Genomic DNA, 67705 nt, shown 5'->3' on the forward strand with positions numbered 1-67705 from the left:
TCTTTTCTTTCTTCACAAAACCGATAGATCCTCCACTTCTTTTAAGCGTCTCCGCGATTAAGTTACTGCAACTGGTCCGTCAGGTTATTGTCTCCCCAGAAACACTTCCCTTGTGCTTTTGGAAATCTGTTTTTTCCTATTTCTGTTTTCGTTTTTTCTATTTCTGTTTCCTTTTTTTACTATTTCCATTGTGTCCTGTTTGCTTTTGCAGCGTTTTTATTATTGCTGGTGATTTCTTAAGTTGCAGTCCATTTGGCCTCTCAGGGCCACCGTAGAATGCTATTCGAATTTCATTTTGGTAAAGAGAGAGAAGTTGAACAGACAAAAATTAAATAGTGTGTGTGGTCAGCTATTGCATGGTGTGGTCTGAAACCTCAGTGCATTGTAATTTAGGCAACACTGACAAAGCAAAAGTTTGGGTCATTTATGTAGCAGAAAGGTCTTCTTCACACACGTCAGCACATTACAACTCCACATTGACAGTCTGACCCCAGTGAGCAGATTTACAATGTGTAACCCTGTGACTGTTAGGAAGAAAAAAAAGACGTTTTCCTGACCACGCTCCTGACAGAAGGCGCTTTGGTTAGCCTTGGAGACTAATGGCTCTTTCACTATGAAGACCTCTGTTTGATCTCTTGGTGGTAGCTCTCATGACAAGTGATGATCCACAACATGAAGGCTGAGTCATTCAGAGCCCTCCGACAAAGATCCCCACAGACAGAGCCGGCAGTGTTTCTGCTTCATGGCACAAATTACAAATGCACACCTGAAAGTGGTCACAAAAGACTCTTTACTACAGACACTTGATGCATGTGTATGACCATGCTGTTTATGCCTCCTTATGCCCAGTTTACTTTGACCTAAATTCTGATTCCAGGCACGATAATGCTACAGTCACACGAGGGGAAATGGGGGTTTGAGACCACACCAGAATTACTGCAATAAACAATAAATTTGCAGTCTTGTTTGTCTTTGGAATAGTTGCTTTGAAGATTGGGACCAGGTTCAACTGCAGTACGGCTGAGAATAATGGGAATGTCATTTGTTTTGGCAGATTAGATTAACAATTTCACTTGATTCTGCCATTGCAGAAAAAGTAAAATGTTTCACGTTTACCAACAACAGGACCTCACTAACAAACAGGTAACATCACAGTGGCTACACCAGTCTTTTATACACAGTCTAGGATTTCTTGGTACTACAGTCAAAAATTATAAAATTTTTCCGTTAAAAATTCCCAAAAGATTGGTGGCAAATGAAATCGATCACGAAAACGTGGATAGCATGTGCTTTGCCTCACAGCAAGTTCCACTCCACCATCTGGCCTTTCTGTGTTGAGTTTGCATCTTCTCTCTGGCTCCATCCAACAGTCCAAAAGAGTTAGTGGGTTGAGTCTATGCGAAACCCATAGGTGTTAATGTGTTAAGGGTTGTCTGTCTCTCTGTGTTACTCTTGCAACAGATTGGCCATCTGTCCACAGTGTACCCTGCTTCTCGCCCTGTGGTAGCAGGGATACTCTAGCCTGATAAGGATAGGTGGTAGAGAACAGATGGATGGAATGAGGATTCACAGAAAGTTACTACTGCAAGTCTATGACTGTGCTGTGCTAGAAATCATGAGTCACAACCATTGCTGGTTAACACTAAAATCTAACATTAGCCAAAGTATTTTTTTAAATTGCCGTGAACATCCCCAAAAGAAAAAAAAACATAATTTAGTGGCATAACTGTGGAATTTAAAGAGAAAAGAGAACAGAAAGAGAAAGTTACTATTTAAAATAATCCCTTAAATACCCTGTATGTCTCTGTGGAAAAGCCTTTGTTAATCACAGCCTTGATAGAATTAAGTGTCATCCTGTCGGATTAATGCTAAACTCACCATTTAGCTGTAGCACGCACGAACATGACCTGGCCTAATAGCAGCTGTTTCTGTGCTGTACTAGCTATGTAAGCCTAAAGCACTTGTGAGATCATCATGCAGACTTTCTTTAAAAAGGTAGAAAGTTTCAGTACTCCCGCTGAGGTGCACTGGTGGACACTGCACCATGTCCCAGACATCACCCCCAGGGGAAGTCAGTGTATCAGAGCATGAAAAGAAGTGGAGGACGGATGATTTCTTTACTCCAGGTCTAAATCATTCCTCTCTTCCTTCTTCTCTAGACCCGTTCCCAGCATCTACCCTGCTGTCCCTCTGCCCGGCTTTCTCTTTCCACCTGGAAAAATAGCAGGCAGTGAAACGTGACACGGGGCAGCGGCTGAGGGGGGGTCGTGCCGGTCGCTGTGCTGTCCCACTAATGGAGATGGATGTTGGCTCAGAATTGTCTCCTCAACAGCCTCCACAACGAAGAGAGAGAGGGGGGGATCCATTTCTACTGCACTTCCTCCTGGGCTACAGAACTCCCTTAATGAGAGGGGAGGGCTGAACACTCACGACTTGATTTGAGAGAAGGAAGGGGAGACCATGAGATGGAGACCTGCAGAGAGAATGAGACGGCTGAGAGAAAAGACATGTGGAGAGATAGAAAAGGGAGAATAGGCTGAGAGAAAATGGGCAGCGGGAGAATAGAGTAGAGGAATGACATGTTGACAACAGAGGAAGATAGATGATAAGACAGGAGGGAGAGAGGATTGAAGGACTAATGATATTCGAAAAGGTATAATGCAAAGAGAGAAAATGCCAAGATGAAGACTGACAGAGATAAATAGACCATGATTGCCGACAAATCACTTCTTTGCTATTATGCCTCCCGTAACTCCATCTTCGAAAAGTTTCCATCCCTGTCCTGGATCCCTACATTTAGATTTCTTTGTCTTTTTTCATAGCTATCATAATAAGTACAAGTTTGAGTGCAGAGCTGAGGCTGGCCTGAGGAAAATCCATAACAAAATAAAATTGTGGATGATAGGAGAGTGAGTGATGCTGCAATCGGAGAACAAGCCCAGTAACAAGCACTGAAAAAACTTACTACACAGGAGTTCCACGACAGTTGTGTGTCTTTATGCACAAAAACCTTTACGCGAGTAAACGGCCATGACCATACACACAACTGTGCAGGTCATAGTGTGTTTAAAACCTTGCATCCAGAGGTTAATACCTGTCATCTTCCTGGAGACCAACATATATTCTGCAATGTCTCTCAAATCAATCTTTTTTCTCAAATGCAGTCATGATAAATATTTTGTAGTCTGGACCTCGTTGCTACACTGAATGCTCTGCATATGCCGACCATCCGTGGATCCATCAGGCATGAGAGCAACTCATAAGAGGTGTGCATGTGCCAAAAGTTCAAACAGACCTGTCTTCTCTTTTTCTTTTTTTTCACAGGTGTGTGCAGTCCTAATACAGAAAGTGTGCTGCAGGTGTAACCACTAAAGAGATACATTTTGCCCCACATTCAGCATAGCCACTGTGATATAAGGCTTGTTTTTCCCAGTATATATGTGCCACTTACGCCCTGTTCTCAGTAGCCAGTTTCACTGATTACAGAGTTGGAGCATCTGTTGCCAAATCATGGGTGCACAGCTTCAGTCCATTTTAGCCTGGAGGCCAGCTGATAATTCCACTGCTTTCGACGTGACTGAGGTATCTCAATAACTGAAGACATTTTCCATCCCCAAAGGATGAATCCCAAATTCTTTGCTGATCCTGTAATTTTTCTTCTAGGGCCACAGTGGGGTCAGCATGTGCGGTTAGTGTGAAATGCCTCAAAAGTTATTGGATACTATTCCATCCTGTAATTGAATTTGAGCTTTGGTCCACATGATCACATCCCTACATATGGCTTATCGTCTAGTTTCACATTCAAGTCAAAATGTTGGTTTGTTTCGACACTTTGCTAATTTATGATCAAATAGCAGCAAAACTAGGGCTCTTCCCACCAGCCTTAGGTTACTAATATGAACTCACAGACTAGCTGATATGGCTGTGGACGTTTTTTTTCTTGTCACTCAAAATAGGAAAGTGAGTCACCATGATCACTTTTGTCCTTACTGATTTTTCATCACTTGTTTTTTATCCTTTTTACAATAGGCTCACACAAAGACACCACAGGTAGGGGTTTAAATTTGTATCCCATGTCTCATCTAAATCCATGAATCCGTGCCCTGGCATCACATAGCTTTCTGCGCAGTAACATTGTAATAAGGCAAAAGTATAAAGCATTACCAAGCCATGAAGGCAGCAGGTGTCTTATCTCTCACTACCATGTGGAGACACCTATTTGCAAAGTTGAATAATGCATGTTTAGTAAAGAGAATGGAAACACAGTGATGTTGCTTGGGAAGAATGACCACACCAGACTTCAGATGTCAGATGTATCGCTGTTTCATATTTGCATCTAGGTTCAGAATACGCATCAGTAATCTTTACCTACATCAAAAATTGCTACCCGCCTCCTGGTGTTGGCATACATGTATATTTGGAAAGATCTGAGAGTTGGCCTTGAAAGCAGTGGACTTTCACAGCATTACTTTGCCAGAGCCCTATCAGCCTCTGCATTCTGTCTGTGTGTGACTCACTTGAAAGCCCTTGATAAAGACTGGAGGGGGGGGGGGGGGGGGGGGGGACTTTAAATGTAAGCTTTGCAATTTCTCTATTTTCTCTGCAAAGAAAGTAAGCAGGATTGACTTCCTGTTTGTTAACCATTGTCAGATTCTTGGATTTCGGAGTGTTTGAATATAAACTGGGTGAAGTAGACGTGGAGACACCTGCATAAGCAAACGCAGCAAATCTAAATCTTTGAAGGCTTTAACGATTCTGCAAGAAGCTATATTCTTTATTTAGACGTACAATCTTCTCTGCTTTCATCTACAACGCTGCAGAGATTCCTCCCTAAGTTGTGCTCTTATAGTATTATAATAAAAAGAGAAAGATATTTGGACAACATTAGGTTGTGATTATCAAGATCTTCAACTGTCTTTTTCCATATGTAAACAAGAATTTTCGTAATTATTTATTTAAAATGCGCTCACTTGTGACATTGTCTACTAGACACATTTTTAAAGATGCCTGCTGTAAATCTACAATCTGAACACTGTCACTTTATTATATAGAAGTTGGAATATTGTTTTAAGTAAGTAAAGGTATACTTAAGAAACAGCATCTTCATTTTTCCTTGATTTTATGACAATTTTCAATGTTTTTCTAACCATTTTTAACCTTTGATCATTTTTTCTGGAGGTGTAGTCATCAGTGTGTTACATCAGATTTAATGCATGATGACAGAAACTATTTGTATAATCCATTTCTAATATTTTCCATGAAAAAAAAGTTAAATGAGTGAGAGGAACATAGTTTACCCAACCTTCCCTTATACAATAGCTCCACCTTGTGGATAAAAACCATAAAATCTGCTTTAGTTTTTCTTGTTATTTACATAAACCTCCCAAAAACTGCTTCTGAATTTTAATTTCACTCGATAAAATACCAATTTCTCTCTTCCATTCTCTGCTTTTATTATTGAGCTTTGTTTCTGCTATTACTGAGACCCCTTTATTAGCGTGTATTATTACGGCCCTGTTTGATTTCGTACGCAAGTTGCTGTATGATCCTCCAGATTTGCTCCACGCGCTTTCTCTGTTCTGCCAGATCCCTCTTTATCTCCTCAAGCAGCTCCAGCTTTGAAAGTTTCCTGTGAATGGATGTAAACACTTCCTCTCCAACTTCCCCAACAGCGTTATCCTGCTCGGGCACGTCGTGGCTCGGTTCAGGCGGCTGACATGATCTCATGGCTTCTTCCCACACAATCTCAAAGTGTAAATCAACGAAGGCTTCCAGTTCCTCCAGGCTGCTGTTGCCCCACTGATCAATGAATGTCTGCAGGCCTCCAGACTCAGAGACCCTCCTAAGAGTCCGCTCTATCAGTGCAGGATGGCAGAGTGATTGCACACTGATCAAATCTTGTTCTACACGTGCCTCGTTCTGTGTCTGAGATGAAACCAGATGCGTTGTTTCAAGTCTGCGTGGGATGGGATCCATGTGACCCTCCCTGTTCACTCTCAGGTGGTTGTGAGGAGCAGGAGATGGGACATGCTGAGTCACTTTTGGCAACCTCAGTGCTTGTTTGCCAGAAAGCAGAGAGAATATATAGGACATGAAGTGATATTGGTCCACAATGATGCATTCAGCCAACTCTATGGTTCTTCCGGCTGGTAACGCTACTAACTGAGAACAATCTTCTGAGAGGTTTGGTGATCGATAGGGGAGAGATTCAGGCACTGTGAAGGAAATAATAACACTTGATGTGATTTCCTGTGAGCAACAAAAAGTCTACACTATTAAGACTATTATTTATTAACAGTATAAAACACATAGACCACATACTAAATGAATCTTTCTTTGTGTTTTCCTCTGTGATGTTTATTATGTGCACTTTTTTTACTTTCACTATTTAAATTAGCTCATAATGCTCTCTAATTTTCATTTTGTTACTAGTCTTTAAACCCATTGGCAAATTCAAAAGACATATAAAAGAACGTCTTGATGCATTCTCAATCATCCAGGAAAATAAATCTCCAAAAGTTGATTCTGTTCATCTGGACGTAGCGTTTTCTGGGAGAAACGTTTCGTCACTCATCCAAGTGACTTCTTCAGTCTCAGCTGACTGCAGCGGCGAAGCGGATGGCACAACACAGAAGAGCTACCTCGTCAGGCCAGGACTCTGCAGTCTATTTACACCTACAGGCTAGTGGACACTCTTTCAAGGATGAGGATGTACACATCCTGGACAGGGAAGAACGCTGATTTGAGTGTGGAGTCAAGGAGGCCATTTACGTGAAAAGGGAAAGACCATCTCTGAATCGAGGAGGGGGCCTAAGGGTACATCTTTCGCCATCTTACAATGCTGTGATTGCAGCCATTCCCCAACTCTCTGTGAATGGTACTCATGGCCATTGATCAGTGGGTTTTGGTCAGTGGTTGTTGATCAATGGTCATGAGAATTTGCATAATTAAGATTAAGGAACTGACCTCTCAGCCCATTGTTCCTTCAGTGGGCTGGTTTCAGTCATTATGCAAATGTACTGTTTATAAGATTGAAACCTGCAGTCAGCTGAGACTGAAGAAGTCACTTGGATGAGTGACGAAACGTTTCTCCCACAAAACACTACGTCCAGATGAACAGAATCAACTTTTGGAGACATATAAAAGAAATCGTTTCATTAGGTTTACTCACAGTTATTGGACTGCTCAGGTCTGCTTCGCATGAAATCCTCTGGTCCCCTTTTGCACAGTGGCTCTGTGCCTATCTGCTGCTCTTGAGCTGAAGCAAAACTTTTCCACATGTGATCACCTCTGTGAAGAAGAGCCTGCCTCTCATCAACCAGCATCTCCTCCATCACATCAATTAGCTCTTTAACCTGAGCCCCATCTCCCCAGTTCTTATTGTCTAAAACATGATATCTGTTCCCACACTTCTCAACAAGCCATTGCAGTGGCTCTCCTTCGCTTTCAATGCGCTGCTCGATGCTTGTGTCACCCAGCATGTCACCATAGCTGAACAGGACCATACATCTGCTCCATAACTGCTCTCCGCCTGCCTCCAGGTCTTTTTGCAAGGTTTTCCTCCAGGTATCTTTGAACGACGAGCTAAGATTGACAACCAGAAGTATAGCACAGGATGCCTTCAAGAAGTCCGACGTCACAGAGAGGCAGCCTGGTGTGTCTACTACCCACATCATCTTGCCACAGATATTTCCCTTCCTTTCGGTGCAGGAAGTAGTTTGAGCAGCCGTGTCAAAGCAGTCTCTGCTGAGGATGGTGTTTCCACAGGAGCTTTTGCCTATTTTTGGGCCACCAATGAGCACGACTCTCAGCTCTGTCAAAGGGTCGAGGTTCTCTGCCAAACAGAAGTGTTATATACTTATTTATTTCTAAAAATCTAAACAGAAAGCAACCACACTGCTAAATTAAATATTGTTAAAATGAGTAAAACAAGATCTTGTTGACTTTGTTAATTATCCAACTCACCCAGCTGAGCTCTTGCCATCTGCCTTTGTTTCTTCTTCTTCATCAGCCTTTCTCTGGCTCTCTCTTTCTCTCTTCGCATCGTCCCCTCCAGCTGGTCCAACACTTTCCTCTCTAGTTTATAATAGCAGCCGTTGTCACTGCTAGTGATGATTTTCTCAATCTTTGCAATCAACTCCCTGACTTGAAATTCCTTATCTTTCATTTTACTGTTCAGAACATGATACTTGTTGCCACATCTTTCGACAATCCACCGCAGAGCTTCTCCCTCACTCTCAATGTACTGCTCAATAGGCGTGTCTCCGAGCCAGTCCCCAAAACTAAACAGCAGGATAACGTGACTCCAGATGTGTTCACCGATCATGTCTAGATGCTCCTGTGCTGCTCTTCTGCGGGTCTCTGTGAATGCTCTGTCCACACGGATCACCAGCAGAAATACGTGAGGTCCCGGAGGACAAAAATACGAACTCAGCGCTAATTCCCCCCGATCAAAGTTGGAGCTCTCATCACAGAAGTAGTTCATCCACCACCCTGGTGTGTCCACCACAGTTACCAGTCTCCCAAGCACCATTTCTTGTCCAGCCTGGCAACGAACTGTCCTAATGGGTTTAGGGTTGTTCTCTCTTGCCAGGATTGTGTTGAGTGCTGAAGTCTTCCCAGAACCCTTAGCTCCAAGGAGCACAATCCTAATGTTAGTAACTCCCTTTGACTTATCTGAGAGAAGTAAAGAAGAACAAGGGTTGATTAAGTAGATTGTGTTTATATTGACACAATAAACACACCTACACAGACACATGTTTAAGTGTATGTTCCAGATGACATTTGGGGTGGCGATGGTCAGCAAAGAAGCAGTCAAAGTAAGTGGAAGTTTCTTGGACCAACACGTTCTCACTCCCAAAGCGTAACATTTTACGCTAGGTGACAAATCGTCAACATATTACGTTTTCGGCTACCCACCACGTTCCTAAATGACGACCTCGGAAAAATGAGGAAATATGAGAACCGTCTGGACTCAATCTACACATGTGCGCTCTTTTTCTTCAAATCGCTTAGAAACACGCTATTTAACGTCATTAAAGTCCTGGTTAAGGTCACGAATAAGGTTATGGTTAGGGCTAGGGATAAGGTTAGGTTTAGGGCTGGAATACAGGGCTGGAACGTCTATTACCGCGGGAGCGTCATTGCACTGGATTTCAGCCATAACCCGCCGCGTACCATAAGAACGCCGAAGGTCTCCTTTTGCGTTCCACAGGAACGCAGTGGGACGTGACAAAACGTCGGCATGTTACGCCTTGGACATATACTTTGTAGCCAACACTGTTTTCTGCTGTAAGCAGCTACGGATTGAGCTTTCTGAACTTTCTAGTTTCATCACAGAATATATAAAGGACCTCTTTCTTCAAGCTCTCAGCTGTTTTGGAAGATTACTGATACTATTACAGTTTTTTTCCTAATTACTAACACACTTACTCCCACTGTCTAAATCAAATTCTGTGTACACTAATAGCTCACTATGACTCACTGGGCAAAGGGATTCACTCGTGATGCACAATGCATAATGTGAGGCAGAAGAGAAACACAACTATCACTAAAATAAATGTTCACACTTGCTACTGATACAGCTTAACAGTTGAGTGTGAGGTCAGAAAAGGGAAGTTAAGGGTTGATGCCAACTATGGTTCGTAATGAACAACAGGGTTATAGGTTTCAGGTGGTCAGCTGGAGCCTTTCTGTGTGGAGCTTGCACCGTCTGAACACCATGGCTTCCTCCCACACTCCCACAAGTTAACTCGTGATTCTAAATTTGCCGCAGGGAAATTTTTATTTCGTGTGTTGTAACTTGTAAAAGCGCAAGACAGCACACGAATTTGGAAAGACCTCGGTTACGGGTAGTGAACACTGTGTTCTGTTTTTTTTAGTGTGTAATCACTCCTCAGCACTTATGATTTTAGCTGGTTGTGTGATTTTAAGCACAGACAAACAGTTTTGTTGAGAATGAGATTTCGAGGGTTATATAGGTTGTATCACAATTTAACAAACAAATAGAGGTAATTTGGAGTTGTTCGGTTGGAGAAATGACATCTGTGCATGGTGAGGGTTTGTTTTTTTGTTTTTTTTTAAACTTCTGCTTCTTGTGGTTTTGAGTTTTGCAAAATGGTTACATGACATCTGCCAGTTGTGTCAGGGCAAAAACTGCCCGAAGGGTTTTCCAAAACACACAGTTTCAGCAAACTGGGTTGCATGTTACTGTCAGGGTCTAGGTTTTGTGTTTTTGAGTTTTGGATTCTTGTTTAATATATTTCATTTTGTTTTTCTGTTTGGTCTTTTTTTTTAGTCTAGTGTTTGAAGATTTTTTTTTTTTTGCACTTCTGTTTTATTATTCTTTATGCCTCTGTCAGTGCGCCCCAGGGCAGCTGTGGCTACAATGTAGCTTGCCATTGCCAGTGTGTGAATGTGTGTGTGAATGGGTGAATGACTGAATGTAGTGTAAAGCGCTTTGGGGTCCTTAGGGACTGAGTAAAGCGCTCTACAAATGCAGGCCATTTTTTTTTATCATTACCTAATGTTCTGTTACATGATCACTTTTAGTCTCAGAATTTAGTTCCCACTTTGACTTCATTGTTATCCCTTCTGCTACACCTGCAGTGTTTCCCTTATTATCTGCTTTTAGTATTAATTCCTTTTCTCTCCTGTCTTCCCTTTTCACTGTCATCTTGTTTAATGAGCCTTTTTGTCTCTGTGTTAGTACTTTGTCTTTTCATTACTTCCTCTTTCGCTGAAGATTATTCTTACTTTCTGTTTTCCATCTTTTAAGATTTCAACAAATGTGTTAATAACTTTCACACATACATACGTACATACACATTAACTCACTTTGTATCAGAGATCTGTGTTTTTTCATTTTCTTTAACCTCAGCCGAGTCCTCTCCTCCATCTCTCTCTTTTCCTCTTCATTCACCCATAAAAAATGTTCCTGCATTTCAAACACACTGTTTCCATTTTCTGTGACAAGTTTCTGTATCTTTTCCAGCAGCACTGTGCGTTGAGAGTTATCACTCGGGACAACACTGTGATACCTCTGGCTGCACTTTTCACTGAGCCAACAGAGGGCCTTTCCCCCACTTTCTACATACTCTTCTGAATTTGTGTCTTTGTACTTCTCAGCACAGGTGAAGACAACCATGCAGTGACTCCACACCGCGTCGCCCAGCAGGGCCACGTGTTCCTCCAAAGCCTTCCGACGCTTTTCTGACAAGACAGAGGTTGCCTTAATTATTATAAGGAACACATGTGGACCTGGTGAGCAGAGAGCAACGCTGGTTATGAGCTCCCTCTTCACTAGCTTAGGTGTGTTCTGAGCACTCGAGTCACACCACCAGCCAGGAGTGTTCACAACTGTGACCCGCAGTTCGGACACTTTCCCAATCCTCCTGGAGCATAAAGTCCTCTCTTCTGTGCCAAACTCTTCTTTACCCAGGATTAAGTTTCCTACAGCATTCTTTCCAGAGTCTCTGCCACCAAGAAGGACAATCTTTAACTGTGATGTACACCAACCATCCACTGAAGAAGAAAAATAGAAATACACATTAAGGAAAAGAAGCAAGAATGAAAAGCTAATCCCAAAATCTTCTTTTTTACTTGTTGATGAATTCCCATCCATGACATAAAATATCAAAAAGACTGAAATCAGAAATGCATGTATCTCAAACAACAAGAACAAGGCAGACTAATTTAAAAGTATTTTTGTATATGAGATCCCAAAACATATTTTCACCCTGATAAAGATAAATCATTTCAGACTCTACAACTAATTAGCTCCTTCTTGATAACTGTGCGGGAGTAAATTGTGATATCATGCATCCATTTTCTCTGTGATAGGGCCTTAAAGCTAAGCTTTATTATGGGCGCGGCCACTTTGAATCACACATGGGTGCAGCTTCTCCTGATTCAGCATTGCACTAAAAGACGCTTTAAAGACACTTCCTCCAAACAAAAAAAGAGAGAAATTAACCAAGGATAAATGAAACAGCTATTATAACATGAGGCAAGTATAAAAAAGATGAGTAAATATGAAGCATGAAAGATTTATTAAAGCTTATATACCTTATGGCTGACTATGGGTTTTTTCATCATGGATTAATAGAAACATTTCAACACTGTATTACATAACAGCATTAAACTCCATGCTACTTATCAATGAAACTATAGTGAACAAAAATGAACAAAACAATGTGGAAACATCACTAATCAATCCATTGTGACCAATTTCTTTGTTAATGAAACATTAAGAAATCATTTCATGACGCTAATAATACAGAGTCTTTGGGTTTCAGACATAATTGTGTACGTTTTGTGGTGAATAAGGAGAATCATATATTAACACTTACATGTTGACAGATTGCTGGTTGCCATCTCCAAATCTGTGCTGTCTATAAGCCTGTAATGTATAAAACAATCATCATTTTCTCACATGTCATGTCTACTCCATGTTTTCAGCCTCTGTGTGAAAAATGCAGACACTGAAGGAGTCATGGTAGTGTGTAGAGTCTGAAGGTCATCTGCAGTCAGCAGACACGCCTGCCATAAACACTAATAACCATTTATCATTTACTCCACACAAACAGAAACTGTATTTTTTTCATAATACTCAGAGAGGTTTGGGGGTTAAAACATTTAATAAGTAATTTTGCAATCATGGGACATTACATTGTAAAAATAAAAAATAAAATAAAAAACTAACACCATAATCACACTCATTTTTTGGGATCCTGTAGTGTCGACATGTGCCTTTATTCAAATTAACTGCAAATTTTAGGTTTTCCTGTTTCCTGCTTCTATTTATTCTTTTATTCGCCTGGTGAGCGAATAAAATTAAATAAAATGTGCCGCCAAACCATGAAACAATAGCTAAAACTCTAATTAGCTTTCAAATAATTAATGTGTAACACTAACGTTGCACTTTTTTTATTTTCTTTTTTCTGCACTTTAACAATGATATTTACATGCAGTACTTCCGGTTAAGCCATTCAAAATAACCTAATTAGTTAAAGTTTAATGTTTTTAAAAAATAATTTAACATTTATTTCTTTTTAAAGAAAGAAATGTATTGTGTAGCTCTGTGCTCGGACTTCTCTCGACAGATCAGGTTTTCCTTGGTTTGTGGGCTAAATAAGCTCCGCCCCTCTTCCGGTTTGGTTTTACACAATCGGTGGTTACCAAAGCAAGCGATCAGAGCTCTGTGGTCATTAGAGGATCGGCGACGATGGGGGTCGAAATCAAAGTGGAATATTGGTATTTATCTTTCATATTACGTACTTTCTTTATATTTTCAGTTCACTTTTTGTCTGTTGTCAGTTTAAACACAGTTTCACTTTTGGCTAGCTCATAGCTAAGCTAGGTGCCTGCGCAGGCAGCAGCCTGAGCCAAGAGTAAGGGGCGCCGATTCTGCTTTTGCTAGTATGATTTTCTTACGCACCTGTGTTTTTATTTAATTTAGTGGTGGATGAGGTTACGAGCCCCGCTATCGTGAGCTCGCCCGTGTTGTCAAGGGTGAGTTTAGCGATGCGGACGTGACAGGTTTCGTGGGAAGAAGCAGTAAGTCATCGTTGATCGCTGGAGCTGGAACTCATGATTTGTTTCATATCAGATGAAACAAACCACAAGTTCATAGCTCCAGCCTTAAATTCCACCCCTCCCTTTATTGTGAGCTTAGATCATCAAAACGCCATTCTCACGTCCTCTATTTCTGCTGCTCTTGGTATTATAGGTAGCTTTGAGATTGAAATCAATGGGCAGCTGGTCTTCTCCAAGCTTGAAACTGGTGGATTCCCGTATGAGGATGACGTAAGTACTGTGCATACAATTTTCCTATCATATCTCAATTAGAAAAGAATAGCCCTTTATTGTCATTGTACACTTATACTGTGTATTTCTTGGCACAGGTCATGAACGCGATTCAAAATGCTTATGATGGCAAACCTTTGCAGAAGATCACCAAAAGCCGCGCTCCATGCGTCATCATGTAAACCTCCCTACTGCTACGCAACCGTGCAGCTGGGGTTTACACACCCAGAAGAGAAGCACTAGCAGTAAACCAAACTCTGCCTCATGGCTCCTCTCTCTGTTCCCATAGTGGTCCTCCAGGGTGTTAATGATTACCGTTGCTTCAACTATTAAAGGTTATGGTATGATGTATCTGTCCCTGGAGTTCCCTCATCATAGGAGCAAAGACGGGGAGATGATGTTGCAGATGATATGGAGGGAGTTCACCTTTTTGTCCTATTGCCTGTCATTTTCTACCCGACTAGTTGTGTTTTGTTTCTCACTGTAGGTTTGTTTGGGGTTTTTTTGTTGTTGGAACAATACAAATGGAAACACGTTATCTTTGCACCACACTGTGCATAATGATTTGTCACTAAAGCATTTTTATGATATTTCATCATTTTCATAAAGTAGTAATTCACTCTGCTGGTTTTGAATAGATTTGCACTGTCATATTTGTGGCTTGGTGGATGCAAAGGGAATCTTGACTTTTTTCTTCTTCTTTTTTTAAATCCATATCAAATTTGAAAGGAGTACAACATTAAAACGATTGGACGTAATGATGCTATTGTCTGCAGCACCTGAGCTTAGCCAAGTTTCTGCTCTAATTTGTTTCGGTTAAGTACTTTCGCATGCAATGTGTGTTTCTAAAGGCCGTCACCAGCTGGTCTATGAAGCTCACATACTAAATGCTAGCTCATATTCCATAAATCCTTTTGCATTGTTTTCTTATATTAAAACTGGAGCAAGAAATAAAGGCAATTGTTCTTTAAGTACTGCGTGTGTCACTTTTTCACAATTAAAGGTGTCTTATTATCTTTACCAGGTGTTTTTCATTGCATGCAAAACAGCTTTTCCTCTGTGGGCCGAGGCTGTCAACCTCTAGGGAGGATCGCACACCAACTGCCAACTATTTTACAGCACGACTTCAGCAGGTTTTTCCTGTTTTGTCTCTGTCCTCTGACACAAATGGGTGTAGGGCCATACTTGTTTAGGGTACGTCACATGAATCACTGACCCCGTTCTCCAGGGTTCTACTTCCTATTGTTATGCATACTAATTGTTTTGGGGTGTTTTTTTTTTTATTTTCTCTCACCTCCAATAGAAAAATGAAATAATTACTTAACACGAACGGACAGATCAGATGGAACCGACCATTGGTGGGTTTCTTGGCACAACATTTAACACAGAAATGTGGCATAAAGATACTGAAGCAGAGCTAGAGACAAAAAATAAATAAAACTTAGTTCTAAAGTTGTTTGCCATACTTTTTGCACTAAGGGGCGCCAAACTCAACAAAAACTACCATCGCAAGTATTTTGCCTCCAGCATACCCTCTGTCAAAGAGTGTCACCCTGAAGTCAAATGCGGAGAGAATTCAAATAAGGAAACTGCTTGTCTGAAAAAGTTTTGCAACCTTTGAGGTTTTGCTTCTTTCTTTTTTTTTTTAGCTATAAACTATGTTTTTATACATAAAAAGGTGATGCTATTAAACAAGGCTCTGAATGCAATTTCAGGTTGTATGTATGCACTGAGGACACTGTCCATTCATAAGCTTATGAAGACTCACACAGTCTTAACAAATGTGCTGAAAGTTAATGTTGGGCCTCATTATTTGTGGATTGGTAGATTTAACAAACTTTAGAAGGCAAATATTAAAAGGTCACTACTGTAATTATGAATTGAATCATAAATGTGATTAGGCTTTTATTTTGAAAAGAAATGCATTGAAATATTTTACTGCTTTTTAATAAGAAATGGTGTTCTGTGTAATCAAGTGTTGCATAGTTTGTCTAGGTGTGTCTTTGGTGTTTGGCTCTGGCCTGCAATGATAACTCCCATCAGCCTGCTTGTTGTAATCCTGATAGAGCTCATCTGTGCTGCCTTAGTGCTCCAATAAGGGCACTGAAAATGTGAGTATTTGAGTGTCACCTTCCATATACTTTAGTCAGATGTCTTGACTCAGGTGACACCATTTAACCAATTATGTGACTACAAAAACCAGATGGCACACTAGATGAATATTTTTCATATTTACTGTACACATAAATATGTTGTAAGACAGCTCACTCACACATAACTGCAAACAGGTTTTTCAACATTTTGTGTTGTGTTTCAGCAAACGTTCCCCTTCTCTTTTTTCTTTCTCTTTTATCTTTCATTTTCAGACTAAGAAGTCTAAAAGTCTGCTTTGAGTTATAGATTTTCAAACTGCTATAACGAGGCTCTCCTCCAAGTCTGTACAATCTTTTATTTCACATATTTTTATGCCACCACAAATGGAAAGTTTTTCATGTTGCTGTCACATTTTCCTGACGTTCCCTAAATGTTTATGTAAGTGTGTTTTTGGACACACATTCATAATCAAATAGGCTATATAAAGCCTGGGAGTGTCTGTATACTGTATGCGTAGAAACATGGCCACCGCAGATATCTTCTACAATTGCTGATAACAGTGTCACAGTGTCTTTGGCTGGGGCCCACTTCCCTCACTTAAACTCGTGGTGATCGGGCCTTTCAGACTGTGGCACCACGGTTGTGGAATTCTCTCCCACTGTCTCTTCGCTGCACGGACTCCATTGATTCTTTTAAGAAACAGCTGAAGACATTTTTATTTAAAAAAGCATTTGCTTAATTTCTTCTTATGCTGTTTTTATAGTTTTATTGTTTTATTTACTGTTATTGTTTTTATATTCCCATTTCCTGTGTTGTAAAGCGCTTTGTGATTTTTATCTGTGAAAAGCGCTATATAAATAAATTTTACTTACTTACTTACTTACTCACTGTGGAGTATATTTATGTATTTACTCTCATAGACAATTATTATTCCTTTAATGCCAGGTCATCAACCAGGAGTTCACAACCCACTGGCCATGGTGCCAAGAGCACCTATAAAATCATAATCATGCATAATCATAGTTCCACATATAAGCATGAAGGCAATTTAAGCCCGTAAAACAAACACATGGTTGCTAGTAGTTCTGCCAGTGTTTCTAAACTCTCATTTGAAATCAGTCACTTCTCACTTCAAAAAATGTTCCAGCTACTGTTTACTGTCTGGCTAGCTAGCTGGTGGGTATGAAGACATATTTGATGAGCTCACACTGTCAGCTTAAGGGGAGTCCTTGAAAACTTGAAAAAAACCCTCTAATGTACGCCAAGTCTGATTTTTTAAAAATCAAAGTAGAGCAGATAGATGCACTAATTAGACATATGATTATTTTGAGCCCTTGACTTTGATGCAGCCTCAGATGACTTTGACTTTAGTTCTAATTAATAATCTTGGTTGTTTCAGTATGTTAGCATTGCCACTGTGCCCCTGTTAGCACACTGACATGTGTCTATCTTAAAGGACTGCATCCAAGTAGAGTCACAAATGACAAACACGGTTTTTCTGTTTCTACTGTTTAGATATGTTACAGTGATTTCTTTATGAGTGCATTTTACTATTTTCACATCTTTCTGACTTGGAGTCCTGTGCAGCTCAAATGGTGCTGTCATTGAAGCCAAAGGGAGCAGACCAATGCTAAGATTTTTTTAAATTCACAGGATAAACTTTTCATTCAAATGTTTAAGCTGATTATTCTAATAAATATTTCCCTCCTGCCTGGCAGCTCCAAATTCATCATCTTTTGTCCAATATGTCCCACCTCTTCACATGTCTAAACCATCTCAGTCTCCTGTCTTTTTATTAGTTCCATCATCTCCAAACTATTTGTCATAGAAGGTCTCACTACCATCGTGTAAACTCTCCCTTTTACTCTTGGTGCTCCTTGCATCTTCACTGTGATACCAGCGTCCCTCTCATTCACACACATTTTCTGTCTTGCTTTTACTGAATTTCATTCCTTTTCTTTCTAGACCATACCTCCAACTCTTCAGCCTCTCTTCCACCTGCTCCCAACTCTTACTACAGATCATAATGTTGTCTGCAACCATCACAGTGCACTGAGACTTGCCGGACCTCCTCTGTCAGCCTATTCATCACCAAAGAACAAGGGGCTCAGAGTTGATCACTGATGTAATCCCAGCCCATCCGTCACTCCCACTGCACACCTCACCACTATCTCTCTGTCCTCTTACATGTCCTGCGTAACCCTCACATACTTCTCTGCCACTCCTTTCTTCCTCATGTATCTGTAAATTCATATATATACACATATATATAAATTTACATATATTTTCAGCGGTAGTCTCAGAACTTCAGACCCCGCTATTGGTACAGGCTGTTTATTATTTATAGTTTTTTTGTATGTACACTACCAGTCAAAAGTTTGGACACACCGTCTCATTCAATGGTTTTTCTTTATTTTTACTACTTTATACTATCTTATATTTTTACATTGTAAACGTACTGAAGACATCAAATATACGACGCGAGATATATGGAATTACGTAGCAAAGAAAAAAATTGATAAATAACTCTAAACATGTTTTACATTTTATATTCCTGAAAGTCACCATCCCTTTACTTTGTATACAGCGCTGCAAACCTTTGGCCTTCTCTCAATGAGCTTCGTGATGTAGTCACCTGAAATGGTTTTCACTTCACAGGGTTCATTTGTGGAGTTTCTTGCCTTCTTAATGGGGTTTGAACCATCAGTTGTGTCGTCAGGTTGGTACACAGCTGACAGCCTATTTGACAACTGTTAGAATTCATATTATGGCAAGAACCAATCAGCTAACTAAAGAGAAATGACAGTCCATCATTACTTTAAGAACCCAGATTAGAGCCCAGATAAATGCCACACAGAGTTCCAGCAGCAGACACATCTCTACGTCAACTGTTCAGAGGAGAGCAAAGAGATTTGTTTGGGCCAAGAAACAGAAGGAATGGACATTGGACCAGTAGAAATCTGTGCTTTGGTCTGATGAGTCCAAATATGAGATCTTGGGTTCCACCTGCCCTGTCAGAAAAAGTGAACGGATGGTCTCTACATGCATGGTTCCCACCATGAAGCATGAAGGAGGCGATGTGATGATTTGGGGGTGCTTTACTGGTGACACTGTTGGGGATTTATTGAAAATTGAAGACACACTTAACCATTATGGCTATCACAGCGTCCTCTGCCGACATGCCATCCCATCCAGTTTGCATTTAATTGGACCATCATTTATTTTTCAACAGGACAATGACCCCAAACACACCTTCAGGCTGTGTAAGGGCTATTTGACCAAGAAGGAGAGTCATGGAGCGCTGCGCCAGATGGCCTCGCCTCCATGGTCACCTGACCTAAACCCTGTTGAGATGGCAAAGGGAAAAAGAGTGCTCAGCATCTCAGGGAACTCCTTCAAGGCTGTCGGAAAACAGCGACTACCTCATGAAGCTCATCGAGAGAATGCCAAGAGTGTGCAAAGCAGTACTCCAAGCAAAGAATGGCTACTTCTAAAATATAAAACATGTTTTGAATCATTTCACACTTTTTTATTTACTACTTAATTCCATATGTGTTCATTCATAGTTTCATAGTGATATCAATGGACACCACTATCTTTGCCAGATACCAGGCCGCCAGATAGTTAATATACATGTATTTATGAGTAATACAACATTTAAAAAGCTACATAAAGCACATTATGTGTTATACATGTTTTCAGAATTTTTTTCATTTTTAAATTTTTTTCATTTTACTTACACACATTCACGTTATTTGATCAGAGGTCATACAAATGGCCCTTCACCTCAAAAAGATTGGAAATCTCTGGCTAACGGCATAACATCTTATACCAACATCTGCAAGATTAGTTGCTAACAGCACATTCTCCACCAACCACAGTGTCAATGCCAAACTTTGCAGTTTTAAAGACTGTGATCTTGATCCAAGATCTGTCATATTTAAGGCTGTGTGATGGGTGGATGAATTTCAGACCCAAATACTGGACACAGAAGACAGGAATGACACCAAGGCTAGCTTTAATGCTAATAGTTCGGGCCATAAACATAAAGTCCAGAACTCAGACGCTGTTGAATTTCAGACACGCAGTCTTGAGTTAAGGCTTGAGCTGTGCAGGACCCAATGAAAGATGCACAGGACACATGGGATGACTGGGGGCATGGCAGCTGAGAGTCAGTGTCTTGGATGGCCCTTCATAAAGCAATCTCTGAGACTGTCTCCCTCAGATGCTAACGCAGCTTGTACAGACTGAAGAGCACAAAATAGCACAAGTCTTTCTTACACTACAGCATTCAGTCTCAATGCAGAAAAAGAACACATAGTTATATTGCTCTCCCTCTCAGAAACAGAACACCTAATTTGTAAATCTGCAGATTCAGAAAGAGAAAACACCACTTTATTATTGGCCTGCTAAGAAACTGGAAAGAGCCTTATGATTGGAATTTGCTGTCTCAGGGAAAACACACGGGATTAATCAGTTTTACTCACACTGAACGCAGGCTCTGGCGTTGGCAGATGCTGGCAGGGATGCTGGCTTGGGCCCAGGTCACATATCTTAATACAGAACTGATACTGAAGCCTTCAAAAATGCATTTAGTTTATCAGTGATGACAATCATGTGTTCTGTGGCTTTAAGCCAACAGGAGTGCTTTTAAGATTGCCTGTATGGTTGGTTTTACCCCAGAAGACTTGTGAACAGGAAAACGGTCAGTTTACTTTGTGTGTTGACTGATAACTGCACTTGTTTTTGGACTTGCAGTGCAGTAAATTCTCATTAGCAGTGCTCTTCCACAAGCTGTTATCACATGTTTTGAAAAAAAAATTATGTTGCTCTTATTGTTTTTGTGTCTTTATTCATCTGTTTTACACTTTTTCTCAGTCTAGCCACATCCATGTGTAGCTTATCTATCACCAGCTACCAGCCTCCACCGCCAGGCAACTGCTGAGGATGTCTCACCCTGTTGATACCACATGACATGTTCGAAGGACAAACCAGGTGAGCCTGAAGGCTGTAACCGAAAAAAAAGTTGAGTTTAATGTGTTCCCATCACATCACATCACTCACCCAACCCCTAATTTGAGGGAATCCCCAGTACGTAAACAAACTGACGTAGTGAGATGCTCTGCTCTTGATACTGTACATTGCCCCCTTCTTTACCCTCTTTGGCCCATGTGTGCTCCTTCGACAAGCTGAAGTACAGCTTGCTGTTTCATGCTGTCCCTGTCCAGACTTGGTTCATGCTGAGAGGGCGGATCATCCAAATTAGGGTTGGGATATCCCTATGTCAAGGTGTCTAAGGCTGATAGCCATGTTTGTCTCTATCACCCCCCACCCATTCCTTGCCAGGTTGCCCCAACAGCCAACCAGAGGACCAGGAGGGTACTGCACCTCTTACGGTCGACGTAGTTTCATATGGGTGTTCCCGCTACTCTACTTTTCTTGCTGTATTTGTCTTTTCGCTTGTTCTGGCTCATTTTGTCGCCGGGCTTGTGGAAGCTGACAGAACGGCTCGGCCTGTGATCGGCCTATTTCCTGTGCTGGAAACCAGGTAGGAGTACCTGTGTACAGGTAGGAGTGTTACCTCCTGTTGTAGAGTTCAGACACACTTTTTAGCATTAATGATCCACAGGGAAGGGGTCAAACAGGATGGATATCAGAATGTATTCCAGTAGGAATGTAGAGTCAAGCTATTTATGTTTCTGACATGTTTGTAAGAAGTTTAGAGTGAAATTAATTCATTTGCTTGAGTAATTTTCTGGTAATTTTGTTAAAGAAAACATTTGTTGTTTATATTTGTTGCTTTACTTTTCAGCTTTTTGTTGTTAATTTGAATCCATGATAGAACGTGGATGAAATGTTTAGATTTTTATTATTGTTTAAAATATATATTACTGCTTATTCTGACTATATGTTTAATAATCTGCATATTTTCAGTGCCGGGAAAAATATCTTTATCAGCAAATGTCATTTGTTCCAAGAAATGCAAAGTTATTATTCTGATCAGATATAGAGTAGATGTGTAATATGAAGGCTTTATTTTTCTACTTTTTTAGGTGTCCAACAACAAATATTTTCAGTTGCCATTTATACCAAAAGTGCAAGACTTGTACGTTTGTTTGAAAACTTGACATACACTTCACTCAAATAATTTACAGTTAGATATTATAATAACTACTATGATATCTACATTTTTCTATAATTCATGGTTCAATACCAAATAGTCCAAAAATTGAAAATTATTACTGTAGTGCTGTTGAGGATAAGAGATGTGTCTCGTTGAAGGGTGTAACCCAGAGATAAGACTCTGTAGGGCCTTTTTTTCAGCTGTAACGTAGTTCATATTCTTAACGGCTGGTTGATTATCTGCCCTCAGCTGCAACTCTGCTGACGAACGGGGATGATATGTGATGGATTCCTCATTGAAACTCCCTAAAAAAGATCAAAGCAGGTTTTACTGTGATCATTTAGGGAATCAAAGTCTGCCAGAAATTCCAACAGATAAAACACCTGTCTTGCGCTTAGTCCATAGTGAGGTGTTGTTATTTCTTATTAGTTATCCCATGTGTTTTTATGTAATGTTCATTCATCCTCTGCCTTAGGGAATGCATGAAAGTATCTGAAAACTGGGAGGACAGATAAGCCGACATCCATGGAAAACAACTTAGCTTTTGAGGAGGTTGTTTGTTTTGTGATTTTACATCCATCCATTCATCCATCTAAAATCTATGTCACTTTTTTAAATCCATTTTCATCCAGCTGTTTCAATGACTTCTTTTACAACTTTGCTCATATCTAGGGCAGTGACATGTCGTATGAAGACAATGGCTCAGCCTTCCCTTCTCCAGTGATGCTGTGAGTTCCTCCTGGAGTCGTTAAGCAAAACTGCAATCCATGTTTATGTTGAAATTGTGGTGTCTCTGATAAGATAAGTGGGTCCTTCCCTGCCCTCAACTGAGAATGAGCATACTCTTGCCCCAACAACTTCCTCCATGACTGTATTTAGGTCAAGTTCTAATGAAACTATTTTGTCTGTTAAGTTTCCATCACAAAGTTAGGCTATGAGGCTTTTAGGCTCTTTTGGCTAATTGTTTAGGTTTTCAGCAATAGCAGTAGTCAGCTGCATTAAGTGAAAACACCCACATTTACTTGATCGCAGTTTAGCAACAGAATAGCACATAAATTTAATGATGCTTATCAGATGGTCAGAAAAATATCAAAAAGAGACATTTGTATATTGCGAGATACCTTCTGGGTGTAATACATGGGCAGCTGCTTACATTATAGTGCCTGCCTAACAGCGTGTTGGGCTGCTCTCAATAGCCATAGTTTACAATTATGTTTAATTTAAGTCATGTAGGAAAGAGAGGTCTGGATACCTCTTACAAAAGCTCACACACTGACAAATGATTAGTTATCATGAATTCCGGCTAGCAGAGGTAGTTTAAGTTTATAGGTCAGCCATGAGATACACAGCCAATCATCGTTACGCTACAAAGCAGCTAACAAATTAGTTGAGCAAGCCTGCCATCTTGTGGCCATTTTCAGAATGACACTAATGACAGACTAACTGTGTGAGTGGTTTGATTGATTTAATCAAGGAAAGATATTTGTTTTGCTAAATGCAATCACTGACTTCAAAGTTAATTTCTCTAAAAACACAGATAAGGCAATGTATTTTTTATTTATATTTAATCACTTTATAAAATGTAAGATCAACTGCTTGCTTGTCTTTACGACTTGCCTGTAAGACTTGATGTGATGTCAGAAGGTGTTTTTGAGTAGAATTTATGACGATCCCTGATCTTAAATAGCGTTTTCCTTTGGTGCTATCACTAGGACTATACCAGGTCAGCGTGATGACTTTGACCTTGAGAGGGGGAGGGAGGAGGTGGAAGAGGATGAGCCACCTCCGAAGCCCATCGTCATTCCCACCAATTCAGAGGGTAAAGTCTTCTTAAAGTCTGTGTTTTCTCTGTGTTGTTGTTTGATTTTATATACCTACGTACAAATGACACCTCTGTCTTTTTATTTCAGCTTTTCTGAACCTGAATACCAATGCCACAACAAGAGGGGATGCCCAAGTTAGTTTACAGTTTTTAGTGTTTCAAATCCATTATTAAAATTCACCAATGAAATGAACTAATCACAGTGAATTATCATAGGCCTATGTGGAGCTGAATGAGCTCGAGGGAAACATCTGGCAGGAGACTGGCCGCTGGGTGGGCTATGAGGAAAACTTTAACCAGGCCACAGGAAAATGGGGTCCTTCTCATGTCTCCTATCTCACTTTTACCAGCCTGCTCCACGTCCGCAAGGCCATGAGTACAGGTGAGTATGGAGCTTAACGTGTACACAAATCAGTGTTTATATCTGAATAAAATCAAACTTTAAAACCTGTTTTACATTTCCCCAGGTGCTATTATCCTTGACATGAATGCCAGCAATCTTTCCGCTGTGGTTGAGAAAATGGTTGATGAACTGCTGAACAAGGATGCGATCCGTTCCAGTGATCACAGTGACCTGATGAGAGTTCTCCTGATGAAACGCAGGTAACCCATACAACATATTTCTTTTGCAAGATGCCAAATTCTTAAACATGACTGCTCATTCAATTTGTCCTTCCAGTCAAACTGAGGGACCCGTGGTCACTCCCTTTGGTGATATTCAGATGCAGACCTTTTCTGTCACGAAAAAGGTACAAATTTGGGGGGAGGTTATGCAGATTATTATATGTGTATTTATTTATTTATTGTCAGTGAAGCAGAGTTTACATGTTTTACTACTTTACTTGTTGTCTCTGCAGCGAGACAGCTCTGACAATGTAGAGGCTTCAATTGTCCTCTCAGGTATGCCTAACTTTTTCGGATTTCCCATTCATTTATCTTCAGTTTTTGTACCTAGTTCTGGAACAGATATATCAAAATGTGCGTGTTTCCCACAGGTAAACTGGACTTCCTGCAGAAACCAGCGGTGGCCTTCGTCAGGTTGAGTGACTCTGTAGTGATGGAGTCTGTCCTGGAGTCTTCTATCCCCGTTCGCTTCATATTTCTGTTGGTGGGCCCCAGCGACAGTGGAATCAACTACAGCGAAAGCGGTCGTGCCATGGGTGCTCTGCTGGCCGACTGGGTGAGCAAGAAGAGGAAACATGCCTCTGTAGAAATTGCGCAGTTTAATCAAAATAAAGGACACCTCATTTGTTTGGTTTTGGGTGAATAAAAACTTATATCTGTCTCTATGTCAGGTGTTCTGCCTGGAAGCTCACTTGGCTCAGACTTCAAAAGAGATCACAGATGCCATCGCTGACTTCATGGACTGCAGCATTGTGATTCCTCCCACTCAGATCCAAGATAAGGCAATGCTGGAGCCGGTGATTGACTTCCAGAAAAAACTGTTGACTGACAGACTCCGTTCCACTGACCCCCGTCTTACCTTTGGAGAAAGGGTGAAAGGTCAGCATACAACTAAAATAAGAAGCTCCTATTTGGCCTTTAAAAAGAGAAATCTACAACACCTACAACAGCAAAATGAGCCAATGAGGTTTGGGGAGTAATATGAAACTCCTTTAGATTTAATTTATTGTACACAGTAACAGAAAAAGAAAAAATGGACACAAAAAAACTAAAAGAATCTCATGCATAAGGAAGAACTGAAGGATTTTGGCAGTAAATAAAATGTATTTGATTTGTTTGTTTCTCTAGCTCTGCAACCTCCACCGGGGCCGAAGGAGGATCCTCTGGCCCGAACGGGCTATCCTTTTGGTGGCATGGTGAAGGATATCAAGCGCCGTTACCGCCACTACATCAGCGACTTCACAGATGCTGTGAACCCTCAGGTTCTTGCCGCCGTCATCTTTATTTACTTCGCTGCCCTTTCTCCAGCCATCACCTTCGGAGGGCTTCTAGGTAAAAGAGAGCGACACAGAGAGAATTGTGTGATTTTGCATTCTTAACTCGTTTTAGAAATGTGCTTTGTTTCATTAATATTCATCCTTATTGTGTGCACCCAGCTGACAAAACGGAAAAAATGATGGGCGTGTCAGAGCTCATGATCTCCACTGCCGTCCAGGGTGTCTTCTTCTGTTTAATTGCCGCCCAGCCGGTCCTTGTCATCGGCTTTTCCGGACCATTGCTGGTGTTTGAGGAAGCTTTTTTCGTCGTATGTAAAAGTTGTTGCATATTAGAACTCAAAAACTCAAGTTTCTTAAAGGCTACTTTTAAAACTTCCTTTCCTGTTTTTTCCTTTTTTAACAGTTCTGCAAGATGCAGGGTATTGAGTACATCGTAGGCCGCATATGGGTGGGTATGTGGCTGATAGTGATCGTGGTTCTCATCGTGGCAATGGAGGGCAGTTTCCTGGTCCGATACATTTCCCGCTTCACCCAAGAAATCTTCTCCATCCTCATCTCTCTCATCTTCATCTACGAGACCTTCAACAAGCTCTTTAAGGTTTAATTTGATTTCTCTAACTGTCTTATTTGCTTTATCTTCTCGTACTTTCTCATAATTTCGTTGTACATGTACAATGACTATAAAGGTCTATTCTTTTCTATTCCTTCTCTTTTTCAGATCTTCAAAACCCATCCTTTGATCCTGAACTATGAATATCTGAATGATACACTGGACAATCCTTTCCACCCAGTCATGAAGGACCATTTTGAGGTCCATCCAGATGGAAATGTAACAGTTCAGAAGGTTGAATCTGAAAGGGCATACCCCAACACTGCCCTGCTCTCTATGTGCCTGATGTTTGGCTGCTTCTTCATTGCATACTTCTTCCGTCAATTTAAGAATGGCCATTTCCTTCCTGGCTGGGTAAGATCAAGTCTTGAACAGAGAAGTATTCCAACTCAACACTTTATTTAGATGCTGAGAATCTGACCTTTTTGTGTCCTTTGCTCTCTTTCTTACTAGCTCCGTCGTTTGATTGGAGATTTCGGAGTCCCCATTGCTATTTTCTTCATGATTGCAGTAGATATCAGCATTGAAGATGCTTACACTCAGGTGAGTGTTGTGGAAATGAGCATATAAAAATAGTTATTTAACTATAACTGAACTGTGCAAATAATCACAAAGACACTGATATATAAATCATTTAGTGAATATTATCAACAGCTCTTTACAGACATTTTTCCTGTTTTGTCTCAAATGTAGGGAAATATTTGTTGTTGGTCCAAAAGGTCAGATATGGAAAATGTTATCTCTGTATCTGAAACGCAGTGAGAAATCTCGGCACTATTTTGGATAGTGATCCCAATTTTGCTAATCATACTCAGTGTTGGGAAGGTTACTTTTAAAATGTATTCCATTACAGAATACAGAATACATGTCCCAAAATGTATTCTGTAAAGTATTCCGTTACGTTACTAAGGGAGAGTAACGTATTCTGAATACTTTGGATTACTTAATATATTATCATGCTGTTTACAACTACATGAATGTACTATTGCTGTGATTTATTACTGTTACTGAAGATCCGCGGCTCCGAACGTAGTAAAGGGACCTCTGGCTAATACGGTGGGTTCTGTGTTGGGCTCGTAGCCAAAAACTAGCTTTACTTTTTTGTCTGGGTCAACTTTGCTAGCGAGAGACAGAGAGAGGGGTTGAAAGGCTGCTCCAACAGAACTTATTGTTTTTGGAGGAAAACACGAACAAAGCCTACAGTCGAGTCTTAATAGCTTACTTACAACTGGGCTCGTCAGGCACTCTTCTTGGCTGCAGTGGTTATTATTCCATCTCCCGTTTTTGCTCGATGACAGCTCGTACTTTTCCTTTTTTTCCCTCCCTTGCTCACAGACACATAACGTGTATGGCAGTCCATTCTCCCTGCAGCACAGACTACACTGCCTATGATGCTACATTCTTTAGAGCTATACCAGTAGCATTCTGCCTATTAGCTTAGCACAACAACAACAAAAAGGCAGAGCGTCACCCTGTAACCATGGCAACCGTAACACTGCCGCCTGGAACAACAGAACGTAGCTGTCAAACAAAACCCAAACAGTCCTGACCCGCCACAATATGAAACAGGGAAGTACCGCCGTGTAATCCATTTATTTCAACAAAGTAACTGTATTCTAAATACCACCTTTTTAAACGGTAACTGTAACGGAATACAGTTACTCATATTTTGTATTTTAAATACGTAACGGCGGTACATGTATTCCGTTACTCCCCAACACTGATCATACTAATGATAAGGTCAGCTCTAACACTTGTAAAATATGTCAAATGTTCAAAATTCTTATCTCAGAATGACTCTGTGAAACTGGTCCTTGTATATATGTCAAGCAGGTTACACAACATTAATGCTCTATTTGCAAGATTATCCAGGTGATCAGTAGGACTTCAGCTTGTTCAGATAGCAGCAACCAAATCTATTATATATCTGTGAAAATTTGAACATATTACCCCAGTGTTAAAGTCACTTCATTGTTCGCCAAATACATATCTGACACGCTCAGTGTTGCTAACCCAGTTACACCTATATGGTGATCAGGTGCAGATCTTTTAAACATTCCCTAAATTAGATGGAAATGTGCCTTTCTTGAGATCAGTTAGCGCTGTGTCTACATTCAAAGACAAATCAAAACCCTTTCTAATGTCACATGTTTAGCATTCTTAAACTTATCTTTTTTAAACTAACCCTTAGAGAGAAAGCAAGATAACTTGCCCCCTCCACGTCTGTCCCATTAGCATGCATTTTCTGAATCCAACCAGTTCTCAAAATGTATGATGGAAGTCCAAAGAATCTACCTTTAACTGTTTTTCTAATCGGCATCATCACTCTGTCTTCTCATAGAAACTGGTTGTGCCAAAAGGTATTGAAGTGACTAACCCCAATGCGAGGGGTTGGTTTATCAATCCCATGGGAGAAAAGAAGCCTTTCCCTGGCTGGATGATAGGTGCCAGCTGTATACCTGCAGTGCTTGTCTTCATCCTCATCTTCCTTGAGTCCCAAATTACTACGTGAGTGACACTTTAAACGAATACAGTATTAGTTTGTGTGATTTCAACTACTTAAAAAGAAAATATTTAAGAAATCTCTGTTTTCAATGTTCTCTGTGAATCCCAGGCTGATTGTGAGCAAACCGGAAAGGAAAATGGTAAAAGGGTCAGGTTTCCACTGGGACCTTCTCATCCTGGTCACCATGGGAGGAATCTCATCTATCTTTGGAGTCCCTTGGCTGAGTGCTGCCACTGTGCGATCTGTCACCCACGCCAATGCTCTCACTGTCATGTCTAAGGGCCCCAAACCAGAGATCGAGAAAGTGATTGAGCAGAGGGTTAGCGGCATCATTGTGGCCATCATGATTGGTAGGTGCTGCCATCTACAGCAATGATGCAGGCACTTTAGAGTCAGAGTAAATAACCATTTTACCTCTCATGCCAATTTTCAGGAGTTTCTATTTACATGGAGCCTATTCTGAAGATGATTCCAATGACTGCCTTGTTTGGCATCTTCCTCTATATGGGTATCACTTCTCTAAATGGAATCCAGATGTGGGACAGGATCCTTCTGCTCATTACTCCCAAGAAATACCATCCCCCTGATGCCTATGCCACCAGGGTATCTATTCAGCACAATACAGTTTATTTTACACTTATCAGCTAATCACAAATAATTTGTATGCAGTGCACCTTCATGTTCTGAAGCTAACTCACTGTGTTAGACAGTTTTCCTCAGAACACAAAAAGTATTTAGTATCGTTTACAACTTTTAATCTATTTGCTATTTTTTGCACGTCTTTGTAGCTTTGTGCCTCACATTTGTGTCTTCTGTTGTATATCTTTGTGATCATTTTTTTACCTTTCTTTCATTTTTACTCACTTTCCCAGACCTGTTAACGGTACTTTCAAAAACAGCCAATGGTTCACAGCTCCTTGCATTAGATTATGTATCCCATCCTGCTTTTTCTTATATATCCAAGTCTAATGGTGTAATAACTACCATATAGCTTGTCAATTAGTGCATTTCTCACTCTTATTTTTGTCATTTGTACAGGTGAGTACCATGCGAATGCATCTGTTCACTCTGATCCAGCTCGTGTGCCTGGGCGTACTTTGGGCGGTGAAGATGAGCAGCTTCTCTCTGGCTCTGCCTTTTGTTCTCATTCTTACCGTTCCTCTGCGCATGTTCATGACTGGCAGGCTCTTCTCTGCCATGGAAATGAAATGCGTAAGTGCTTATCTATATTTTTCAAATGTAGCTCTTCGTGTTATTTCATATGTACATTTCCTCGTTGTAACCTGATTTGCATGTGTTGCAGCTGGACGCTGATGACGCCAAAGTGACATTTGAGGAGGATGAGTAGGATGGATCCATACTGCCACAAACATCACCATACCGTTAATAGTCACATTTTATTTAGTGATGCCACTTCTTTGCAGATTCAAATTGTTCCATTATTGTTTGTCTTTAAAGGGCATTACCTGACATTTATTAATATATGACTTCTGCATCTAAATTTGTGTTTGCAACCATAACAGACAACCAAAATGTATTCAATTTCATCATCGAGACCTATCAGGTGTTACTAATTAATATTTTGAGGTTTTAGGATTTCAAAAATGTTTTTTTAAGGTATAAGTGGCTGTTTATGTACTTAGATACAGAGTGGCATTTTCTCTCAGGGAAAAATTAATGAATGAATTTTGAAAATAAGAGATATTTTCCCCTGAGATGTTAGATAGATCCATTTATATATAATAGTGTTATTTTCTTTTAGTGCTCAATTACAGCATGGCTTTAATATTACAACAATGCAGTTAAATTGTAGTTCTGCCTATGTTATATTAATGTAATTTCACCTTACTTTAAGCTAAGGAAAGCTGATGTCGGCTCTTCAGATGCGCACAAAATAATTAATTTTGTGAGACTATAATGTGCCTTTTGTCCATAGTGTATCAGATTATTCGGAAAAGTGTGAAGTTGTTTCTGAAGTTTTCCCAGTTACTTTGTGTATTCTTTATGTAACAGTTTAGACTTTTTTTTGTTCAGTTGGCCTATATAGAATATAAATGCACTGCTTGTGTGTAAGTGTTTAAATGCTTTGTGATTTTAAATGAGATGTGCAGTGCAGGTAGATAGTTGATGCTGAGATCTTATTGTTTGTATTGATTGTTATACTGATGACATAATCAGGTAAAACTCTGTATACATTTTCCTTGCCGTGCATTTTATGTTGCCCATCACATTTGTGTGCAAAACACTGTACATGCTTTGGATTTAATTTTATTAAAAAATAAAGACAACCTTAAAACGCATGTTTTCATGAACGCATTAAGTAACACAATATGTCACATCACATGTCAACAGTTTGTCATTATTTTTACCCTGCAAGAAAGAGGAGAGGACGTGAGGAGCATGTCTGCCACTCAGCTTCATGCTGCCTTCAATGATGTCAGGAAACTTCAAAGTCCTGCTGCTCTGGAAGACAACGGGGGCCTATTCTTACTTATTCTTAGCCTGAACTATATTAATAACACAGAGGGGATCATTAAACGGAATACTGTTTCTTTCTCAGACTAGTAAACATGTTTAGCTGAATGACATGTCACATAATATATAGATACACAACATACAAAACCGTGAAGTTGTAAAATACGCCCTTTGTTAAGTATTTTTTATTTCATGATGTCACTTTTTAATAATGTTTCTAATATTCAGTCAAGACAAACATAGTTGGATTTTCCTATTCCTTAAATAGTGCAACTGCTTTGAGGCAAACTGAACTGCGACACAAATAGTTAAAATCCTTCGGGGAAAATGATCACGGCAGGAAAGGGGGAAATTGCTCGTTCTAGGCAAGGGCGTAGATTTGGCATGGACGGAAGGGACATGTCCTCACCAATATCCAGCGATTATTCAATTGTCCCCACCAATAATTTAATCTCTTCGAGTAAAGAAAAAAAGAAAAAGAAAAAAAAACGATCCGTCAATGTCTCATTCACCCAGCGGTGCAGAAAGAGTTAAATTACGTTCTCTACTGGAGTCCTACCTCATGTGACAAATATGGGCAATCTGATTGGCTGTGCCTTTCAGGGAGCTCTGTTTAGTTTTAGCAGCTGCAAGCCTGCGCTGCGAGAACCTGCAAGGAGGATGGCAGCAAAAAGGAAGAACCTGGATATAAAAAAGTATTTCGGAAACTAACTGCACAACATGCAGCACTATTAGTTATCTCAGTCTCCCAGAGTAGCATTTCTAATTTTGATTAAAACCGTCAGAGAAAACGGCAGCCTCGAGCAAGCCCGAATATTAGTTTACAGAGGCTGTTAGAATTATATGTCTAACGTTAAAATGTTGGTGACAGAATAATTTCTTCCTAATGGCACTGACATATTCATAGGGTTAATTTTTGAGACAAAATATCATGAGGTAGTCGTGATTTTGCAAATATTCCACCTTGTAGTGCAGTTTGCACAAATTGACAGAAACACTGAAGCAGCTGCACATTTTATTCTTGTTGTCATGTATGTCCTATTTGTCAGGTGATAGAGAGTAATGGTGATACAAGATCACAGGTGAAATTGGATGATGACTTGGTGGTTCATTACTGTATTTGAAGCACATGTGTGACTGCATGTATTTGGAATGTCTCACTGTTATTCATCAGGTGACAGAGGCAGCTCTGCCATGTTGTAGTTCGGACAGAGGTGAAGAGGTGAGGTCACAGGTGACTGACTGATGATTTGGTGCTATAGATTAACTAGTATTTATTATCATGACAATTGTTAGGCTGCTGATGTAAATTGATTCATTCGTGTATATTTGACAAAGAATCTGAATTGACATGTCTCACTTTTTATATGGCACGAATCCATGTGTTATTTTATCAGGTAGCAATATGTCCTAGTGCAGTCAGGGGGGAAGAGCCAGGGCCAAAGGTGAGGCACATCAAGCACACAATAATAATTTTAATCTGAGGATAAAACGCATGTACTGAGGCTGAAAGAAGCTTCAGTGCTCTCAGAAGACTAAAAAGATGGCTAAGGTTAACAATGACTCAAATGAGATTAAACAATGCTGCTGTATGTTCACCAGGAGAGACTGGACAGTATAGATGTAAAACAAATATGCCAGCAGTTTATCTCAGTTAACGAGAGGAGCAGGCATGTGTTTGGCTCCTTCACATAGTCCACATTGAGTTGTTGTGTGGGTCACCAGTAGTCCATGTCTGTTGCTGTAACAGTAGTTCATGTTTAGAATAAAAACTCCCAGCTCACTGATTTGATCGGGGCAATATTGTGCCTAAAATGTTGCATAATTTTGCTGAGAGATCTTTTGTGGTAATCTTAGATGAGTAGTTTTATGGACAAAACCCACCAGGTCATTCAGTGTTCCCTTAGTGCTAATGCGTTAGAGATGTTGGTGTACTATAACTGAACTAATGTTGTTAAGTCCTTAAAGTCATATTCTTTTATTGTCATGACTGTATTTGAAGGTATTTTTATGTTTGTATGATACCTGATTTATATGGAATATGGCTGAAGTAAACTAAAGCCTAAAATACTTAGTCAGTCATTTGTTTAATAGTAATTTAAGATTATATAATTCACATATGAAACTATGAACTGTAATTTTAAATGGTTTAAAAGCATCCAGAATAGCATATGTGGGCAAGTATATTTCTCCTTTTTTTTTTATCAAGAAGCAAAGACAAAAAGGAAAAAAAAGAAACAGGGCAGGATTCAGTGGTTGAATCATCCGTCCCCACCAATGCCAAAACCAAATATACGCCCTTGGTTCTGAGTCTTACATTTTAAAAACATTTATTACACACTGCTAAGTCCCCTGCCTCTTTACAATGAGTTTTGTTTGTTTGTTTTCTATATGTAATGTGACATTTCGTGAAGTTAAGATCAGCTTTATATGACTTATTCATTCAAGCATGTCTTCATTGGTCTGAACATGCAAAGATACCCATTTTTCCTACACCATGGGAACGCAACACGGTTTAACAAGGCCGAGGGCCTGAAAGTCATTTGTTTTCCCTGAATCGGACTGCCTGGATTGGATGGCCGGGGGTTCCGCCCACAAACACACAAGGTGGAGTTGAAAAGCAAAACATGCTGGACCAAAATGAAGCTGTCAAACAGCCGCTTACAATATACAAAAAAGAGGTTGGGAGCAGCGAGAAACAGCGCGGTTTCTGCTTTATAGACCACTTTAATATTTATATTTTAAGTGGAAATCTGGCGTTTCTAAGTAAAATTTGTGAAGTTTCGGTTTTAAGTTGATATAAAAAAATCTGAGGGAAAAACGTGAGTTGATTGACTTGCATGAATTTTACAATCACCTGTAAAACGTTGGCTTTCATTGCACTCTCGGTGACCCGATAAAGTATTCGGTGGGTTCAAACTTCGCTGCAGATGTGACGGGGTCGGCCTGCGGGAGTAAAAATAATCGCCCTCGGTTGTATTCAAACTGAGAGATCGGAAAAAATGTGGAGGTCTCGGCGTAGCGAAATGGTTGGATGGAGAGAGAAGAGCTGCTGCGCGCTGAGTGGAGGGAGACGGCGAGTGAGATGGAGGCGGGGGGGAAGGACCATCTCTGCGGGGACTGGAGCCCAGGACCGACGGCGCAGTGCTGGCTATCGTTCAACCCTCCCCTTCTTCCTCCACAGCGACACCGAGGCTCACGCTGAGAGACAGGTAAGCCAACACAACAGCCGATCGGTTTCAATATACAATGCGCGTACGTGATAAACAAACCGCGAAAAAGCCACCAAAACGCGATAAATATACATTTAATGCATGTTTTTGTTTTCTCGTAAAGCGCCTCGGTCGGCAGCTTCTTTGTAGTAGCGAAATAAACCGACGGTGGTAGGGTACAGACGACGGCGGCCATACCCGAATTTCTTGTCCCAAACAGCGGGGAAGGAACTGGGTGTAAGACCCCGGGGTAAACGTGATAAATTTATTTTCAAAATAACACGAAAAGGGGCTCTTTTGAGCTAACCCCTTCATCGAAACTCGCCTGCTTCTGCTATACAGGGAGTATTTGCGTAGGAGAATAAACGGTGGTTTCCGCGCCGAGACCTCCATGCGGCTGTTGGCGGAACAGCCAGCCGCCTCTCTCGGTTAGCCATCAGGGATCTCAGTTTAATATCTCACCGTGCAGAGACTCGCCCTCTCTCTCCCCCTCTCTCTCACTGGCTAGCCCAGAACCTCCGACGACCGAGCTCGGAGAACCCGCCTTCTTGCCCTCGCTTAAACGCTTTTGGATCGAGGGAAGGGAGTCTGCGACGCCCTGGCTTTAGTTTTAAGCTCCGTTTCTCTGTGTTTGCAGTGCGCCATTGGACCTTGTCACGGTAGGTTTCCTTGTAGAGCAGAGCTGAAGCATGGCGGACCTGGAGCTGTTTGTCGCGCCAGAGAAGCTACTCAGCCGCGGTTTGTTAACATGTTTCCTCGGAGCTTTAGCTAACCATTTTAGATGCCGTTTAATGCTACAATACTGCAACCGGAACTGTGAGCAGCTACGGTTAAAACTGAATTCTGGTTTTAAAACAACAAAAAAAAAATCAGTTTGACGCGATAACATTTGCCCGTTAAAAAACATTTTCCATTTTCTTCTTTCTTCCTGCGCCTCCGCAAGTCTTTCCAGCCACCACGATATTTACGGGCATTTTTACAATTTGTTACTAATCCATCCCCGCTGTCCACCATTTAAATTAGCTGCTTTTTATTAAAGGCAGCTAAATAAAAACCGTTACGTGATTTAGATGATTGGTTGTAAACAGCAGCTAATGTTAATGTGGTCCAGGTCTACTCTGCAGGACACGAAATTGTTCTTAGATGCCAAAAAGCCTAAAGCCTTGTATTAAATAACCTTTAAAAAGGCATAGCTAATAATATTTAAAAGGAAATGTCCCAATTTTAGCCGCATTCGGTGTGTCAAATCGTCCTTGCTCGTGTAATGCCTCAACACTCAAATTTATATCACGTATATTGTCATAATAATGAAATTTAAGGTAGATTTTATGTTTCAAGAGTTTCTTATATACAATGTGGAGGTTATTTAGTTATATAAACGGTGAAATCGATCGTTTAAATGTAGCTAGGTCACACGGTGGACACCACATTGAGCTGGGGCCATCAAGGACAAGATGAACAACGAGCAGCCGCCATCATTGGAACACAGCTCGGTTACGCCTCGCTGAAGAATGCTCTGGATTTTGCTAGCAAATCCCACTCTGAAACGCCTGAAACGTGAATAAAAACGACCTGCAGATAACCATAAAACACATTTATTTACTGTAAACGAATGTTATTTTCGATTTCATCGCTCCGGTCTCAGTTAACACTACGAGGAGAAGATTATAGGTTTTGCGTGGCGGAGCTAGATCAGCGCCCAACGGTGATGAGGCGCCTCTGTCGAGTGGCGCATTTGGCTGCAGTGCTTCCAAGCTACCATTCCCCTTTCTCGGAGACCGAAAGCAGATCCCTCGTCCGTGGTCAGCTGGTCGCCTACAGCTGCCCGTCCGTCCACGTCCATTCGCTTCCTCCTTCCGTGGATCCTCCCCAACCTCAGCTCCGACAGAAAATCCTCCATTACTGAGCGGACCAGGCGAGAAAATGGTCGCTCCTGTGTGTCCACGATACTTTTGTTGTGGAATAAGGACAGTACTAATACGCCAAATTCCGGTTGGCAAAATTTGCTCGACGGAGACTCCTGTTGTCGTAGCTAGATGTGCTAGTTGAAGCCCTCCGCAGTGTTATTTGAGATTTGAAGCCGTCACAAGCAATAGCCTATGTCTCACCATGTAGCGTAAACGTTTAAGGGGCGGTGTAATGAACATAAACCATTATGTCGAGCCAAATTTAAATTTAAGGACTTTGACTCGTCATTATTACTTTTCTATGAAGAATTAGCCACTTTAATTGGTAATTAAGCCCATTTATACAAATAAGACAAAATAACATTAATTACTATTTTTTAAAGATCACGAACTGGTTAAAGGTAATATACACGAATATGTATATTATAAACTGCTGATTGGTTCTTGATTGAAGTCGATATATAAAAGATATGCTTTTAAATAATCTTATGGGATTTTTTTTTTCGCAGATCCAAGACAGAATATTCGCAAATGAATGGAGAAATGGAGGCAACGACACAAGACCAAGGTGGGTTTTTTTGCCAAATCAAGTTTTTCTGAACAGAGTTGATATGTAGATTAATCATGGCAAGGCAGCACTTTACATAACCTTGTATATTAAAACCTTAGTATTAAACTTGATTAATGTACTAGTTCTAAGAATTACAGCAATTAAAACTGAATGTTTGATTCCGATTAGATTAGATTCGAATATATGGTTTACCAACTTAAAGCCAATAGTAAGAATAGAATAGTAATTTTATTTTTTTTCTTGTCAGAATATAATTTGAAAGACATTTTTGGCAGATCTGTTTTTTTCCTTTGTGATTTTTATGTCTTTTCTCTCTTTCTCTCTTAACATTTTCACAGTATGGGCGCAGGATGACCTTTTAAGACTGCTGGAGGCCATGAAAGTGGCTCTTCCACAGAAAGACCTGACTAAATACAAAACATCAGAGTCCCACCTGGACTGGCAGAAAGTTGCTTTCAATTCCTACACAGCTGAGATGTGCAAGCAGAAATGGCAGGAGGTGTCGAAAGAGGTCAGTTGATTTTTATCGATCTTTCTCCAAGTCAGATTGTTCTGTTAAGTCAAGTCTTCTGAGTTTCTCCGTTTTGTTTTTCTGCCAAACACAGATCCGTAAATTCAGGACCCTGACAGAATTGATAGTTGATGCTCAAGACTACATAAAGAACCCATACAAGGGCAAGAAAATAAAGGTGAATTCAAGGCAACATTCACGTGATTTATGGCCTACCAGTTGTGTTAGTGGAGTCCAAGGCTTAAGTAATTCCGTCCCCCTTTCCCTCCCACAAATGCAGAAACACCCAGATTTCCCCAAGAAGCCTTTGACTCCATACTTCCGTTTCTTTATGGAGAAGAGGGCCAAGTATGCAAAGCTGCACCCTGAGATGAGCAACCTGGACCTCACTAAAATCCTCTCTAAGAAGTATCGGGAGCTGCCTGATAAAAAGAAGGTCAGTCAAAGACGAACACCACCACTGTTTTGACCATCATGTTTTTTTTTCCCCAAAAAAAATATCCTTGGAAAAATAACGTTTCTTTTCATAACTACAGAAAAAATATGTTGACGACTTCTTACGAGATAAGGAAACATTTGTTCAAAGTATGATGAAGTTCAGGTGAGATGATTCACTACTTTATTTTTTAAACTAGTCACAACACATAAGCCTAAAATGCATAATACCTGTGTTTAATACATTTTTTATGATGTCTAAACAGGGAAGAGCATCCAGACCTGGTGGAGAGCATGGCCAAAAAAGGCTCAAATGTACCAGAAAAGCCCAAGACGCCCCAACAGTTGTGGTACAACCACGAAAAGAAGGCCTTCCTCAAGCTGCACCCTGATGTGAGTTGCAAACAGAATGCAACTTTTAGCCGCTTTTAGAGATTTCAACTTTTTCTGTGTCTCACCCAGGCGACCACCAAAGACATTAAAGATAGTCTTGGCAAACAGTGGACGCAGCTTTCTGACAAAAAGAGGCTCAAATGGATCACCAAGTCGCTGGAACAGCAGAAGCAGTATGAGGTGAGACAAGAATCAGTGTGTGGTTGCCTTAGATGACAAAAGATGACAAAAGAAAATAATTTTTAACTGTGAGGATTTTTTTGCGACCTTCCAGGAGACGATGCGTGAATACATCCAACAGCATCCGGAGTTAAATATGACGCAGGAAGACATCGTAAAGTCCACCCTGACCAAGGCAGAGAGGCACCTGAAGGACAAATCTGACGGCCGTCCTGACAAACCTCCTCCGTGAGTCACGGCTACAAATACTCTCCTGACACATCTGAGGGAGGGGATTTTTGTAGGTCACTGCCCTTGCGAGATATTTGGTTTTAACACGTGGTGTTCGAATGCTTTCAGAAACGGTTACTCGATGTTCTGTGCGGAGCTAATGTCGAGCATGAAGGACGTTCCCAGCACAGAGCGTATGGTGATGTGTAGCCAGCGGTGGAAGCTGCTAAAGCAGGGTGAAAAGGACGCCTACCAAAAACGCTGCGAACAGGTGACTTGAGAATCATGAATAACTGAGAGGAAAAAGTCAATAAATTAAGCAAGTTAATCTAAATTGTCACTTTTTTTTTGTCTTTTTTTCTTTCAGAGGAAAAAAGAGTATGAAATTGAGATGAACAGATTTCTCAGTGTAAGTCTCAAACATTGTTTACATGTTTTGTTTTTACTGGAAGTGTTTCTTACGTGTGGTTTGTTTGCTGTGCATCTGTAGAGTATATCAGAGGAGGAGCAGCAGCGGGTCTTGGGTGAGGCGAAGACTGGTTTTAAGAAAAGCACCGGAGCCAATAGTCCCGCATCTAAAAAGAAAAACTCTAAAGCAAACGTATGTCCCAGAATACAGCAACTTTTTCTGTTTTTGATAATGATGCAGTCATTTAAGAAAAACACAACTTGTCAGTGTAGCAATGCAATGTGTGCTCGAGTCAGATTTTGTTCCGTGTTATTTTCTGATATATAGTGTAGCTGTTTACATGTTCACCTAACACGCAAAGGTATAAAGGCAAGGAAAATATGTTTGTGCGAAACTATTCAGACAGAGAGCCAATCGGTCTGTTTTTCAGAGGTACAGAAAGAGAAAACTGCAGCGTAACACAATAACTTTTTAATAAGAAATTTAAATTTAGGTGTGCTTTACAGTTAGATTTCTATTTACATAGATGCTTTCATGTATTATTCTGATATTCTCACGTGGACCGTGCAGGCAAATCCAGAAAAACCCAAAAGACCCATTTCAGCCATGTTCATATTTGCTGAGGAGAAACGTCCCAAACTGCAGCAGGAGCGACCAGACCTTGCTGACAGTGAGATCACAAGACTTCTTGCTCGCATGTGGAACGAGCTGCCAGATAAGAAGAAGGTAACGTGTTAGTTTATGGAACAGAAATGCCGCATCGGTAGACTTTCAAGTTTGAAGGTTATTCTGAAAGTGGGATTTTTCAATAATTTTGTGATGTGCTGGATTTCTGTAATGATTTAGGAGAAGTTTAAGCGCTTAGAATCGGTGTTGAAGGCAGAATCGGAGAAGAAGGAAAAAGAGGACCGCAGTCGACTCCCAGATCCGCCCAAAAATGCACAAGACATCTGGCAGCAGAGTGTTATAGGCGACTACCTCGCCAGATTTAAGGTATCCTCAAACTAGCTGTTGTATTTTAGCCCACATTATTCAGTATAATAGCAAAGCTTTTTGTGAATAGAAATTGACTTAATAATCATGCTGATGTTAACAATGAGCTACAGATGTGTAATGCTGTTGATGACCGAGTGCTGGAAACACAGATAACATACCCGGGAATGGATTTAATGCCTGTATGTGGTTTGCAGAATGACCGGCCAAAGGCACAGAAAGCAATGGAAGCAACCTGGAGCACCATGGAGAAAAAAGAGAAGATTATGTGGATCAAAAAGGCAGCAGAGGACCAGAAAAGATATGAGGTTAGGACACAGTCTCAATAAAATCTCCTATTTCTCTATATGACACCAGTGAGAGCTAAATGTTGATTTACCTGTCCTCAACAGAGAGAAGTAAGTGAGATGCGCTCGCCTGCCGCTGCCATTGCCTCAGGGAAGAAAATGAAGTTTGAGGGTGAACCCAAGAAACCGCCATCGTAAGTTTGCGTCATTCAGCTCATCTGTGCTGCCTGATTTAGCCGATTCGAAGGCCTGACTTTTTTTTTTTTACTTTTACTTTGACTCTAGAAATGGATATCAGAAGTTCTCTCAGGAGATGCTGTCCAATGGAGAGCTGAATCACCTCCCAATGAAAGAGCGGATGGCTGAGATCGGCAGCCGCTGGCAGAGGTTACCACTGAAGGACAAGGACCGCTACAAGAAGATTGCTGAGGAGAAGCAAAGGCAGTACAAAGTCCAACTGGAACAGTGGCTCGCTGTAAGAAGAATTTAATTGATTTGAGGGGGGAGGGGGGGGGGGGTTTGGTGGGGTGGGAGGCAAGATGTTTTTGAGACATTTGGAAAAATCTATTTCCGTCTTTCCACAGAGTTTGTCTTCGCAAGAGAGAAACACTTACAAAGAATACAATTCACAAGTAAGGAATGTTTTTGATTTGTAACAGCTAGCATTTACAAACAGCTGAAATTGCAAGATCTGTTTTTGATATATTTTAATGATCGATTATTTCCCAAATCATTCAGAAAAGAAGAACTACAGCAAAACCAGGAGGCCCCAAGGCAAAGGCCAAGAAATCTGTGAGTACAAACTTGTTTCTTTGTTTGCGGTCTTGGAGCTGAGTTGAGCAGAAACTTAAATTTTTTATAGTCATGTTATTAGCATTATCTGAAAGGGGGGATCACTTGTTGCAGGACACGGAGGAGGACGAGGATGACGACGACGATGAGGAGGATGACGACGACGATGAGCAGGAGAAAGCTTCCAGTGAAGGCGACTCTTCCAGTGAGGAGGACGATGAGGACGATGATGACGTGAGTGTCATCTCTGCTCAGATACATGAGATAGTTGCAACCAGTGGTTTTGAGTTTTTGCTGAAAATGCGTGTATACGTTTCTTTTTGTTTAAAGAAGGAGGACGATGACGACGACGATGAAGACGACGAAGAGGACGACGAAGCAGACGACAAGGAGAACAAGTCGGAGGACAGCAGCAGTGAGTCGAACTCACAGGGGTCGTCAGACTCTGATTCAGACTGAAACGCGCCATCACTGACAAACTGAGCAGCGCTGAGCTGAGCCAAGAGTCCAGGGAGCTCTGCCACTGTGCCAACCCTGCTCTCCTCCCACCACCAGAGGGAGCCCCTGCATTGCCTCATCCATTTCACACTCACCCACTTTATGTTGCTGCGCTGGCGATCTGTACAGAAGGAGAGACCCTGCCCCTATCTGGAAATCGGTTCAATTCCATCCCCAGCGCAGTAGTCATCTCACAGCACGGGCCACTGACAGTATGCCAAAAACAGCATCCCACTGGTTTGGTGATGTCATGAACATTTCTGCACTGGTTTCAATCTTGACTTGCAGCTTCAGTGGTTTAAGGTTAGAGTTTTAATGTGTTGGGTAATCGATTACCCGCTCAGTCTTTTATTTTTGTTATTCCGATGATTAGTTAAGGACAGGTGGCTTGAGTTGTGAACAGGCTGAGCCAAAGAACACAGTACGGTGGATCACCTGAAGGCGGGCAGGGGGGAGGGTATGCGGGGTACTGGAAAATTGCACTCTACAAAAACTTTTCATTTAATCTTTTTTTTTTTTTCACAACATTGTTGTGTTGTCCTCGACTTACGGTGTAGATTTTATGATTTGGTTCTTAAAGAGGTGGTATTTTTTTCAGGAAAAACAAAAAAAAATCAAGCCATTATGAATGTCTTTTTTTTTGTCGCTGGAAAATTTGAGAGTTTGTTACATACCCATGTTTTTTCATTTGAAATTTACACTGCCTATAAAGTATTCAATCCTTGGATTTTTCATGTTTTATTGCTTTTCAACATTACAAAGATTCAATTGGACCTTTTTCACACACATCGGGATGTAAGGAAGCATAGCAACATTTATTGGAAGTTAACAGACTGCATCTTTTGGGGCGTGTTGTAAAGCTTTTCAATACAGAACTGACATCGACTTCATCTAAGCCTTGGCGTGATGGAATATTCCCTCAGCTAGATTCTGTTTAGATAAAACACAAGACTGCGATTGCATGCTGGTGCTTTTCACGTCTACCTAGCTGTTTGGGCTTCCAGATTTAGAACGTAGTGTCAAACTGTGTAGACAGTTTAATTTTATATTGGGACTTAATTTAGATTGGTTTATAGGGATTGTTTTAACTTGGCCGTAAAAGAGTTATAAAGCCGGATTAGCTGTTATGGTTCCAGTATAAAACATAAAGGTCCAATGGGGGTTGAATACTTTCCAGGACATTGCACATTGCCATGTGTCTGTCACTGAAAAATCTCATTTATCCAAACTGACGTGTTGTAGTCGATCAGTCTTAACAGTTCTTACTCAGTTAATTGAGCAGGTTGTAATTATTAATTGCAACACTTGTCCATATTTAAAGCTCAGTCTGACTCTGTTTTTAAAAGCAACGTTAAATATGCTTCTTTTCTTTTTCTTCGGAACTGTTGCTTTCCATTTCATTTACAGTTCAATTGCGATTTGCTACCAGGTTTGTTTTAATTGTGAGCAGTTGTGTTTCGATCTATCTGGACTCGTCGTGGGTGTTGAGCTGAATGGACTCGTCCATTTTTATTTCCGAGTTTTAATAGTATTGACTGTAATCCACATGGGTTCTGTTCTGATGCTTACCCCAAAAAAGCGTGCACTTATTGTAAATCTGTCCCTCTGTGTGAGTTTGTGTGCATGCATGCACAGAACTTTGTATATATGAGGGCGTTTGCGTGTTTCTTTGCTTTAATGTGTGTTGTTTTTTGCCGTTTAGTTGCATACCATGACGTGACAGCAGTGTGCATGTATGTGCCTGTGCGGGGACATCATACCAACACCATGAATGTAGATATTGTTAAATCTTTTATTATTTTATTTTTTTTCTCCAAAGGTCTTTGCGGTCATGTCATTGAAAACCTAAAAATGGGCTTATGTGACTGTGTTTTTGGGTCTCCAGACAGATTAAGTACATGGCAACTATTAATAATCTGTTAATAATGGGTTTATTTTGACCATTTTGAATCTCATCACAGACTGAAATAAAACCAGCGTGGACTATTTAAATAACTGGGGGAGGGAAAAGCAAAGCATTTCCTTTTTGAATGATGAAAGTTTGTAAAAGGGAATTAGGAAACTGAGTTGCCAGTGGACTTGGGGTTAAAAAAGACAACAAAAAAAAAAAAAGCAACTGTAATTTTCTGTAAATACTGTTTTTGTATCGAGTGCTTATTGTTTTGTTAGTACTTTTATTTTGGCAAGCCCTCATCTGTGGTTTCAAAGGCCAGTGAGTCTTTCACTCACGGGGGAGAATTTTTGGTTATATTCGCCTGTTTTAGTTGTTTCTTCTCTCCCTTATGTTGGTTTATAGAGATATCTAAAACAGCAAAGCTTTACAAGTTTGTACTGCTGACAAATTGACAGAATTTGATGTTTTATATAGCTGAGGGTGTTCTTATGTCCTTGTAGTTCAAGTATTTGGGCAAATAAATGACCTTTAACAGTTAAGTGTGGATTTATTTAATATGTTGACAGCACACATATCAGTACTTAGTTACAGTTTTAAGAATTGTTATATATGGTCCTGAATACATTTTAACCAAACAGGATCCAGGTCATGGATCACACGAAGCAAAAAATGCTGAAGAAAAGTTTTTGTTGCACTAAAAGGTTTTACCTGTAGCAGTTTTGATTGGGAGGAACGGATACAGCATAGCGTCATGATATTTTGCATGCCAGTATATCAACATTCTGGAAACCCTGCAGACAAGAGGGCTCATCTCTCTTGCATGAAATCGACTCAACCGAAAAAACATCCAAGAGCAGACGCTTAGACTTGACGAAGCTACCTCCTACTTCAAGGAAAGCTAATGGCTCAGTCGCATCAGTAAAATAGGACCTCTACAATAAAAAAATAAAAAAAAGTGTGGCTGCCTTTTGATTGTATTGAATTTTTTCATATTCTGCAACTGATTGCAATTTGTTCAGATGTCAGAGTGTTGCACACTTACAATCATTGCACAGGTCATCTGACAGGTGGCAACATTTCTGCAAACAGTTACAATCTGACTTGTAAAAAGGTGAAAAATTGCAAAATGTTAAAAATGGCAAAAAAAATATTGGATGTAGAGTGAAATATTGTGATAATTTCATATCATGGGGTGTCCGGTGATTCCCAAATGTAGTTCTGCTACACATGACTAAACTGAAGCAATACTCAAACCTTGATGTGATGTTGTAAAGCAGGATCCCCCACAAGGAACTCATCATGTCAGATGTTGCTCTGGTATCAATATCAAGTTCCACAAAATGGAAAAATGATCTCTAGTGAATCCCTGACTTTAACCAAATCCAAAACATAAAAGATAACCTGGAGGGCCAACTCTTCACCTAGCATAGCTGGGATGGAGAAAATCCAAAATCTTGTGGGTTTTAAAAGTAGCTGGAGCTAGAGTCCAATAATCCTATGCTGGTGTAATGTTAAGGTGTCCACATACTTTCTGTCATTTAACAAAGTTCAAGTGATGACCTCATTCAGCCCGCCCAGGCTCTACAAACAGATTGTAGATAAAGAGCGAAAATCTAGCGTTCATTTATGGATGTCTGAGCTGAAAGAAACCTCGCTGTGAAAGCGGAAACACCCGAACTGTACCTTCAAAGTAAAGGTATAAACGCGCTCTTCAATACCTCACTAATCTCCCCACAGTTTTTTCTGTTTTGTTTTGTTTTGGGGTGTTTGTATTTTTTTTATGCAGGGTGCCATATAACCAGAAAGTCACTAAGTTTCTTCTGTACTCAATTTTTAAACACAGTTTTAAACATAATTTTATGTAATTTATTAGGGCCTTCGATTTTTTTGTTTTGTTTTCTTAGATCCGTTTAAGGTGTTTAAGTGCAGCTGGTCTAGGTGGCGCTAATTTTGTCTGCTGCTGGCCCAGGGACCAGAATCAGCCCTACGAACATTACAGTCTGGCCCACTGGACTGCTTTGGAATATGTCATAGAGGGCATAAATGTCAGACTGTACATTTTATTTTCGTAGCTTTTACCGTTTTCCCCTACTTATAAAGCTGTCCCTTAAGCCAAAATAATTAAACAATATATGAACAATAAAGTTTTTCTTCACAATTTACTGTCAATTTCTAGTTCAAATTGGCTGTTTGTGCCCTGTGATGTTAAATGAGCTCGACAGCTTATAAAATAAATATGAAAATTCATTCTGGCAAGTAGCTAGCTGTTAAAGATATGTGGCTAAATAAAAATGTTAACAATTGTTTTTAAAATGTTGTTCTTGTTTTAGTTAGAAATTAAAAGATTCGATTTTTAAAAATTAAGATATATTTCCTCATCTTGCTTGTTAATATAAAAATGCACATAATATAGCAAATAGTGACAGAAAAATTAAATGAGTCATGTTGTGTATTGGTATTTTTGAATGTAGCAACATTACATTACATTGCCTTTCATTACATTATTGTATAAATTTTACAAGCATTTGAATGATTAAATTAGCTTAATCTCTATCCTTTTTAACGATATCAACATGGACTGTATTCTTGTTTTTTTTTTTTTCTTTTTTGTTTTTGTCGAGTTCCAGCAACTCGCTTCACATTTGCAGGTTAAGCTTTTATTTTTATTGCTACAACCGGAAGTTAGCTGGTTTATATGCTTTGTCGGCCTCCTCGCTCGTACCGTCAGTTTTGCTAATCGACACCTGCGACAACAAACACTTTTATCGAGCTTTTTGTTTTGCCCGTGTTATTAAAATGGCTGTAGCTGAAGACCGGGCCTCCTGCTAACGCGTTTTATTTGTATGGACTCGGTCATGTTGCCTCCTTCAGAGAAACTGCCCGGTTCAGGCTGAGTTTTCGGCATGACAGGGTAAGAGGAAACAGTTTGAAATTAAAACACACCTAACGTCGCTACACTGTTTCTTAGTATTTGAATGCCACAAAGGCCTTTCCTTCAGCTCATATTAGTAGAGCAGTGGGGCCAGCAGATATAAACCATGAAAGGTGATATCAGCCGGAGTTAATTTGCTAAGGAACTGTCACTACCTGCGTTTAGGTTCTACTAACGTTAGCTAGTCGTTCGTGAGGTAGTTTAAATGAATGTGTTTTTGTAAAATGTAGCTATTTTTGAGCTTTCGTGTTGGATACATAGGTATCTCGTTTATCTCAATCAACCACATGTAATGCTAAAGCTGGTTAGAGTACATTGTTAAAACCACATTTCTCTCTGTGTGTGATGTCCAGTAATGTGAAAATCAGGATGTTGCTGTAGCTGATATGTGCTGATATGTTCAGTTCAGGCTTGGGGTTACTGTGGTCAGATTGTACCGCTAATTATCATATGTTTACATGAAACTTCTGTGGTGATCTTGGACATGACCAGCGATTATTTCTTCTTTTCAACAGGATGAAGATAGACCTGGAACAAGTGCTAATACATATTTTTAAAGTATGTTATTTGCGACTGGTATCTTGAATCTGTGTGCCTTACATCTGTTGCCTTTCAAGCATGCTGTGATTTCACTTCCATCCTATCTCTTTTAAGTCCTCAGATATCAATCTTATTACCTTGCTGTCAAGACTTCCAATAGAGATTTTCAAATGAAAATGGAGGATATGCCCCTCTCAGGCCCAGACAACACCAGGCTGGAGGTGAGGTATAACCTGTGCATACAGGTACCCATGCATTTACCTAACATTGGGTTTGTCTTTGGTGTTACACTATGTTTTTGTTGTTGTAGGCCCTGGCCCATGACATCTACTCTGAGCTGGTGGAAGATGCCTGTTTGGGCCTGTGTTTTGAGGTGCATCGAGCTGTTAAACAGGGCTATTTCTTCTTGGATGAAACGGACCAAGAGAGCATGAAGGAGTTTGGTTGGTGCCGTTGGATCTGGTTTCTATTCTGTCTGTCTTCAATGTGTTTGCTTACTGTTTTTTTTTTTGTTTGTTTGTTTGTTTTTCCCCTCCAGAAATTGTGGATCAACCAGGAGTGGACATATTTGGGCAGGTGTACAATCAGTGGAAGAACAAAGAGTGTGAGTGTCCCAACTGTAAAAGATTAATAGCAGCTTCTCGCTTTGCTCCACATTTGGAGAAATGCCTTGGCATGGGACGCAACAGCAGCCGCATCGCCAACCGCAGGTCGGTCAGTGAAGGTCATAAAGCAGAAATTCCTGCAGTGATCCAAAGTTATACATGAAATTCTAATTCAATTATTTGATCTTCTTTTAACAGGCTAGCCAGCAGTAATAATATGAGCAAATCAGAGAGTGATCAGGAAGACAATGATGACCTTAATGATAATGACTGGTCGTATGGGGCTGAAAAAAAAAGTGAGCACTTGAGTGATTGCATTGTACTGAGAGATGAAAGAAATCTCCAGGTGGTTACTTAAAATAAACATTTCTTATTTCCTTTTTACAGCCAAGAAGAGAAAGTCAGATAAGGTATGTTTTTTTTTTAATTACACATTGTTAGTATAAATGAATTTTTCATGTGTATCATAAGGTTATTTTAATCTTAACATTTTTGTTTGTGCAGAGTCAAAATTCCCCAAGAAGATCCAAATCCCTGAAACATAAAAACGGTGAGTCTATCGGGGTTTTTTGTTGTGTTGTTTTTTCAAGTTCATAGCTCAAAGTTGTAGGAAACAATTCAAAGTGAAATGCAAATATTTTTCTTTTAGATGCAGATGGAATTTATAGTTCAATTTTGATTTGCTTTTAGCGTTCTCAATCTGTTACATGAACAGTGTGTTTGTGCGTATGCATTCCAGGTGAGCTTGGAAGTGGCGTCGGTGCCGAATCTTACAAGGTGACAAATCCTCCTGTGATCAAATTGATTGCTAGGCTATAAAGTATTGTAAATTCTATACTCATAAAGGTTTATGTTTTGTTTTTAAATTCAGTACAACTATAATACTGGCATCAGCTATGAAACCTTGGGCCCCGATGAAGTCAGATCCCTTCTAACGACGGTGAGCAATTTTCATGAATCTGCCGAAGCATGTCATTTTTTTAATGTTCCAACTACTGATTTAATTATATAAGTGTGAATCATTAAAGTATTGTGTGTTTCTACAGCAATGTGGGGTGATATCTGAGCACACAAAGAAGATGTGTACCAGGTAATTACTGCCTAAGCCTCTGACACAAAGATTAACTTGTAATTAAACCTTTTCTGTTTTGAGAAAACAGCCAGCTGCTTTTGTGTAGCTCCCTGCAGCATAGTTTATGGTAACATAACACCTGGATTCATGTTGATTTAACCATCTAATTGAATCTAAATTCTGAGGTCAGCGTCCTCATACCTTGAAATCTTAATTGCTTAGAACTGTTGTCTGAAACTGAAAGTCACGGCTGAAAATGAAATACATAAATATAAGGAAGTTGTTTTTTTTAATTAAATAAGAAAATTGTGTATGATCAAACTAACTCAAGGGAACACAAGTGGCAACTCATAATTGTTGAAAAACATCTCTTTTAGACCTGTTCTTTTTCTCCAAGGTGAAGAGCCAAATCTTTAAAGGTCTTAACAACAGCAGTAAATACATAGACTTATAATAATGAGGAACCCATCAGTAACTAACCTCTAATAGTTTATAACTCATAACGGCCCATTATCAGTTGGTCTCTGACTGTGTCCCATCAGTTCGTCCCACCTTCCCTGCTGGCCTGCCGGCAGTGAGATGTGTAAAACTATATGGTGGGTGTGGGCGGGCCATCAGTCAGGGATGTATAATGCCACCTTGTGTCCCACCAGGTCTCAGCGATGTCCCCAACACACGGACGAACAGAGGAGGGCCGTCAGGTTGTTCCTCCTGGGGCCGTCCGCGTGAGTGTACTCTGACCCGTTCCTCACCAAAACCACTACCTAGAGTGCACTTGACAAAAGTCATGTTTGAGTTGGCGTTGTTACCCTCATCGTGCAGGTGTTTGCTCAAACAGTTCACTGTTTGCTGATATGGTTGCCTTGGCAACTCTGGCAGAGGGACGCCTTTCTTGCCAGGAACGACATTTATGCAAAAGCACTGCTGTAAATGACTTGTAAAGCCATTGTTAACAGAACTGAACGCTGCATGAGTTTTAAACACTGGGAAAGATCGATAGACTACATCAGGAAGTTTTTCTGGTCCTGTGAACCGGAACATGACACCAAAATCTGTGGTTGTAGCACCCTTACTTGTAACTATTTGTTATCATAAACACCACAGCCTATCGGCCTTACTAAAAATAATAATAAACCCACTCCATACATCTTAGTCTGAAAGTATGGTTTAACAGCTGAGATGAGTACACTGCGCTTAAAGAATTACCTTAAACAGAAATATCATCTTAGTTCATGTATAAAATATTTCATCTACAAAGTGACAGAAATGGTGAAAATGGTCGAGTATAATTTTCCAGGTCTTGTCTTTATGCACACGGTTCAGAAAATGAAGCTATTTATCTTGTTATTGATAGAGGCAATAATAAGCAGTTTTTGATGTTATTGTTTTTGCTTGAAATTTGATTCTTTTAATTCTCGAGACATTTTTTTCCCCCCAAAGAATTCACCTAAAATCAAAAACCCAGTGAGAGGGAGTCATGTATAAAAAAAAACAAAAAACAGTGTGGGTCAGAAAGAAGGACATGTGTTAATAAGCACACAAAGATACATTTGTCCAACAACTATAAGCAAAATGTTGGGCAAATGTGCATTTGTGTTGTAGAGTTGTTGTTATTATTAAAAGTAATAGTGGTGTTGTTGGTTGTGGTGTTGTTATTGGTATTATAGAGATGGAAAAGAAACTTAACAGATATATAGACATTTTGTTTGTGTGTTATCTGTGTGTGACTTTGTCTAAAACTGTGTTACTGTGTCTGTTTTTTATGTCACAGGCCAACGCTGCCTGATGCAGATGCTGTGGAGACTGACAGCTTTGACATTCCAGATGCACAACCCTTAATGAGCCGCCTGCAGTGGGAGGACTCTGATATTTCACCTACTGATTCTGCTTCATCTAAAGCCAGTAAGGAAGGGACATTCATTTAGTAATTATGACATGTAGGTTTTATCAGTAAAATACATTCCTGTTCTTGTTGCAGGCACCAACCATTCAGATTCTCGGAAGCCCAAGAAAAAGAAGAAGCCATCTCTTCCATTGAACAGTGGAGGAGGAGGAAGTGGGAGTGGAAGCCTGGCTGGAGGCGGCGGCAGCAGCTCCCAGAGTAATATCAGTATATCGACCAAAAAAAAGAGGCCCAAACTCTCAGCACCTCCTATTTCAAGTATCTATGATGATTTAAACTAGCATAAGCCAATTTGTCAGACCAGCCCTCGCCTCCTCTTATTAAGTCCCTTCTTTCACACCAAGCTTTAAAGGTCTGAGCTGAATGGGATGAAACTTGACTTAGAAGTTCCTTAGTAATCATTTGGCCTTGATAACTGAGGCATCTACATTTAAAGATTTGTCCTTCCTAAATTATGAACACAGAGTTTAAGAATTGCGGTCAGAGTCCAGTCAGAGTATCTGCAGTAACGGATCGGCAAACAGAATTGACTTCTGCTATACACTTAACTTACGACATATATTTGTCTTCAGTTGATATTGAGGAGGACTTGATGCATTTGGTTGACGCTTTGTGTGGCTCTTTCATGGAGGAGCTTCCACACGACACTGCAGAAAACTTTCCAGCCAATTAAAGAAAATTGTAAAGTAGTAAAAGTAGATTATTTGAACCAAAACATAATTTTATGCAGATATAGAAATAAAGAACATGCTACCCATGTTGCATGTCATCCTCGCTCTTGCAGCCGATCCTTTGAAATAAAGGCAAAAAAAAGCTTAGAAATAAATCGTTGAAAATAAATGAACCACTTGTGTGTAAATGATATCTCCTGTGCTCTAAATTTTATTTTACGGAGGGCCTTGATGTTACAAAAGACATCAATAATAAGACCACCCGGATTCATACAAAGCACTGCAATGTCCTGGAACTGAAAAAAACTTTTCAGACCACAAGCTGGTAGTGAAAGTTGAGATTTAAGTTCTACTTAAATTGAAAGGCCTTAAATTCTAAAACCTTCAGATACTCTGTCGTTGGTGAGCCTGTGACCGGCCCCTCTTCTTGGACTTTGTGTTCAGATTTGGTCGTAAGGACACGTTCAACACTTGACACACATATACTGGAGTACTCATCGGTGGCTTTTTAATTCTAGCATTGTATTGCACAGTCGTGCGTGTGTGTGTGTTTGTGTGTCTGTATGATGATTTGCATTTAGCGTGAATGTCAATTTTGTGTGCGTGCGTGCCTGTGTGTAAGTGTACGTGCGGTTGATGTGTGTGTAATCATTCTTTTCACAAAACTATGCATCCTAGAATGTGACTCTTGTGAAAGTATGTGTGTCATTTGGAATATTTAACTCGTTTACATTAACGGTATATTTAAGTTTGTATTTGTCACTGCCTTTGTGGTGATGTGCATATTACTTGTGTGTAAATGCAGAATTTTGATATTTGATGAGCCAGTAGGCTTTTGGGGCACATGTACAGTACATGTATGTTTGACATAAATCATGAATTCAACGTTTATTTGTTTCCTTCTTAGAAAGCCTTGTCCTGTGTGCTTTCACTCACTTTGCTTGTAGATTACATTGTAAAAGTAGATCAGCCCAGCAGTTCAGCTTGTTGTTAATGACCATGAGCGATAAGGCTGCATTTTGTAAGCTTGTAACCAACAGTGTCTGACGTAAATTATGAGGTTTATTACATATTGTAGATGCCAAAGTCCTGTACTTTTCAGGTCTTGGAGAAGAATTCGTTTTTCTTCTAAATTGGAAATTGCTCACCCAAAGACTTTATCCAGTTTTTATAGTGGAATCTGATGTGCAAATCCAGGATGCTTTATTTTAATCAGACTTTCATAAAGAGGGAAGGTAAAGTTGACCTATTCTGTTTATTCTTATTTTTATTTCATGTATATTGAATGTTCATATTAAACATGAGGAAAGTTGCCAGGATTAAGCACCTGCGATTCATCAAGAGGGGATATCCTCAAACACACAGCTGTCCCACCCACCTATAGTTAGAACCTTCTGTTTGCAGGAGGCAACCAACCAGAAATCAAAGGAGCTAGATTCACTTATTTCAAATGGATGAAATGTGGGGCTTTAACTGTCAACTGTTAATCATAGAAGAATAAGAATGTGGAGTTTGAAATGAGGTCAACCCATTGATTTACTTAATAGTTTAAGTAACCCCTGTTTTAAACCAGTCATTTTTATTTATTTTTTCATTATTTGCACTTTTCTGTTACATATTCATATATACCTTTCATGAGGTTGGACATTTTTGTGACTTTCTGTCTCACTAAAAGGCCCTCGGAGAGAGAACTTTGGCACTTTTGTCCAAACTCTTTTGTTACATTTTTTTAACATCAGCGTAATTGGCAATTTTGAAGATACAATCATGTCTCTTTGCGAAGGCATTCTTGATGCTTTTGGACCAGCTATTTCCAAGAAATAGAACAGAAAGCGATCTCGACATCTGCAACCTCAGAGGTGCTGCATGTACCAGACTGTTTGGTGGATTAATGTTTGATGCTGATTAAGGGTTCACATTCACCAGGTTCTCTATTTTTAAGCATTTGTTCAAGTTTTGAGGGTCATGTAATACAATCCTTAAAGTCAAGTGCTTTCAATTTCCTCTCACAATCGTGACAATCTGCCAAAGCCCGATTTTGTATTTTTTCCCTATATTTCTGACTGTGCCCGGTTGAATCTGTCCAGTAAAATCTTGCTATGTGCACTAATGTTAAATGAACTGTTAGAGATAATTTGGTAACTATGATCCAATGGTCATGGCACTGTTTGTGAATAAGGGTAAACTGCTTGTGGTTTATTTGTGGCTCTTTGTGTATTTCTGTGCTGTAGAAGTGCAATGACAAAAGAAAGCAATGTTGTGACTTTCCTTTTTTTCCATGCACAAGCACAAATAAGTGCATGTGTGCACAACTTGTATCTGAACACAATGTGATACATAAATTATTTTTCTTTTTTTTTTCCCACTGCCATGCATACTGATGTTTGTATATAAATAAACACCAATACCATGAGACTGACTTCTTTAAACCACAAAGAGCTAGTAGAAGGGGTTTGTTTTGAAATGCTTTAATAAGAGATGCAACTGAAACCAGAGCAGTCTGACAGCAAGTGCCAGATGCACATTGATTCATTGTATAATTTTATTTACACAAAATACACAATATATTTACAGTATCTTTTCATAATGTTTAAATTAAACTACTCCTACGTAGCATAAAAGAAACAGTCTTGCACTGAGGCAGTTGTACAATTTATATTTGCATACAGCGAGCTCGAGTCATTCAAATAATACAATGATGGCAAAGACTCAAACGGGCACACGCAGCACAACAGTGAATGGTTCCAAATGATTTTAAGCCATATTTTTTGTTGGTTTTCTTAAAGGTACAGTATGTAAAATCTTACCACTAGATGTCAACAGATAGAATTCAGTTGACAGCAGTCTATTTTGCTACCCCTCCCAATTCAAGTGCATAATGCTAATTAAGGTGGCTGCCGTTCACCTGTAGTAAGTGTAGACTGTGTTTACTGTACATTTAAAACACAAAGTCATCTCAAAGAATAGCGCACAGGAAAGCATGAGTATTTTACAGCAATAAAGAGCCATGAGATGAAGCCAGTATTACAACATGGTCTGAACCACTACATCTTTGAATAGAAACTAAATTAGGTTTTAGTTAAAGCAAATGCTCACTCACTGCTGTTTTTTTGTTTTTTAAACTGCACTTACACTCCTCAGTCACTCATGATTTTATCTTTGTACATGCACAAACAGGCTCACTTAACCACCCACACGCTCGCACAAATGCACGCTCTCAAACCAGCTGCAGCATCTGCACCGAGGCCCTTTATGGTCAGTACATCTCTCCAGACACTCACCCACTGCTGTAGTTATTTTTATTTCACCTCACAACATTCAACTATAAGCGTGTGCCCTTTCTTTGCCTTTTCAGCGGCTGTGCATCCCAAATATCAAAAAGCTAAAGAACACAGTGACTCCCACAAGGGAGATGGTCGCAGGGGCGGTGAAGAACTGCCTGTAGTTGAGGCGGAAATACCACACGACAGCAAGAATCACCACAAAGACAGGCACCACCAGGCTGCCGGTGCTTATGGCTACACCTGCCGCCCTGAATCCACTGGAGACTCCGGACCCGGCTCCTGCTCCGGACTGAGCCCCCTCCTCTGGACTGGAATCATGCAGGGTCTGAGAGATGTGGCAGTGGATCACGCTGTTGTCTGTGATGTTTAGGGATAACAGAGTCCTCTTGGGATCCTGCAGCAGCTGGCCTTGGAAGATTAATTTAATTTGATGCTCCCGCCCTGAGAAACATTTGCTGGAAAAGAAGGGAGATGAGAAATTAAAGCAGTTATAAGGCGCTTTCTTTCCAAGAGTTAGACAAGAAGATCAATACCACTCCTGTACAATCAATCCAAGGTTTCAGACATAAGCCAATTAGCTTACTTAGCAGAAAGACAATAAAAGAAACTTTTGGCTCTGTCTAAAGGTAATAAAATATGCCTTAAATGAACATTTGTAGCTGACTGAGTAATATGTGGCATCTTGTTTAAGCTTTGCAAAAAACAAAAGACATGAAAAGCAACAGTAAGGTAAAGCCTTCCAGTGTAAGCCAGCAAACTAAGTATAAGCTCTTGATAAATTAACATTGCAAGGCGGCACAATCTTTATGCTAAGCTAACTGCCTAATTGGTGTATCATCTGCGAATTATTCTGATATTCTTGAAGTTTGGTGGATTTTCACAGTTATTTTACCAACCTTTTTAGTATCCCAACTGTATCTTGTGGCTCTACAACAGCCACCTCCTCTGTGTCATTCAAAAACTTCAGACGGACAGAGATGGAAGTGGTACTACTGGTGATGGTAGGAGAAGAGGTGGTGCTGGTCAAAATTGGAATAGGCTTTGTAGCCTTTTTCACTTCCTCCTCCAACTCCTCCTCCTCATCCTCCTCATCAGCCTCATCATCCTCTCCATCAGAAGTGACAAGCAGTCTTCCAGCCTGTGGTTGTTTGCTCTGTATGTCCAGCAACAAATCTGTCCAAACCCCCTCGGCTCCCTCTACAGTCCCCTCACCCTCTCCTCTGTCAGCTGCCGGCTCTCCTTCGTCCGGCTTGTTCTCCTGAGAAGGTGGAGGCGTCTGCTGCTCAGGGGTGTCGGCACTAGCTGACCCTCCACCGTAGTTGTCATGGCCTCCCAGTCCAATCAGAGAGGCATGAGCACCCACAGTGAGGATCGTGCCCAATATGTGGTCTCCCCGATCAGCCACATGGGTTGAGAGCCAAGCCAAGATGAGGGCCAAGAACAGAAGCAATACACCACCTGCTGCTGTCACCTCATCCTCCATCCCATCCAACATGGTCAGTGCACACACTGCCATCTCTGTCCTCTAATCCTGAAGAAAACATAGGTTTAAGACATTTCGTAGCATACAATTTCAAATGTGGCTCCAAGTGCTGTAGAGCCTGTTCAACAGTTTGCCTTATACTGCATGTGATAGTATGATCTAAACAAACTGATCTAAACTTTCTAAGATAACATTGTAGACGTACACAGAACTTCCTACATGAAAACAGGATTTTTTTTCCCTGCAAATATGTGATTTGTTGTTATCCCCAGAGAGGTTTACTTTTTTCCCCCTCAAATAAAAATCGCCATAATAACAAAAATAGTTATATAATGTATCAGAGACTCATTATCCTTACTTAATGGAAACTTAGACTATAGTCACACATCCATAGTTGACGCCATGAAATACACTAGCATATTCATTTTTATTATTTTTTTGGGGGGTGGGGGGGTTTAAACAAGCAAGAAGGCTCCTCTACATCTGTTCAGTTACAGCTAAACAACGTCAATTGCACTCTGAGATCTCTACAGGTCTTACAGTACACTGAACAAGACAGCCATATGGTAGCACTGGGTTTACTTCTCACTCCAGGTTTACTGCATCAAACAATTACTTTATTACTGACATATCTATGAAACACTAGAAAAGCAGATAAACAAGGGAACTGGGCAAAGGTGAGGTTTGGGTTATTCAACTGTAACAACAAAATATTTACTGATCAATTTTCTTATTTCAGCCCATTTGAAAACGACATGACACAGGATTTGATTCATGTGTCCCACCCATAGGCTGTATGATGACGGGGAAAAACAGAAGTGTAATATCTTTTTTCCTCCTTGAAGTTTAACAAGTTTACTTTTTTGTGTAGGACACTCATTCATGCTTACAACCCGTTTTTCTGTGCATTTACTCTTCTAGTCTTGTAGACAAACTCTAGTGAAAGCACTTCAAAGCTCAGTAGCTGCATGCAGTTGCATATTTACATTTGTACTTTTTTTTTTTCTTTTAAGAAGAATTGTAGTAGGGGGAAAAGATAACCCTTTCATGGTGTATTTACAAATTCAGAAATCAAGGCCTGGTTTCATCGGCGTCAGAATTACTTTACAGAAATACACGTAGCATTTACCAAGGTTGGTCAACAGCTGTTTCGTGTAGCTGGGAAGTCTCAGCCAGCCATCCGGCTAATTCAGGGCCGTGTCATTATTGTTTTCCCCTCTTTTTCTTCCTGTCATGATTGTTCCACACGATGTACAGCCCTAACCTAGACGCTAGCCACAACGAAAGCTATTCTGCTGCACTTCCAACTTACAACACTGTAGTTTACGCTGCTGTCTATGACCTAACTTAGCTTACCACCTAGCTTAAGTAGCTAACTGGAAAAAAACACGACCTTCCGTTGTTTACGGCTCTCATAGTTCGATTTATTTTGTCGCATAATAGTTGTCCGACAGAGCAGCTGCTTCGGCCAGACATATAAAAGTCTTCAGCGTATGTACCGGTATACATAAACATCAAATGATCTCACCTGCCAGCTGTAAAATCAGCGCATGGTTGAAGGCGAGGCTTAATGCTAGCTAGCAGCTGCTGCTGCTTAAAAACCACATAATAAACATAGTGGCGGCGTGACGTCATCACGGGCCAGCGGGGTGGGCGCGTGTTTTGGAAACTGTTTTCGCGCCCATTGCTCCACTTCTATGATACAACGTAAATAAATACATAACTGTATCTTTTTTGAGAACAGTTTTATTGTTACATCGTTATTAGTTGTTTATTTGCAAATGTTTAAATATTTTATTAATTTATATATAACAGCACCTAAGAAAAAAAATTAATCTTATGATTTGTATGGCTCAAAGTTGTTCGTAGGTTCAGTATTCACAAAGGATTCAAAACGAAATCAATTAATTAAATTAATAAATATGTGAACTCTGTGTTAGCCCTGTAATAGCCTGGCGACCGGTGGGTCCAGTGTGTACCCAGTCTCTGCCCCATGAGAGCTGAGAGAGGCGACAACGAGCATTTCAAACTTCCTCTGACATTAACATCAGGAGAAAAACTGCACCAGGAGCTTCTTTTCATTGACTTCTCTGTCTGCAGCTCCTTCTTCATTACTTCCATGAACATTTCATATACACATATAGCACCAACTAATCCAAATCAACAGTAAATAGCCCGAAACTTCTTAGAACTTCATCTGAACGTTTTCTTGGTTATTCTCTTCCCCATGAACAAATAAAACCATCAAATGTGTCTGAATTTCACAAACAACAATTGTTAGTTTAAAATAGTATCACAAACATGTAATTAAAATCTAATTTACATACATTTGTGTTCTTCAGTGCAACTATTTTCGTAAAGTCAAGTAACACGCTCATTTCTATCATGTGTATCTGAGGGTCACCACCTGAAAACCCCTGAAATCTAAAATAATATAAGTTTCCAATGAGGCAAGATACACAATATGTACAGTCAGAAGAGCGTGCCATCATTACAGAGCAACAAATAATCCCTTACACAGCTGGGAATGTCCAGTTTGCTGACAACTGAGTGACACTGGGCTCCTAAATGCTGACGTAAAGCACACCGACAGAGATGCTGCAGAGAGCGAGGCTGAGCACTTCGCTGACGCACCAACTGGAAGAAAGACCGATGCTCCTGAGGCAGAGAGGTAGAAACAGAAACACTACAGTGCTGAAGGTAAACAAGCAGAGGAGAGTAGATTTAACACTGCGGAGAGCTCACCTCATATATCTCAGCAGACACAGCATCCATCCATTCACAGGGCGGGAGGTGGGGGTACGAGTTCAGCAGCACCTCGACAGTGGCCAGGGAGAGGACACACTGCTTCAGCACCTGCAAATAAAACACTGCTTGTAAAATTTGACAGTAACTAATTAATCATTCAATAGCTTATTACATTTAAGTGATGTTATTTTGGTAATAAAACATGTTACTTTATGAATTTTATGTCATATGGTACCAATAACTATTACATGCTGATGACACTGGTGTCACAGTCCATGTTTTTTGCTGTGTATTTGTTCTGTTTTGATTTAAATGACCTTCTTTCTCATTCCGCACATTTTTCCAGAGTCTCCTGTGTTTCTTTGACTTCCTCTGTTTTGTCTGTGCTTTAGTTTCCTTCCCTGGCGTTTTATTACTCGACCACTTAGATGACATGAGGTTATTGTCTGATTTGCTGAGCCAGAGGACAGCTGGAGAGGGTCAGAGCGAGAGTGATGGCCCTAATGTCCATGATGCCATTGATGGACGTGGAAGTAGTTGAGTGGGACGAGGAGTGACACGACATATAAGTCGACCTCTGAAAGGGGGAATTGTGGGATTGAACAAAAGTATTTTATCAGTACAATATAATCTGCGGTATAATCATTGCTTTAACAATGTAACAGATAGCTTTAAGATGGCCTTAAAATGTTTATGCATACTGTTATCATATTAACCTTTTATTCCAGATGATTCATTGTTATCTTTTATTCATTTATATCTTTTCATTAAGCTTTGAAGTAGCGGCATTCATTTACAGCATTTATTCCATATATTATATATATAGTTTTAGTAAACTGCTAACACATTTGAGAGTGGCCTCTGTTTGACTGTGAGCGTTAGTGGGTGAGGTGAGAGGTGACACAGAGTATCAATTGAGGTCAGGACACACACACACACACACACACACACACACACCTGCATACACTGTAGGTAGGCTATGTTCTAGGTGAGAGTTCAGATATCTGCTGGTCACTGCATTTTTGTGCGTGCAGAATTGCTAGTTTGTTGCAGAGCATGGTTCGAGGTTTTGGAGAAGCGAGGGGAGACAGCCACCGGACGACACCTGGCGCGGAGGCGAAGAAGATGCTCTTTTGAACTTTGTTAAAATCGTTAATGAAACGTTTGTGGTTTTGAAACCTATGTATCTATTGTATCTGTTTGACGTTGAAGGGGCGTCATTAAATTTAAGCCCTAATGGTATAAAACATCTGCTTGTGTATTGTTAGTTAGAGATCAATGCTGTCTGCGTACAGCGGTCGTCTCTCCACGCGTGTCATTAAAATCATCGTTTCACTTCACCCGGCCGGATCAGTGTTGTTATTTTTTGGATTACCTCCTGTATCCCTCCTTGATATTTGAACCCTAACACTTCCTCATCTGTTCCAGCCCTGGGCCATGCCCGGCCTCTCATCCTATGACAGCTGAGAGACGCTCCATTAAAGATTCACCTCTTCTCTATTTCACCTGCTTCTGCTGAGCACATTTAGGTCCTCTCTACAACTGACACATAAGGGCCCCACCCACTTTATTAGGTACACTTTGCTACTCGTGTGTTGAACTCCATTTTGCCTTCAGAAGTGCCTTAATTCTTCATCTCACAGATTCAACAAAGTACTGAATACATTCATGTAGAAATGATGACATGATGCAGTTGCTGCAGATATGTCACCTTCACATCTACCACATCCCAGAAGTTCTCCATTGGATTGAGATCTGGTGACTTTAAAGGCCATTTGAGTACAGTAACATCACTGTCACGTTTAAGGAGTTGATGAGTGGCAACCGGCGTGGTTTCTGCTGCTGGAGCCCATTGGTGTCCAACTCCAGGCCTCGAGGGCCAATCTCCTGCAGGTTTTAGATGTGTCCTCGATCCAACACAGCTGATTTAAATGGCTAAATTGCTTCCTCAACATGTCTTGTGCTACGTCCACAAGTACACGGGTATTTTTGAAAACGGAGATTTTCCGTTTTCGTTTGAAAAAATAATCCCATCCACACATAAAGGCAGAAATGAAGGAAAACGCTGCTAGGAACATGCCAAAGCAACAGGTGGCGATATATTCCTAACCGTGCAGAAATGTTGGCCAATCAGAAGTCTAGAAGCCTCGGTGGGAAAAGGTAAACAAAGCTGGGGCATAGAAGCAGAACCGAGTTGTATGTGTGGAGGGACAGTAACTGTGTGTGTATATGTAAGCATTTAAACACTGCAGAGAGTACAATTAACAGTAACAGTATTGTAGAAATTCATTTCACCGAAGCAATAACGTGGCGCACAGTGTGACGTCAAAAAAATGCGCACACCTTTGACGCTGCGTTTTCTCCGTTTTTCTTGTCCACACCTAAATGCAAAAACGGAGTTTTTAAAAAATATCCACCCTGGCCGGAGTTTTTAAAATCTCCGTTTTCAGTGACCAAAAACGCAGTTTACATGTGGACGTAGCCTTGAAGTTGTCCAGAGGGCTGCTAATGAACTAATCATTTGATTCAGGTGTGTTGACTCAGGGTAATATTTAAAACCAGGACCTTGAGCCTGGAGTTGGACACCCCTACTCGAGCCCATCTGCTTCATGGTTTGATGTTATGCATTTACAGATACTCCTCTGCACAACTTGGTTGTAACAGGTGGTTATTTGAGTTTCTCGATTACCTGGTTTCTATCAGCTCTTCTGAGCTATGACATAAATTTGATATTTTCTCCCACAAAACTGATGCTCACTGGATATTTTCTCTTTTTCAGACCATTTTCTGTAAACACTAGAAATGGTTGTGTGAGATGAGCGGTTTTGGAAGCATCAGACCACACTGGCACCAACAATCACGCCACCTTCAAAGTAATGTAAATCACCTTTCTTCCCCATTCTGTTTGAACTCTAGCATTTTTTTGTTTTTATTACCATATCTTCATGCGTAAATGCTCTAAGTTGCTGATGATTAGACATTTGCATTCATAAACAGTTAAACAGGTATACCTAATAAAGTGGCAGGTGTATTTATATAATTGTTCACACTATATCAAATATTTGATCTTGTGAAGGTTTCATCACTAATCACTGAGTCTATTCTCAGCTCAGGCATGTCAAACATAACGAAAGTCAGAGATGTGCATAAGCCTGGTTTCACTCCTGACTTCTCATATTTGAACATAAACCACGATCTTTCCCTAAATGAAAGAGGTAGTAAAAACGAAACTAAAGAAAGGCCGAAACAGGAAGCAAACTGCAGACTACAGCATCTCAGCCGCCTTCTTTCAGCCACCACACTAGCTTACTTATATGCTGTTTAAAACAAGTATTATAAACCCAACTTGCAGCTTTATAAAAGTCAGGATTTCTTGAAATGGAGAGAAAGACTTAATTTGAATAAAAAGGACATATTGACATTATTCCTTTTTTCCATGTTCACTTTTTGCTATATACGTTCTCACTAACTTTGTTGGTTTTGTCTAATTTAAAAGTGTTTACATTTTTTTATTTACATATTTTGTTGCAGATGTACAAAAATGTAGATAGACCCCCCCCCCCCCTCTAATATTTCATAATGTTTTTTTCTTGTTTGTTTCTACTCTTCAGACTTTGACATGTATTAGTATTTCATTTAAAGATTGTTTTGTTTTTTTACAATCCCTGATATAGTATTTATCTAAGCCTTACATATTTTGAAACTGTTGCCTCATGAAGTTTCATCACCACACTGACAGCACTGGCATGGAGTCAGTGTTGTCAGTGTGCGCGCATTAGATAACACTACAATTTATATGCAGCAGTTCTCACATTCCCTCACAGCGTGGCTGTTTGATCAAACCTTTGGTGAAACAGGCTTAGCTCCGTGGTTCAGAAGTGATCGTGCAATTGCTTCAGGTTGCTGGTCCGGGAAATCTTCTACCACCTTAAGAACCAAACAGAAAAGTTTTTATCCGAATGCTCGAACTTAAAAATGTGTTTCTGTGTTTGCAATGCTAAATAGTACTTTGTTGCTCTTCTACACAGCATCTGCTACCTGCAGCAAACAGTCCATGGCTGTGTATCCTGCACAGTTGGCGACATCAGCCTTGGCCCCATGCTGCAGGAGGAGGTCTACAATCCTGGGGCAGCAGTTTGCACAGGCGTTGTGCAGTGCAGTGTGCTGCTTCCTGCCTGCAGTTCGAGCATCGGCTCCTGCGTCCAGAAGCTTCTGAACCACACGAAGATAGTGTCCGGCCTCAGATGGTCTCTCGGCTCCGGAGCATGCAGCGTTCAGAGGGGTCTCGCCCTCTCGATTTGTGGCTAACACATCAGCTCCGTGGCTAAGAAAGAGCTGGACGTGCTCTTCGAGGCCTCGCCGAGCAGCCACATGCAGAGGTGTGAGTCTCGACTCCCTGGTCCTCACATTGACCTCTGCACCTCCTTCTAAAAGCAGCTCAGCGCAGCTTTAAAGAATAGTACATTTACTGGTCACGACATGCACAATATCTATATTCAGTCCATAAGAAATCCATCTCCGTCAGATATTTTTCATAATATCTCAGAAATGTTTTTTCCTGGCTCACTAGATTTGTATTATTACATTACATTCTATTAAACTACGTTGTTGTTGTTTTTTTGTTGTTGTTTTTTACCGTAGTTGAGAAAATAGCCTTTAAAGGACATTTTTCATGTAAGACAAGATTAATATAAAGCTTTGCTTCAGCTACTCCTTGGCAACAATACCCTCTGCTGAATATTTCTACTTAAGCACAGTAAGAATAAAGTCGTCAGCTTTTTTAGCACTTACTGGAATGACTGGCCAGAGGTACAGAGGTGGAGAGGGGCACTGCCATCTGCAGCCAACAGATCAGGCTCTGCTCCATGAGAGAGCAGCAGCTGGACACAAATAGAATGGCCACCTATGCAGGCATCGTGGAGGGCTGTGTTGCCTCCAGGGTCAGCGTTCACCTCCGCCTCACGAAACAGCAGCTCCTCCACACATGCTGTGTGTCCTCTGCTCGCAGCCAGACGTAAGGCTGAGGTCTGTTTCACCGTAGAGCTCATGGTCCACATGCCTGGCGGAGGAAGGAAAAGGGAATTCATTCAATTAAAGCGTTTATAGAAGACTAAAAGATAGAGATCTGTAAAGTCATACCCATCTCTGGAGCCCACACCATCTCCTCATGCACTGTCTCCATCAAGGCATTGACCATATCAGGGTCCTTCAGCACTGCATACACTCCTTTCATGTCCCCGCACATGAAGGTGTTGTGGACGGCAGTGTCTCTGCACTTCACCTGGGGCGGAGGGGCCCTGACTTCCTGGAGCCGCTGCCGACGGGGAGGAGGCCTCGGGGCTCGAGGCAAAGGCGCTCTAGTCATGGCTCTCCTGTGAGCCAGTGCCCGCCGTGCATCCTCCCATTCCTGAAACGCCTGCTCCAGTCTCAGAGAGCGCAGTGAAGTAGAGGTAAATGGAAATGTGTCCTTTGACATGGGGCCTTAAAGTCAAAAGACAGGTTTAAAAGTACTGATTTCATGCCATTTTCCAGTTTTATCACAGCAGAACATTAACACATTCACCCCGCTAAAGCCAGCCTCCAGCCTCTGAAGCACTGAGAAGTACCGTTTACTGAAAATAGCAACATGCAGCGTTTACTCACCCTTTAATGGAACAGCTGTGAGTGACAGGAGTCCAAGCAGAGCTCAACTAAATACTTTCACAGCAAGAATCAGGCTCATTTCCCTTTGAAATTAAACTATTATGAAGCGATTTCCAAATTAAATGCCCTTCAGTGGTGGCTACAGTCACAAGATTGTTGCACAAGTTCAGCACTGAATATTAATAGATCAGAACGTAAGCTGATACTAAGTGTTTCCACAGCGACCACTAGATGACAGTATCGACCCAGCATTTAGCTCTCTTACGGTCATGAACGCCAAAGAGCATAGAAGTATCAAGATAATCTATACAAATCAACGAGGAAGGCCACGTGATCACAACTTTAAAAAGTGAGTAAATTCATAGCGTTCTGAAATTCACGTAAGGGAAAGGTGGTAAGAAGAAAAGCCAATTTGGACTTTATTAGAATAAACTTGATAGCACAAGTACCTACCTGAACATCTACTGCTCACGAGTAAAAAAAAAATGAAAATGTTTTGCTCTCTCAGAGATGATACTAGCTCGTCTGGATGTCTCAGTAGAATTATTTTTGGGAGACATTACAAAATTGCTAAAGAATTTTGTATTTTAAGGAAAATGAGTATTTGCGTGAATCGTTTATTTTTATTAGTTTAATAGGTTTGTTATTAACCACGCCGTAGCGTCGCTAAACTTGGAACAAAAACGGAGCTACATCTAATGGGAATGGGGATTGAATCATCTCGCTTCACTTCAACCTCCTTTGTAAAAACATTCCTTACGTCATCACGTCGTGTTTGAACGTGGCGGCGCGATACCAAGCAGTACAGTCCAGATAAACTTTACCTGTAGCTAGCAAGCTAGTCTCGCTTAACTGTAGTAAAAAAGGAAAAAAAATAGCAAAGATCATATTTGTAAGCCGGCATTAAATGGCAATTAATGTCTTACAAAGTCTGGTATATTTGTTCAAAGTGATCAACAACGTTTTTTTTTTTTTTTTTTATCGCGATAGCCCATGACTGCAATGGTAAGTCCAGCAAACTGATCGCAGCTGAGGCTAACTAAGCTAATACACGTTAAGTAGCTCAAATGTGTGGCACGTTTTCGAGTTTACCAGGACATATTATTACTGTTATTCTTATTATTATTGACATTTATTGGCTGTGTTTTTATTGTTGTTTCTATTTGTGTTACAGACCTGTAAATTAAGTGGCCTTTTCAGCATTGGCGAGGACTTTGAAGATGAGGTAATAATCAGTAAATATAATAACACCTGATTTTATTTAACTGTCGTTTCAGGCTGCTTTCTGTCACATAATGGTCCTCCTTCTGTTCCCTCGTAATCCCACTGTGTGTGTGTGTGCGTGTGCGTGTGTGTGTTTCCCAGGACCTGCTCGAGACAGACTGGGCTTCCTGCTCCGTGTCTGGACCAGCCGATGTGGCAGCTGCTGTGTCATCCTGTGCTCTGCGTGCCTCCTCTGTTACTCACAGAGAGCCGGAGAAAATTTGCCTCCAGCAAACTGGAGAGAGATCAGCTGCCCCGTGCAATGGCACAGCATCAGAGAGCAGCACGCACACCGCTGCTACGGGACAAACTGTTGCTTTGGGGTTGAGACGGCTCTCATCTTCCTCTCATTCCCGCTCTCCTCTCCCTACTCCTTCTCCCACGCTGAATAACTCTGAGCCAAATCGGGCAACACAACAGAGTCACGCTCACGCTAAGGGGCTGCCGAAGCCCTGTGTGTCTCAGGATGACTTTGATGACTGGGATGTTGACCTGGCAGACCTGGAGGAATGTGATGGCCAAATGGGACGGATGCCTGAACCTCCTGCTCCACGTGCGCCCACAGTAGAGCCTCCAGCCAAAATGCTGCGACCCTCAACCTGTGGACAGACTCAGACACTACCTGTTCGGACAGCGAGGGAGCTTAGCGCCGCATCCAAGACTTCTAGCTCCACTGGTCACAATTTGGCTCCTTTTCCACCTGTCCAACATCCAAATCCACGTCCTGCTTTCCCATTAGCCCCTCCACAGAAGTCTGATGTTTTCCCTGGCTTTACTCCAACTTCTCCAGCCCTGAGCTCTTTTTCCAGGACGGTTAACAAACCTCAGCAGCCACAGAAAACATGTACAACTCCAAGACCCTCCTCTCAGCCCCGCAACCTCTTTGATACAGTCTCCCCGGCACCCTCTTCCTCCCCCTCCCCCTCTCATCCTCTTCACACGCCAGTACTCACCAATCGCCTGGTCCAGCTAGTCTCTGCCTCCAATAAGCTTCCCAAGAAGAGGCCTCGCTCAGAGCCACGCCAGCCCAGGACCCGGCGCTTCCCCGGTCCAGCTGGGCTTCTGCCACAGCAGGTTGGTCTCATGTGATGCTGATGCACTCTCTCCTAATCTGGCTTTCTGCAAATGAAAGCACAAGCACGGTCAAGCCGAGGCAAACACGCCTGAGTAGAACTCAGAAAATGCATTAGTTATGTGTTCTGTTTTGGGTTTTTTGTTTGTTTTTATTTCCCACCTTGCTGGCATATAGTGATTTAAATTTCCTCTCTCAGCCTCAGGGTCAGAACCTGGATGAGATTGTGGTTTCTGTTCCTCAGACTCCTGCCCATGGGGCTGTGGCTCGACTACCAAGTCAGGTAAATAAAGCAGTTTTTTCCCCCCCATCTTTTCTATCACTGTTGCGCCGTCAAAAGCAGAAAATGCCAGGTGTCCACACGGTGTGAGGCCAGTAAATCATGAACAGATTTTTTTGTTGGCCACATGGAGGCAGCGGAAATGAATGACTAAAACAGCACTGACACCACCTTATGGGCTGACATGGCAAAGAGCTGCCTATTTACACATCCAGCTTGTTAATAGTCCCCTGACGTCAAGTGCAATATTCTCTCACTTTTGCTCTCCTGAAGGAAACACCTGGCACATCAGCTGCTTAATGCTCCACTCTGTTCAACAGCTAGTCTACGTAGGACGAGTAGCTGCCTGGCAATTTGTGCATTGTTTGTACAGGATGCAGTACTCTACATAACACTATTTAAGAGTTATTTGTGTGGAATATTAATTAGAGCCACTTGGAAGAACCAGCAAAGGTCAAGAATTCCATTTATAGTGTCGCTGTATGTTTGTGGGTGTAAAAACTTTATGTTAAAGGCTTCCAGCTCACAGACGGAGGAAGAAGAGTTCAGTGGCGGTGCCTGGGCAGCGATGAAGATGGA

At 40.7% G+C, this 67705-nt stretch overlaps 8 protein-coding genes across 17 annotated transcripts in view; 5 read left to right on the plus strand and 3 right to left on the minus strand.

The window, feature by feature from the left end:
* Positions 1-819: 819 nt before the first annotated feature.
* On the minus strand, positions 820-13069 carry LOC146519651 (uncharacterized). Of its 2 annotated transcripts, XM_085157227.1 has the most exons (5): positions 12351-13069; positions 10837-11523; positions 7966-8676; positions 7172-7834; positions 820-6215 (listed from the first exon to the last, which is right to left on the minus strand). In XM_085157227.1, the coding sequence occupies exons 1-5, from the start codon at positions 12373-12375 to the stop codon at positions 5494-5496; spliced, it is 2808 nt and encodes a 935-aa protein (XP_085013353.1). In that variant the 5' UTR covers positions 12376-13069; the 3' UTR covers positions 820-5493. The 2 variants fall into 2 exon arrangements, with proteins under 2 accessions (XP_085013353.1, XP_085013352.1); XM_085157226.1 differs by having other exon boundaries at positions 10837-13050.
* A 51-nt stretch (positions 13070-13120) lies between these two features.
* Positions 13121-14777, plus strand: LOC146519652 (migration and invasion enhancer 1-like). The gene is made up of 4 exons (XM_085157256.1): positions 13121-13254; positions 13460-13557; positions 13730-13806; positions 13905-14777. The coding sequence occupies exons 1-4, from the start codon at positions 13226-13228 to the stop codon at positions 13986-13988; spliced, it is 288 nt and encodes a 95-aa protein (XP_085013382.1). The 5' UTR covers positions 13121-13225; the 3' UTR covers positions 13989-14777.
* A 6532-nt stretch (positions 14778-21309) lies between these two features.
* On the plus strand, positions 21310-31163 carry slc4a1a (solute carrier family 4 member 1a (Diego blood group)). 2 transcript variants are annotated; one of them, XM_085157228.1, is made up of 21 exons: positions 21310-21448; positions 22500-22576; positions 22697-22752; positions 23737-23843; positions 23935-23981; positions 24063-24228; positions 24314-24449; positions 24526-24595; positions 24704-24746; positions 24842-25026; positions 25142-25349; positions 25599-25802; positions 25907-26055; positions 26151-26345; positions 26466-26711; positions 26811-26900; positions 28699-28865; positions 28972-29213; positions 29297-29466; positions 29902-30075; positions 30167-31163. In XM_085157228.1, exons 2-21 carry the CDS (start codon positions 22550-22552, stop codon positions 30209-30211), a joined length of 2727 nt encoding a protein of 908 aa, XP_085013354.1. In that variant the 5' UTR covers positions 21310-21448; positions 22500-22549; the 3' UTR covers positions 30212-31163. The 2 variants fall into 2 exon arrangements, with proteins under 2 accessions (XP_085013354.1, XP_085013355.1); XM_085157229.1 differs by having other exon boundaries at positions 21313-21468.
* Positions 31164-35058: 3895 nt separating this feature from the next.
* On the plus strand, positions 35059-44169 carry ubtf (upstream binding transcription factor). Of its 3 annotated transcripts, none has more exons than XM_085157234.1 (21): positions 35059-35209; positions 36967-37025; positions 37367-37539; positions 37634-37717; positions 37820-37975; positions 38076-38140; positions 38241-38367; positions 38437-38547; positions 38642-38775; positions 38887-39028; positions 39125-39166; positions 39248-39358; positions 39737-39892; positions 40013-40159; positions 40357-40467; positions 40552-40640; positions 40732-40921; positions 41031-41078; positions 41185-41238; positions 41353-41478; positions 41572-44169. In XM_085157234.1, exons 2-21 carry the CDS (start codon positions 36989-36991, stop codon positions 41695-41697), a joined length of 2229 nt encoding a protein of 742 aa, XP_085013360.1. In that variant the 5' UTR covers positions 35059-35209; positions 36967-36988; the 3' UTR covers positions 41698-44169. The 3 variants fall into 3 exon arrangements, with proteins under 3 accessions (XP_085013360.1, XP_085013362.1, XP_085013359.1); XM_085157236.1 differs by having other exon boundaries at positions 35076-35209; positions 41353-41472; positions 41569-44169; XM_085157233.1 differs by having other exon boundaries at positions 35076-35209; positions 41353-41472.
* Positions 44170-46301: 2132 nt separating this feature from the next.
* Positions 46302-53766, plus strand: atxn7l3a (ataxin 7 like 3a). Of its 2 annotated transcripts, none has more exons than XM_085157252.1 (14): positions 46302-46541; positions 47078-47120; positions 47252-47323; positions 47413-47545; positions 47641-47812; positions 47906-48003; positions 48095-48117; positions 48212-48257; positions 48447-48484; positions 48579-48647; positions 48754-48797; positions 49433-49504; positions 50551-50681; positions 50758-53766. In XM_085157252.1, the coding sequence occupies exons 1-14, from the start codon at positions 46534-46536 to the stop codon at positions 50961-50963; spliced, it is 1155 nt and encodes a 384-aa protein (XP_085013378.1). In that variant the 5' UTR covers positions 46302-46533; the 3' UTR covers positions 50964-53766. The 2 variants fall into 2 exon arrangements, with proteins under 2 accessions (XP_085013378.1, XP_085013377.1); XM_085157251.1 differs by having other exon boundaries at positions 46304-46541; positions 47217-47323.
* Positions 53767-53877: 111 nt separating this feature from the next.
* Positions 53878-57756, minus strand: tmub2 (transmembrane and ubiquitin-like domain containing 2). Of its 2 annotated transcripts, none has more exons than XM_085157253.1 (3): positions 57649-57756; positions 55534-56168; positions 53878-55092 (listed from the first exon to the last, which is right to left on the minus strand). In XM_085157253.1, the coding sequence occupies exons 2-3, from the start codon at positions 56151-56153 to the stop codon at positions 54705-54707; spliced, it is 1008 nt and encodes a 335-aa protein (XP_085013379.1). In that variant the 5' UTR covers positions 56154-56168; positions 57649-57756; the 3' UTR covers positions 53878-54704. The 2 variants fall into 2 exon arrangements, with proteins under 2 accessions (XP_085013379.1, XP_085013380.1); XM_085157254.1 differs by lacking the exon at positions 57649-57756 and adding an exon at positions 57250-57642.
* Positions 57757-57872: 116 nt separating this feature from the next.
* asb16 (ankyrin repeat and SOCS box containing 16) lies at positions 57873-65168 on the minus strand. Of its 4 annotated transcripts, none has more exons than XM_085157248.1 (7): positions 64512-65168; positions 64008-64349; positions 63660-63927; positions 62907-63315; positions 62712-62795; positions 58866-58976; positions 57873-58757 (listed from the first exon to the last, which is right to left on the minus strand). In XM_085157248.1, the coding sequence occupies exons 2-7, from the start codon at positions 64342-64344 to the stop codon at positions 58593-58595; spliced, it is 1374 nt and encodes a 457-aa protein (XP_085013374.1). In that variant the 5' UTR covers positions 64345-64349; positions 64512-65168; the 3' UTR covers positions 57873-58592. The 4 variants fall into 4 exon arrangements, with proteins under 4 accessions (XP_085013374.1, XP_085013373.1, XP_085013376.1 ...); XM_085157250.1 differs by having other exon boundaries at positions 57876-58778; positions 64008-64294; XM_085157246.1 differs by having other exon boundaries at positions 57876-58778.
* Positions 65169-65314: 146 nt separating this feature from the next.
* Positions 65315-67705, plus strand: part of hrob (homologous recombination factor with OB-fold) — a 10644-nt gene continuing 8253 nt past the window's right edge. Inside the window, exons 1-5 of the mRNA XM_085157237.1 lie at positions 65315-65516; positions 65686-65736; positions 65877-66848; positions 67046-67129; positions 67641-67705. The exon at positions 67641-67705 is cut by the window's right edge and continues 70 nt beyond it. Coding sequence (XP_085013363.1) covers positions 65505-65516; positions 65686-65736; positions 65877-66848; positions 67046-67129; positions 67641-67705 — 1184 coding nt within the window. The 5' untranslated portion in view covers positions 65315-65504. The remainder of the gene's footprint in view (positions 65517-65685; positions 65737-65876; positions 66849-67045; positions 67130-67640) is intronic.

This window comes from Neolamprologus multifasciatus, chromosome 4 (genome assembly GCF_963576455.1).
Source record: "Neolamprologus multifasciatus chromosome 4, fNeoMul1.2, whole genome shotgun sequence".
Classification (NCBI taxonomy): Eukaryota; Metazoa; Chordata; class Actinopteri; order Cichliformes; family Cichlidae; genus Neolamprologus; species Neolamprologus multifasciatus.

What these genes read in the sequence shown, in the direction of transcription:
- slc4a1a (XM_085157228.1), top strand. Translation starts at nt 22,550, where the DNA reads ATGGAAAACAACTTAGCTTTTGAGGAG. An exon ending in CTTGAGTCCCAAATTACTAC is followed by an intron (nt 28,866 to 28,971) that starts GTGAGTGACACT and finishes TGTGAATCCCAG; the next exon opens with GCTGATTGTGAGCAAACCGG. An exon ending in CTGCCATGGAAATGAAATGC is followed by an intron (nt 30,076 to 30,166) that starts GTAAGTGCTTAT and finishes CATGTGTTGCAG; the next exon opens with CTGGACGCTGATGACGCCAA.
- atxn7l3a (XM_085157252.1), top strand. An exon ending in TGCTAATACATATTTTTAAA is followed by an intron (nt 47,121 to 47,251) that starts GTATGTTATTTG and finishes CTTGCTGTCAAG; the next exon opens with ACTTCCAATAGAGATTTTCA. An exon ending in TTCTGCTTCATCTAAAGCCA is followed by an intron (nt 50,682 to 50,757) that starts GTAAGGAAGGGA and finishes TTCTTGTTGCAG; the next exon opens with GCACCAACCATTCAGATTCT.
- LOC146519651 (XM_085157226.1), bottom strand. Translation starts at nt 11,623, where the DNA reads ATGGATGGGAATTCATCAACAAGTAAAAAAGAAGATTTTGGGATTAGC. An exon ending in GATGGCAAGAGCTCAGCTGG is followed by an intron (nt 7,835 to 7,965) that starts GTGAGTTGGATA and finishes TCTGTTTGGCAG; the next exon opens with AGAACCTCGACCCTTTGACA. An exon ending in ACCTGAGCAGTCCAATAACT is followed by an intron (nt 6,216 to 7,171) that starts GTGAGTAAACCT and finishes TTTCCTTCACAG; the next exon opens with TGCCTGAATCTCTCCCCTAT.
- tmub2 (XM_085157253.1), bottom strand. Translation starts at nt 56,153, where the DNA reads ATGGCAGTGTGTGCACTGACCATGTTGGATGGGATGGAGGATGAGGTG. An exon ending in ACAGTTGGGATACTAAAAAG is followed by an intron (nt 55,093 to 55,533) that starts GTTGGTAAAATA and finishes CTTCTTTTCCAG; the next exon opens with CAAATGTTTCTCAGGGCGGG.
- ubtf (XM_085157234.1), top strand. Translation starts at nt 36,989, where the DNA reads ATGAATGGAGAAATGGAGGCAACGACACAAGACCAAG. An exon ending in ACCAAAAACGCTGCGAACAG is followed by an intron (nt 39,029 to 39,124) that starts GTGACTTGAGAA and finishes TTTTTCTTTCAG; the next exon opens with AGGAAAAAAGAGTATGAAAT. An exon ending in ACTACCTCGCCAGATTTAAG is followed by an intron (nt 40,160 to 40,356) that starts GTATCCTCAAAC and finishes TGTGGTTTGCAG; the next exon opens with AATGACCGGCCAAAGGCACA.
- asb16 (XM_085157247.1), bottom strand. Translation starts at nt 64,344, where the DNA reads ATGTCAAAGGACACATTTCCATTTACCTCTACTTCACTGCGCTCTCTG. An exon ending in GGTGTGGGCTCCAGAGATGG is followed by an intron (nt 63,928 to 64,007) that starts GTATGACTTTAC and finishes TTCCTCCGCCAG; the next exon opens with GCATGTGGACCATGAGCTCT. An exon ending in CCATGGACTGTTTGCTGCAG is followed by an intron (nt 62,796 to 62,906) that starts GTAGCAGATGCT and finishes TTGGTTCTTAAG; the next exon opens with GTGGTAGAAGATTTCCCGGA.